At 32.7% G+C, this 72089-nt stretch overlaps 7 protein-coding genes and 1 long non-coding RNA gene across 12 annotated transcripts; 5 read left to right on the top strand and 3 right to left on the bottom strand.

The window, feature by feature from the left end:
• Positions 1–25825: 25825 nt before the first annotated feature.
• LOC131005302 (uncharacterized) lies at positions 25826–31263 on the top strand. Its single transcript, XM_057932201.1, has 6 exons — positions 25826–26434; positions 26810–27015; positions 27636–27915; positions 29725–29832; positions 30452–30699; positions 31016–31263. The coding sequence occupies exons 1-6, from the start codon at positions 26225–26227 to the stop codon at positions 31119–31121; spliced, it is 1158 nt and encodes a 385-aa protein (XP_057788184.1). The 5' UTR covers positions 25826–26224; the 3' UTR covers positions 31122–31263.
• Positions 31264–31493: 230 nt separating this feature from the next.
• Positions 31494–34022, top strand: LOC131005301 (pentatricopeptide repeat-containing protein At3g12770-like). Its single transcript, XM_057932200.1, has one exon. It carries the CDS (start codon positions 31884–31886, stop codon positions 33741–33743), a length of 1860 nt encoding a protein of 619 aa, XP_057788183.1. The 5' UTR covers positions 31494–31883; the 3' UTR covers positions 33744–34022.
• On the top strand, positions 33622–34795 carry LOC131005303 (stamen-specific protein FIL1-like). Its single transcript, XM_057932202.1, has 2 exons — positions 33622–34493; positions 34570–34795. Exons 1-2 carry the CDS (start codon positions 34241–34243, stop codon positions 34575–34577), a joined length of 261 nt encoding a protein of 86 aa, XP_057788185.1. The 5' UTR covers positions 33622–34240; the 3' UTR covers positions 34578–34795.
• Positions 34796–42740: 7945 nt separating this feature from the next.
• On the top strand, positions 42741–44985 carry LOC131005300 (pumilio homolog 12-like). Its single transcript, XM_057932199.1, has 4 exons — positions 42741–43815; positions 43887–44049; positions 44117–44548; positions 44612–44985. The coding sequence occupies exons 1-4, from the start codon at positions 42893–42895 to the stop codon at positions 44726–44728; spliced, it is 1635 nt and encodes a 544-aa protein (XP_057788182.1). The 5' UTR covers positions 42741–42892; the 3' UTR covers positions 44729–44985.
• Positions 44986–46757: 1772 nt separating this feature from the next.
• On the top strand, positions 46758–47367 carry LOC131005299 (uncharacterized). Its single transcript, XR_009095243.1, has 2 exons — positions 46758–46950; positions 47055–47367. It is a non-coding gene; the product is annotated as an uncharacterized LOC131005299 (long non-coding RNA).
• A 554-nt stretch (positions 47368–47921) lies between these two features.
• On the bottom strand, positions 47922–52653 carry LOC131005298 (WD repeat-containing protein 55). Its single transcript, XM_057932198.1, has 16 exons — positions 52620–52653; positions 51745–51860; positions 51636–51668; positions 51487–51551; positions 51311–51398; positions 51128–51200; positions 50437–50543; positions 50029–50071; positions 49854–49910; positions 49357–49433; positions 49161–49209; positions 49022–49068; positions 48867–48940; positions 48681–48736; positions 48404–48524; positions 47922–48089 (listed from the first exon to the last, which is right to left on the bottom strand). The coding sequence occupies exons 2-16, from the start codon at positions 51837–51839 to the stop codon at positions 48019–48021; spliced, it is 1056 nt and encodes a 351-aa protein (XP_057788181.1). The 5' UTR covers positions 51840–51860; positions 52620–52653; the 3' UTR covers positions 47922–48018.
• Positions 52654–59052: 6399 nt separating this feature from the next.
• LOC131005297 (thioredoxin domain-containing protein 9 homolog) lies at positions 59053–61730 on the bottom strand. Its single transcript, XM_057932197.1, has 4 exons — positions 61335–61730; positions 60974–61249; positions 59527–59685; positions 59053–59444 (listed from the first exon to the last, which is right to left on the bottom strand). Exons 1-4 carry the CDS (start codon positions 61356–61358, stop codon positions 59265–59267), a joined length of 639 nt encoding a protein of 212 aa, XP_057788180.1. The 5' UTR covers positions 61359–61730; the 3' UTR covers positions 59053–59264.
• Positions 61731–64077: 2347 nt separating this feature from the next.
• LOC131005296 (protein DWD HYPERSENSITIVE TO UV-B 1) lies at positions 64078–71266 on the bottom strand. Of its 5 annotated transcripts, none has more exons than XM_057932193.1 (10): positions 70948–71266; positions 69868–69934; positions 69263–69516; positions 67962–68544; positions 67143–67799; positions 66224–66664; positions 65658–65852; positions 65058–65114; positions 64469–64531; positions 64078–64357 (listed from the first exon to the last, which is right to left on the bottom strand). In XM_057932193.1, exons 1-10 carry the CDS (start codon positions 70983–70985, stop codon positions 64274–64276), a joined length of 2439 nt encoding a protein of 812 aa, XP_057788176.1. In that variant the 5' UTR covers positions 70986–71266; the 3' UTR covers positions 64078–64273. The 5 variants fall into 5 exon arrangements, with proteins under 5 accessions (XP_057788176.1, XP_057788175.1, XP_057788179.1 ...); XM_057932192.1 differs by having other exon boundaries at positions 67143–67802; positions 70948–71106; XM_057932196.1 differs by lacking the exon at positions 70948–71266 and adding an exon at positions 69672–69702 and having other exon boundaries at positions 67143–67802; positions 67962–68563.
• Between the last annotated feature and the right edge of the window lie 823 nt (positions 71267–72089).

Genomic DNA, 72089 nt, shown 5'->3' with positions numbered 1-72089 from the left:
TTTTTATCTCAATAAAATTTTAATTTTACCGATCAAAAAAAAAAAAAAGTGGGCTGGATTAAAGTTACACGCGCGGGTTTGACTTCGGGTCAGGTTGGACTCGCAGGTTACGATAGTACAAATGGCACTAATAGTGCCAATTGTGCCATTCAGGTGCGGTCACTGACTTTCCCGCGGTCGCTAGCAGTTGGTACAAATGGCACTAATAGTGTCAATTGTGTCATTCAGGCGCAGCCGCTGACTATCCCCCGATCGCTGGCAGTTGGTACAAATGACACTAATAATGCCACTTGTGCCATTCAGGCGCGGCCGCTGGCAAATGGTACTAATAGTGCCAAGTGTACCTAACCCGCTCGTAAATTCGAATTCGGTCCGCCCTAATTAAGAGCAAAACAGTCCTAAAACGTAAAAAATGACCAATCTTTGTGTTTTTCCAATCAGTGGCAAAAATTTGTGTTTTCTTCTTCAAAATGGCAACGCGGATGTGTTGTTTCGTAATTAATTATATTGTGAATGAAAAAAAAATTTAATCATGTAATAGAATAAGTAAATAAATTGACATTTTGAGAGTAATATACTGTGGGAGTAATGCTTATAAATGAAGTTGGACTATTTTTCGTATACATCTCAAAAATAAAAAAAAAAATTGACTGTTTTTTCTAGGACTGAGGAAGTATATATTATCGAATGTGATCGTGTCACATAACTTATATATTGTGCCTCATGCGTCGTGTTTCACTCTTAATTTTATTATTTTATAATTGTTTGTTATTAAAATAAAAAATAATATATATTGCACTATAATTGATATTTATCACTAAAAAATAATTTTTTAAAAATTATATAACTTATGAATTAATTAATCCAAATAATTCATTATAATTTAAGTAAATATAAGAAAAAATATTTATAAATCTTAATTAGAAAGTGAACCCTAGTTAATTATCTTAAAATTATATACTAAATATAATTAATTAAAATTGAAAAAAATAAAATAATTAAAAATTATAACAAATAAAAATGAGACACAATATTACATGGAACAATAAATTATGGGATGGAGGATCCGTCCAAATATATTGGTCGCTTGTTCTACAAATAATCCTTTTTTTTTAAGAAAAAAAATGGAATCATATTATTATATTAAATTTCGATAAATCAAATTCAGAAGCTATCTCGAAAAGTCCAACCTTCAAATAAGTATATTGTCAGTAACATAGCAAAAGACGTTAAAGAATGAGCAATTAAATTTGCTTCTCTATGAACAGGTCGAAAATCAAGAATACAAGTCTCCTCGGCATGAGAAAACTCTGAATGTAGATCATCATACAAAGTCTACAATAATCTTTAATTAGTCCATGCATTATGGGCATATTTTTTATTATTATACTTTTTGTATATGATACAAATTAAGATGGCTAGAATTATTACTCGTATTCAACATATGACCCATATATTTGTATTTCCAACAGCCATCACATTATCATTTACGGATAAAACAAAAAACTATCTATAGATATATGTATGCTTGCGTGGTTTAAATTCTAATTTATTATTGTTTTTTATTTGTTGCAAACGGCTATTAAATTCTATACACATTTTATGGATGAAATGAAAGAAATTTCACGTGGGCTGAGAATTATATATATATGTATATCATCGTTAAAAAATGATATATAGACTTTGTGCATGCCATGCATTCAACATAGCATGTGAAGTTTTCATTTCTATTAAATTGTTGCATTTTGTTTTTTGTTTTGTTTTTTTATCTCATTAAGTCATTAAGCCATGAATCTTCAACAAAACATAATGCCCGAATTAAACCTTCTAGTTTATCTAATTTTTAATTTCTAATGTGTTTTGTGAGTAGTTCATACAATTTCTAATGTTTATCTTGGCCAAAAACATGTACATACTATTATGTGAGTCAAGTATAAGAACTAGTGCACCCACAACATGGGGTGTTGATTAAAATTAACATTAAAATCGACTTGTAACTAATAATTGACTAGCTAGTCTAATATTTCATAGACACGAATTATCTCAGTTCACCTAACTCTATATTTTAGACTTTCACATCTAACTTTATAATTTTATTGAGAGTCATGTTTTGTATTGTCAACTTTCGATGTATTACAAAAAATGTTATGAGCTCTCATTTTTTATTAAAATATTCTCAATTGTTTTCAAAAAAGTGTCATGTTGTATAAAATTCGGCAACAAAATGATGAGTTCTCAAATGTTGTTTCACCTAAGAGAAAATGTTGAAAATTGAGGATATTTTATGAAAAACGTTGAGAGTTTGATAAGTTTTTTTAATAGAAAACAAAAGGTAAAATTTTATTTTACCAGAAACGGTGAAAGTCGGAAGAGATAAAATATGATTAACTATTTTCTCTATCTCGATCGATTTAACTTGATCGATGTTGGACAATCATTAAGTCTATCTAGCTAGCCTAGCTTACTTTTCCACATGTTGATTGTTGAGTTGAGTTCTACCCCGTCGGGCTCATATGTACATTAGTAATCATATTGCAGATTTAAGGATTTATAAATTGACAGTATATTATATTTATTATTGTTTATTTTAATAGTATTAGGTAGGTAAAAGTCTCATAATAAAGCACATAAAAAGATGTAATTCTGCAAAGTTGAGGAGACAAGCCACTTTACCAATGAATTGCAGACAAAGCAAAATAAATTTAAACATCAAGTCAATGGCTGGTGGGTAAAAGTTTAAACTAATGATAGTTAAGATGCATTAGTGGAAACAAATTAATTAATTTATCGATCGGTTTGTAATTTTTTGAGTTTCATTTTGGCCGCTCTCTTGCCGACTTTTGATAAAAGACAAGTTTATTACTAGGATTCCATTTTTCATCTTGTTCAGGATTTGACCTTCACTAATTTCCTCATGAATATTATATAGGAGTATGTTGAAGTATATTATTTTATCTTTATATACAAATCGAAATATATAATTAATGACGCCGTTGTTATCATAATTTAATTAGTTTTTTTTTTTTTTAAGTTTAAATCTCAAGTTGTGTCATTATATTGCGATTCAGATGCCACGCTAGCTTGTAACTCGATATCATATTATACACGTGTTATTAGTTATGTCACTATTTTAATTTGATTGCATTGCATAGTGAAAAATGATGTACCACATACATAAGCAATGTGATAATCCCAAACAGTGCTTCTCTTCCTCTTTACCATTATTTCACGTTGCGTTTTCAATGATGGAAAATTGTTGAAAGTATATATACTTTTGCTATTTCTCAAATATGTTGTATATGGTGAATAATTTTTTTTCAAACAGTATGAAATTTTTTTTGGCAGGTAGCACCGTAGCACATTTTCCCTGCTTTTCACTTCAAAATATGATGGTATTATTTTGGGATGGTTGTGTGATAATATTAAAACATGATCTTGATTTTTAGAAAGCACATGAGATAAAAATAGTGTGATAAAAACTTTCCACTTTTTTTTATGATAAATTTACAATCATATATAATGCACCTTGAACGTAAAAATTATAGAAAGAAAAATAAGAATGAGATTATGTCAGCCAGTTAATACATATATATTGATGATAAATATTTCTAATGCCTTTATTATTAATTTATTATCAATTAAAGTACTCCCTCCGTCCCGCGAAGCGTGATCCACTTTCCTTTTTGGGTTGTCCCACGAAGCATGACCTGTTTCTAAAAATGGCAAAAAATTTATCCTTTATTCACCTTTTCATTTTTTCATCTACCACACTTAACACACAAAATATCAATTTCTTAATTCTCGTGCCGAAAAGAAATGGGTCACGCTTCATGGGACGGGGGAGTATAAGTTTTCAAATGCGTTAGATCTCGACAGGCATAGAGTATTAGAGGTAGCATGTGGCTGCAATTAATATACACATTTTCTGAAAGAACGTTCGTGACTAGGAAAACGAGAAAACATTAAAAACCCTTAATTTCAGTGGAAAAGTCGAGAATAATATTATATTGATCGATGATGAAATCAAGTTTGTTTTCGTCTATGATAACAATGTTTTTTCTCCTTCTAACTTTATGATAACAATATTTTTTGGCATCGCAAGTTTTAGCTAGAAAAATACATTTTTATGATTAACTTGAATTTAATATGAAGAAAATTGAATATCCCTAATATGGAGAAAATTACTTCATCCGTCCCACGAATCTTGACACATTTTCCTGTTTGGATCGTCCCACGAATCTTAACACATTTCCATTTTGGGTAATAAATTATTATCTTCTCTCTCCTACTTTATCACTTTTATGAGTAGTGATTTTCGGACACTGCAGTGTCCGGACACTGTATGAAAAATCGGTTTTTTTAAGGTTTTTTGATTGAGCCGGTTTTTTACTAATTTATGGTTTTACTAAAATATCCTTTCCTTAAATTTCTCAACTACTTTTAATCTTTTCCTAAATATATTTTATTTACATTTTTATTTTCTGTAATTTACGTTTTTTTTTTGCCATTTTTTTTTTGAAAAATATTTTTTATTTTTAAATTGTTTTTTTATTTTTTTATCGTTTTTTTATTTTTCTTTTAAAATATTCTTTCCTTAAATTTCTCAACTACTTTTAATCTTTTCCTAAATATATTTTATTTACATTTTTATTTTACCTAAATTTAGTTTTTTTTTGCCTTTTTTTCAAAAAATATATTTAATTTTTAAATTGTTTTTTTTCTTTTAAAATATTATTTCCTTAAATTTCTCAACTACTTTTAATCTTTTCTTAAATATATTTTATTTACATTTTTATTTTACCTAAATTTTGTTTTTTATGGGGATAATTGTGTGAAAATACACAAACTTTGCCAAAAATTCATATTTGACGATTAGTTAGGATTTTACATTTTAATACATCAACTTTTATTGTTGTCCAAATTTGGCACGACTTAATTCTTAAAAATTCAAAAAACAACTCATTTTTGTAAATAATTATACAAAGACCCACTTATGTTATTATTTGGGACATTTAAACCAAAACAAGATATTTCCTTATGATGTTTTCTTTTAATCTTTGATCCGCGCCTAAAATGGTTTAAAAGAAAACATCATAAGGAAATATCTTGTTTTGGTTTAAATGTCCCAAATTATAACATAAGTGGGTCTTTGTATAATTATTTACAAAAAGGGGTTGTTTTTTGAATTTTTAAGAATTAAGTCGTGTCAAATTTGGACAACAACGAAAGTTGGTGTATTAAAATGTAAAATCCTAACTTCGCGTCAAATATGGATTTTTGGCAAAGTTTGTGTATTTAGGTGCAATTTTCCCTTTTTTATGCCATTTTTTTTTGAAAAATATATTTTACTTTTAAATTGTTTTTTTTTTTTATTTTTTTATCGTTTTATTATTTTTCTTTTAAAATATTATTTCCTTAAATTTCCCAACTACTTTTAATCTTTTCCTAAATATATTTTATTTACATTTTTATTTTACCTAAATTTTGTTTTTTTTTTGCCATTTTTTTTTTTGAAAAATATATTTTATTTTTAAATTGTTTTTTTATTTTTTTTATCGTTTTATTATTTTTCTTTTAAAATATTATTTCCTTAAATTTCTCAACTACTTTTAAAATTTATATTTTTTTCGAAATTAATATTTCAGTTGTTTTAAGAGTAAATTTTTATTTTTTTCCAAAATTATGTTTATTAATTTGTTCCCAGATTATTATTATTATTATTATTATTATTATTATTATTATTATTATTATTATTATTATTATTATTATTATTATTATTATTATTATTATTATTATTTATTTTTCGAAATTAAATATTTTTTTCGAAATTTATTTTTTTGGGAATTTAGTATTTTAGTTGTGGCAGCCGCAATAGGTTGTCGTTGGAAATCAACTTATCTTCTATGGTCGCCATAAATAAATAAATATTAATGTTATATATAGGCTACAAATTAGAATATTAAAACGTAGATTTGAGGCAAAGAAAAAGGAAAAAAATAATATTGATTATGTTTTGTATAAGATTTTAAGTGATTGCACGCCATGTGTTTGTGAAAATGCGTTCGATTTTTTTTAAAGAAAAACTAGCAATTTGTTGCCATAAAAAAAATCGCCCCCTCTAAGGGACAAGGGGGAATCGAACCTCTGACCTTCGTCTAATGTATATGATACTTTGCCACCTTGCCTGGCGGTGGCAGCCGCAATAAGTCATGCTTGGAAATTAACTTACCTTCTAATGTCGTGTACTTATGTTTATTTTAGCTCATTTTAGCTTTTTCATACATTCAATTTAATTCTTATGTTGATTATAAAAATATTAGTTGTTAATATAATTTAACTATATTGTTGATTAGTGTTTTAAGTGTGTAATTAATAAAGTATAAAATTGATAAAATAAGAGAGAATGTAATAAAAGTGATAAAGTAGTAGTAAGAATGTAATAGTTTTTTTTTTTATAAGAAAAAACTGTCATTAGGGCACAAGAGATGCCAAAAGAAGGGTTACAACAGTTTAGAAATTAAACCCGACGAGCACCAATCGTCAAAACTACGAACACTCCCAGCAACCTTAAACTCACTACACCAACTCCAACTACGAGCTTTGAGTTCCGACACAATACAATCAACAGACCGGACCTTACCATCGAAACGACTAAAGTTCCTTTGCTTCCAAAGCAGCCAACACGAACACATCCAAAGAGCTTTGAGAAGATTACGGATCTTCTTCCCATTCCTAAGATGAGAAAAGGAATCAAAGTGTACCGTGATGTCGTTATGCCGCGCCGACTGAAAACCGAGCCAATTCTGGATACTATCCCAAACAGCCCCCGCTTTCGGGCACTGGAGAAGGACGTGATCTTCTGTTTCAATACGGTGGAAACAAGCGTTGCAAGACTTCTCAACTTCTTCCAAAGGCACGTTCTTCTTTATGAGGTTGGCACAAGTTGGAAGCCTCCTCCGAATGGCTCTCCAACAAAACACTTTAGCTTTGAAAGTGGCTGGAGAACTCCAAAGGCTTGCCAACAGATCTTTGTTAGCAATAGTCGGGCAGCCCAAAAAGAAAAACGTGTCAAGATTCGTGAGACAGCCCAAAAAGAAAAACGTGTCAAGATTCGTGGGACGGAGGGAGTATATGTTAAATGGTCTTGCAAGCGAAATCCAATCATATAAATTTTTTTATTTTTTCCAAATTCAATAATTAATTTCAATACATTGCAAAATGCCATCGTATAATGCATTCTTTCTCATCCAAAAATATGCTAAATAGTGTCGCGGCCGAAATCCAATTGTATTTATTTCATTTATTTATATATCATATTCACAAATTTAACTTAAATTAATTAATAACTCATAATTTTATAACAAATAGTTATATCGACTTCGTTAAACTATAGTATAGCAGTTCATTGTCTTATTGGCATATCACGTTTAATTGTTTTCAATAAAGCATTGTATTTCCCTCAAGTATATGTTAAATAGTTTTATATGTTAATTTTATTTCCAAATTCACTAATTAATTTCAAATAATTTATTAACTTTATTTCATTGAACATAATTTTTTCGACTTCACAAAGTATATGGTACATAGTTTTCCAAACAAAATCCATTCGTTTGATTCATTTATTTTAATTTTCTTATTGTCACTCACACAGTAGTAGTTCATTTTCTTATTATTACATCACCTTTAATAAAGTATATGTTATTTATTTTTTCGATATATTTCCCATCATATGATTCATTTTATTTTTAAAAATGTAACTAATTTAGTTTAATCAATTACTTCAACTTTATTTCATTGAGTATAATTATTTCGACATCATTATTTAAACTATAGTAGTTCATTTTCTTATTATCAAATTGACATCAATACTATATTATGATACATTTTCTTCAAGTATATGTTATATAGTTTCCCGAGCGATGTCTCATCGTATGATTCATTTTCTTAAAGTAAGATTTTTAATTACACAACATAATTTCATTGAGTAATATATTCATTCATTTATAATATATTTAATATTATATATGTCTTCATTTAATTGGCCAACATATATATTCTTTCATTTTTAATAAAATTTCCTTCATTACATATATATCTTATACAATTCAATTTATTTCATTTTTTTTTAATTCACTAAATAATTCAACTTTATTTCATTGAATACACTTATTTTGACTTCATTAATCACACAATAGTGATTTATTTAGTTATTGTCATATCTATTACAATACTATATTATAATATAATCAAATAAAGTATATGTTACATACTTTTCCGATCAAAATCCCATCGTATGATTAATTGTTTTATTTTTTATTTTTATCAACTTCACTAATTTATTTGAAGTAATAAATTCAAATTGATGAACGTTGAGTATAATTATTTCTTATAGTTATATCGCGTTTAATACTAAAATATAATACATTGTCTTCATATATATGTCATATAGTTATTCACTTCACTAATTTAATTCAATCAATTAGTTCAACATTATTTCATTTAGTATAATTATTTCGACATCATTATTTACACTATAGTAGTTCATTATCTTATTATCAAATCGACATCAATACTATATTACAATGCATTATCTTCAATGATATGTTATATACTTTTTCGACCAATATCCCAACGTATTCACAATTTCTTTTTTTCAAGTTCATTAATTTATTTCAATTAATTAAGTAAACTTTATTCGTATTATTCCAATTATTATAATATATTTAATCTAAGTATATATTATTTAATTTTTCAATCGATGCCCCATAGTATGATTCATTTTATGTTTATTTCTAACGCATAACTAATGCGTTTGTCACTACCGGACAAGGTGACAAAGTATTACTCACATATTATTGAGGTCTCAGGTTAAAATCCCGCAAACACACATTTTTCTTTTTATTTCGGTTTTTTAAAAAAAAATCTTCTTCCAAATGTTCTTTTTTTATTATATTTCGTTTTTTTAAAAAAATAATCTTCCATATGTTCTTTTTTAAAAAAAATTCGAAAACAATATATAAATGAAAACAAATATAGGATTATTTTGAAGGGAGTCTTTAAAATTAGTAATAATAAAAATAATTAACATAAATTTCGCAACTTTTGCTTTTATTTCGTTTTTTTTAAACTTCTTCCAATTTTATTTTTTGTTATTGTATTTCATTTTTTTAAAAAAAATCATCTTCAATATGTTATTTTTAAAAAAATATTCGAATAAAATATATAAATGAAAACAAATCTAGAATTATTTTGAAAGGAATCTCTAAATTAGTAAAAATAAAAAAATTAACATAACATTCGCAAAATAAATTATATGTGGAAATAAATCTAGGATTATTTTAGGAGAATATCTAAATTACTGGAATCAAATATAGGATTAATCTTTGGAGAATGAAAATCTCTAAATTAGTGGAATCAAATCTAGGATTATTTTAGTATAATCTCTAAATATGTGGAAACAAATTAATAAAACATAATTTTGGAAAAAAAAAACAATTTACTCTTAACACAACTAAAATATTAATTTCAAAAACAAAAAATTCGAAAAAAAATGTAATTTCGAAACATAAATATTAATAATAATAATAATAAAAATAAAAATAAAAGTATCTGGAACAAATCTATGATTATTTTAAGAGAATCCCTAAATATTTGGAAACAAATTAATAAAACGTAATTTTGGAAAAAAAAAATAATTTACTCTTGAAACAACTAAAATATTAATTTCGGATAAAATAAATTTTAAAAAAATAATAATAATAAAAATATCTGGGAAAAAATTAATAAAACATAATTTTGGAAAAAAAAAATTTACTCTTAAAACAACTAAAATATTAATTTCAGAAAAAAATAAATTTCGAAAAAAATATTTAATTTCGAAAAATAAATAATAATAATAATAATAATAATAATAATAATAATAATAATAATAATAATAATAATAATAATAATAAAAATAAAAATCTGGAAACAAATTAATAAAACATAATTTTGGAAAAAAATAAAAATTTACTCTTAAAACAACTAAAATATTAATTTCGACAAAAATATAAATTTTAAAAGTGGTTGAGAAATTTAAGGAAATAATATTTTAAAATAAAAATAATAAAACGATAAAAAAAACAATTTAAAAATAAAATATATTTTTCGAAAAAAAAATGGCAAAAAAAAATGAAATTTAGGTAAAATACAAATGTAAATAAAATATATTTAGGAAAAGATTAAAAGTAGTTGAGAAATTTAAGGAAATAATATTTTAAAAGAAAAATAAAAAAACGGTAAAAAAATAAAAAAAACAATTTAAAAATAAAAAATATTTTTCGAAAAAAAAATGGCAAAAAAAAAACGAAATTTACAGAAAATAAAAATGTAAATAAAATATATTTAGGAAAAGATTAAAAGTAGTTGAGAAATTTAAGGAAAGGATATTTTAGTAAAACCATAAATTAGCAAAAACCGGCTCAATCAAAAAACCTTAAAAAAACCGGTTTTTCATGCAGTGTCCGGACACTGCAGTGTCTGAAAATCTTTATTGCACTTTTATTACTCTCTCTCTCTCCTACTTTATCACTTTTATTATCTTCTCTCTCCTACTTTATCACTTTTATATTTTATTAACTACACACTTAAAACACTAATCTACGATTCCTTAATTCTCGTGCCAAATCCAAACGTGTCAAGATTCGTGGGACGAATGGAGTAATATACTTACGACCATATCAAAGCTGCCCATAGAGACAACCTAAACGGCTAAATTAAACCCAAAGTATGATAATTATGCTCTCTCTCTCTCTCTCTCTCTCTCTCATAACATTCGATTCAATTGTGGCAAAATTCTAATATATATATATATGGGTTAAGTATGAAATCCATCTAGGGATGGCAACGGGCCGGATCTGGACCGGGTCTGGCCAATACCAGATCCAGATCCGTTTTCATATACTAGATCCAGATCCAGATCCAGATCCGTGGATCTGAAAATTTTGGATCCAGATCCAGATCCGTCAGATCCGAGGGTCCACGGGTCCAGATCCATGGATCTACTATTTTTAAATTAAATTAAAAAAAATTCACAAAATCAACAACATCTAATTTCTATTATGAAAAATATAACACAAAATACTTTTATCTAATTACTTTTAGTTTTTATTCTTTTGAATATAATTTATTTATTATTTTTAATTTAGTTAATATTATTAGTAAACTAAATATAAAATATAAAAAATATATATAAAATAAAGCGGATCCACGGGTCGGATCTGGGTCGGATCCGGATCTAAAATTTCAAGATCCAGATCCAGATCCGTTTTCAAAACTGAGATCCAGATCCAGATCCAGATCCGTCGGGTCCAAAAAATTGAGATCCAGATCCGTAAAAACGGATCTGGATCCACGGATCTGGACCGGGTTCAAGATCCACTGCCATCCCTTTATCCATCCCTAGCATAACTTTCCTATTACTTACTATATAGATAACTTTTAGCCTAAAAAGGACTTAGAGGAGTGATGTATGTATGGCTAGAAAATTAATCCCTAAACTCACACAATTCTCGAATTGAATATAAATTGCAGATTTGCAGAATTTGTGGACGAATTGAGGCAAGATGAACAAGGTAAAAGGATATTCAACTAAAAAAAAAACTAGGTAAAAGGAAATATGGAAAGAATAAAAGGAGAGAGATTGATGAATTATTGTGCAAAAATGAAATGTTTAGTTAGAAAGAAAATATGCGTAAATGATGAATTAGAGGTGTCCCCTTCTTTTGGCCGCGAACCGGACATGAAGAAACAAAACTTTAATAATGCCGGCCACCTTTGCTAAATTTCTCCGAACAATTGTTTTGATCATTACCATAAAAAGCATTCAACTCAACGTCTCTTTCTGCTGTCAAGTTTTGTGATGTTTCTCCACTCATTTTCGCTGCCTACGTTCATGAATCCTCAATTATATCATATCATCTCAATTTTCTCACTTTCCTATATACTCCATGTCGTATCCTACTTATGCTTAATTTATTATCACATCGATCAATTAAAAAGTAGTGATTAATTTGCTAAGTAACTAACAGCGCCGCCCACCGTATTAATTACATATACGTTATTAGCTGGGAAACAGAAAACCACTCAAGATGAACTCCACATTTTCTTAGAATCCCATAATTAACAACCTATTTTTAACTATTTGTTTTTTCAATTAAGGTTATTTTGAACTTTTAATTGCATATATATAATTGCTACATCATTCGAATATTGTAGTCTTACTTAGCTAAAACAAAAATTATATATATAAATTATCATTGATCACTAATAAACTTTTTGTCTTTAATATTAAGACGATATGTATAACCAGGGGGCTTAGCCCACTGGCCACCGGGTCCTCACTTAAGTGAAGTGACCCGGGTTCGATCCCTCTTGGGAGCGAATTGGAGATTGGAGATATAAGGTGGATTTTGGTGAATGGAGAGATAAGGTGGTTCTTGGAGTGGATGGGGAACTAACTACTAACATGACTTTGTCCGATCAAAAAAAAAAATTAAGACGATATGTATACACTATACATTTACATTAGGATGCAGTGGAGTGTACCATAATGCGCTGATGTCAAATATATATACATATATATATATATATATAGGGAGAGGTTCTAATAAAAACCTCTATTAAAATAAGAACTAGGAACCTAATCTTTACCTTTAAAATTTTAGATCTAGTGGTTAAGATTAAAGCACTTTAAAAATCATGTCTAATTAGGAGGGACTAATTTGAGTTGCCGTTTTGTTCTCTTTTTAATAATTTAAAGGTTATTTAAGTAATTTTAAAGGTTAGTAGTGGGAGATTTTTAAGGGATCACTTATATCATTTACGGTGTATGATTTTATTTCATTTTTGTTTTAGTTGACGCATACATCTATGGTTTATGTATATATGTTTTATTTGTTTGTAGTGTTTTGGTTATCGTTAGTTTTTTATGTTATGTTCTTACTTTTAAATTTTAACTTTTATGAAGTTAGTTTTAAAAACGCAATTCATTGTATATTATGCAATTAATTTGTTGTGATACAAAATAGATATTTTAACTCTAGGCATAGATATTTGTTGTGCAACTCGAATTTACCCATAATACAAAGTTCAATCTCTCACATATGCAACTAACATATTTCACATAAATATGTTTTACTTAATAACATAATATTTTTATGACAATAAATAATGTTCACAATGTAACTATGCAATTTATTTATAATATTTCATATTTCGAATTTTTAACAATGTAACTATGCAATTTATAGTTGCACAAATGCAACTAAGGCAAAAAGCCACGTGTTTGCTATTATACATATTTCGTGCAACATAATAAACATTTATGTGCAACGACACTATAACGCATTTAGTGTGCAACTACGAATACCATACTATGCAACAATATAAACTATTTTATTAAAAAACACTTGTTATTTGTGCAACTATATATGAATAACTTACAATGCAATAACATACACAATGCTGTGCAATATCACAAACTATTTATGCAACTACATAAAAGTACATAGTTCAACAAATCACACTATACTCTACAATTACGAATATCATATTCAAAAGTAAATTGTGCAACAAAATACACTTTAGTGTGCAAGTATAGTGCCATCAAGCATACACAACATTTAAAAGTAAAAATCATATTTTAACTTTTATATGCAATTCGTATTAACTATCTATGCAATTACAACCTTTTCCAGGCATAGTCAAGAAAAAACCAAAAAGTCTATAATCGAGAAATCAAATGAGTTCTAAAAATGCATCATGTAAAAGGTAATTATGCAACTACCACCTTTCATAGAAAGAATTCCTATAATCGATTCAGATTTATTAACGGATTGGATAATACAACAGATTCAAAACAATAATCCCATCAGTGAATCAAATTTCTACACCCATTCAACAAAACTAAGAAGCCTACAAGCAAAACTAATTAAAAATCAAAGATTTTGGAGCAGATTCGAACGTCAATCTGCTTGGAAACCTCGCTGCAGAAACTCCGTTAATCGCCAAAGATTCAACACATTCTCCTTAGCTTTTCTAGACAACTGTTGCAATAACTTATTTAATCGCCGAAGATCTCTCTGAAATTCGATGTTCATCGCCTATTGAGGTGAAAAAAATGCATGCAATTCACAAGGTTATATATAGTGAGCAAAAGGCTTTTCTCAAAGCCAAAAAAAAAAAAAAAAAAAAATCATTTGTGCAACTGAAAACATCATACAATGCAATTAGCTTCAATCGTACAACAAATAAATAATTCCTATGCAACAACTCAACACACAAACTTTCGTACAAGCAGTAAGCACCAAAAATTCAACAAGAAATTAACTTTCACAAAAACCTCATGTGTGCAACTGATAAACATCAGTAAATGCAATTAACTTTATCTATGCAACAACACAATATTTCTGTGCAAGTTATTATTTTCTATGCACCAACTCACATCTTAAATGCAAGTAGACAAAAAAATAAAGCAAAGCAACGAGATACAATTATCAAGCAATACAAAACTCTCATTTGTGCAACACATTTGTATTGTGTTGCTAAAGAACTTCAATACAAAAAAAAAGCAACACTATTACGAAACTATGCAACTATGCAAATCGATTAAGTTTCATGCTTTAATCCAAATGCAAATGCTCATTTTTATTGTGTTGCTAAACAATTTTAATCCACACAAAAAATAAAAATCGAGCAACACAATTGTCGAACTATATATGCTAAAAATTTGAAACTGTCTATGCAATTGAAACCAACAATGCAACAACGTAAACAAACTAACTGTGCAACATACTTAAGCAAATATGTAATGAAGCAACTATGTAACTATGCAATCCAGCCAACTATGCAATACAATCTAACTTCTATGCAGTTAAAAATTTATTGAAACACCCATCAATATCAAACGACAATTTATGCAATAAATACAAATTCAGGAGCACTATCACAAAATTAATTAACGCATATATATATTTAGAACAATCTGTGCAACACAATAACACAACTGTGCAAGTAAAATTATCTCCATTCCACACAAAATTAAATGAATTGGGAATAACTATACAACAAACTAAAGCAACTATGCAATCACCATTCTATTTTGTAAAAAATTTCAAAAATAACGAATCACACATTATACTCAACACAAAGTGTGCAACAAATTCCAACAATTATGTAATTCACATTTGAAAATGTGAATCAATGTCACAAACTTCATATACCTGGACACAATTGAAGCAATGTCGCAAAAATTCGTCAACTTGCACAGAACGCCATCGACTTGCACATACCGCCAGTCGAAATTCCCGCAACTGCCGGAATGCATAGACAGCCGTCGACTTGTACAAAAGTAGCCCCTTTTACAGATCGGCATATTTTTTCAAGTCAACAGAAACACCGCTGCGTGAATCTCCCGCAATTGCCGTCGTTTGGTTTCAACACCGCCACCCAAAACTTGCTGTCGATTTGCACATATTGCCGGCCAAAATTCCCCCAACCGCTAGAACGCACAGACCGCCGTCGACTTGCTCAGAAGTAAATCGCTCCGCCTCCGCCGCTGCCTTGCACAGACTGGCGCCCAATTCTCCCGCAGCCACCGTAAACGTCTTCGCCTTGTACAGTTCGCCGTTACCTAGCACAAAACGGCGCTGAAAACTCCATCAACCGCCGAAAACTTCGTTGCACAGAATTCACAGCCACCCAATAATCCCGCAACCAAGTCGCCTCCTTTTCTAGATCGAGGGATCGATTCTTGCACGAAAGCTTTTTCACATAAGTCGGCTGCTCCATCCCATTTATTTTCAGATCAGCGGATTTAGGTGCACAGACACCTGCTTTATTTTGAAACCTAGTTAAAAGTTAAAAAGTGAAACTGAATTTGGAAGGGAAGAACGTGAAAATTAATTAATTACTGTATTACATTTCTACCCTTTGAATTTCAATTACATTTAAATTAGTAATTAAATTGTGCATCTGTAGTTTAATCTCAACCCTCTATTTTTTTTAAATCAATGGTTTAGATTAGGTTCCTAGTTTTCATCTTAAGGGGGGTTTTTATATTAACCCCACCATATATATATATATATATATATATATATATATATATATATATATATATATATATATATATATATATATATATATATATATATATATATATGGAGAGGTTCAAGAAAGAACCATAAATAAAAGAAGATCGGAGAACCATTTTCAGCCATTCGATCATCAAAATCTACGGTGGATGCATCATCTTGTTAGATGAATGCAGATCCTGGGTTCGAATCCTGAAGGGAGCATTTTTATAAATTTTTTTAGTGCATTAATTTTAACAGCAAATGCATTAATTTTTACAGTGGATGCATTAGATTTGATGGTTCTCCCGTTCTCACAAATAATGTAGTTCTCTCTAGAACCACACCCTATATATATATATATATATATATATATATATATATATATATATATATATATAGGGTGTGGTTCCAGAGAGAACTACATTATTTGTGAGAACGAGAGAACCATCAAATCTAATGCATTCACTGTAAAAATTAATGCATCCGCTGTTAAAATTAATGCACTCAAAAAAAAAAAAAAAATGCTCCCTTCAGGATTCGAAGCCAGGATCAGCATTCGTCCAACAAGATGATACATCCGCCGTAGATCTTGATGATCGAATGGCTGAAAATGGTTCTCCGTTCTTTTTTTATTTATGGTTCTTTCTTGAACCTCTCCCTTTATATATATATATATATATATATATATATATATATATATATATATATATATATATATATAAAGGGAGAGGTTCAAGAAAGAACCATAAATAAAAAAAGAACGGAGAACCATTTTCAGCCATTCGATAATCAAGATCTACGGCGGATGTATCATCTTGTTGGACGAATGCTGATCCTGGCTTCGAATCCTGAAGGGAGCAATTTTTTTTAATTTTTTTGAGTGCATTAATTTTAACAATGAATGCATTAACTTTTACAGTGAATGCATTAGATTTGATGGTTCTCACGTTCTTACAAATAATGTAGTTCTCTCTAGAACCACACCCTATATATATATATATATATATATATATATATATATATATATATATATATATAGGGTTGGGCTAGGGTGAAAACACTCCCTAGTGTATAAAATAGGAATTGATCCTAACCATAGAATTATATAAATACACGGTCAAGATTAGAATTTAGATTATTTTTTAATTCAAATTCGACTTGCTTATGATTCATGCATTTGTATCGACACATGGGCATATTGGTCCTATAAATTATGACTTTATATGTTAAACTAACACCATCCGATTTTAGTGATGAATTAAATAGGAAATAAATCATGGAATGATTGCAAAGGAGAAAATAAGGCGTGTAAAAAGATTTGGAATTTAAAGCGAATCAACTACCATCAATTAAACATAATAATCCAGATCAAAAGATTTGTATGAACGCAAAGCGGTAAGGTTAAGTTTTTTTTTTCCTGCAATTCTCTCCGTCTTCTTTCATTTCACCGAATTAATTTGTGATTTTCTGAAACTGAGCAATAAATTAATCAGTTTGTACTGTACAAATGTTTGGTTCATTATCTTGTGGCGTGAACTATAAATTTATTATGTATGAATTCAGTGCAAGAATCATATTACTTATTATAAAATTCGTGTTATACTATACGTAAAACCAGTATGAATTACTACTTCATCGTGTATGAATTGTAATCTAATTCATCATGCATGAATTAAACTTCGTACTGAATTGAATGTATGAATTAATAAAGTGAAGGCATGAATCATGTAAATCATTCCTAGAGGAAAACTCAATTCGTACTGAATTATAGGATAATTCATGTACGCTAGTCATAAACGAATACACCAGACTGTATGAATTCGATTTCTGGGTTTTCTGTTCACAGATTTTGGATGCGCAGAAAATTACGAAGAAGCTTTAAAGATATTGCAGGTTTAGGTTATGATTTAATGAGAAGATAGATATGGAAATAATATGGAAATAATATGCTAATAAAAAAAAAACATTGAAACCGTTTTCCTTTCAATATAAAATTACGTGAATGGCCTTTTGTAATTGTAGCGTGTAATTGATGATTAATTTAAGGATGAAATCTGACCGTGAGATCTATTTAAATCAATGGGTGATATGTGTTCCTATTTTATACAAAAAAACTGTTTTTATTTTAGCCCAACTCTATATATATATATATATATAGGGTACCGTTTTAGTGAGAACCACAATTTTCGCGAGAATATGAGAACCATTAAAATTACTGCATCTGCTATACAAATTAATGCATCCGCATTAAATTTATCGCATTCGAATAAATAAATTTTTTGCTCCCTTCAGGATTTGAACCCAGCTTCTGCATTCATCTAACAAGATGATGCATCCACCGTAGATCTTGATAATCGAATGGCTTAAAATGGTTTTTCATTCTTATTTTATTTAGTGGTTCTTATATATATATATATATATATATATATATATATATATATATATATAGGGGCGCGCTCCAGTGAGACCCCCTATTTTTCGTGTAACATGAGTACAATGAATAAGACATATAATACTAATGAATAAAGCGTATATCTAATGAACAAGATGTATATACTGATGAAAAATAAAATTTAAAAAATTTGTGATGAATAAGATATATATACTGATGAACAGGGTCGTATATACTGATGAACAATGCAGTATAAACTGATGAATAACAAAATTTAAAATATTCTGCTCCCTCCAGGATTCGAACCCTGCGAAAAAACATCACCCTCCAGATACAATATCAGCCATAGGATTGATAAAATAAACGCACCAGATCGTGCCCTAGATCTCACTAAAATTAGGGGGTCTCATTGGAGCGCCCCCTATATATATATATATATATATATATATATATATATATATATATATATATATAGGGTGTGGTTCTAGAGATAACTACATTATTTGTGAGAACGGGAGAACCATCAAATCTAATGCATTCACTGTAAAAATTAATGCATTCGCTGTTAAAATTAATACACTAATTTTTTTTTTAAAATGCTCCATTTAGGATTCGAACCCATGTACTATATTCATCCAACAAGATGATGCATCTACCGTAGATCTTGATGATCGAATGGCTGAAAATGGTTCTCTGTTCTTTTTTTATTTATGGTTCTTTCTTGAACCTCTCCCTATATATATATATATATATATATATATATATATATATATATAGGGTTAGGTTCAATGAAAAAGGCCTAAATGTAAGAAAGAAGAGAGAAGTAATCTCATCCGTTGATCTTATCTAATCTAACGGACATGATTTGTTCACGCCATGTTCAACGGATTTTTCGTTGAACATTCGTGAACATATACAATATTTTTGGGGGTTCTGGGTTTCGACCCCCCATATGTTCAACGAAAAAATCCGTTGAACATGGCGTGAACAAATCATGTCCGTTAAATTAGATAAGATCAACGGATGAGATTACTTTTCTCTTCTTTCTTACATTTAGGCCTTCTTCATTGAACCTTGGCCTATATATATATATATATATATATATATAGTCTCGGGTTGAGTTCAACAGAGTTATCTTTTTCGAGAGAACGAACAAATCTATATATTTTACGAACAGATCAACATAAGTAATGAACAGATGTATTTAGTAAAAATATAGAAAAACTCGCCACCAGTAGGATTCGAACCCGGGGCAAATTGTTGTTCATGCGGTACATTGATCTGTTCATTAAAATTATAGATATGTTCGTTTTTATTTTACGAATTCTCTATTCTCCACAATATTTAGCTTCTCTGTTGAACCATTCTCTCTCTCTCTCTCTATATATATATATATATATATATATATATATATATATGAATATACACTTATATATTACTCCCTCCGTCCCGCTTCAAATGGTCCTAAATTTTTCGGCACGAAGATTAAGGAATATGTGATAAAGGTGTAAAGTGGTGGTGGGATCATCCAAAGATAGTGTTAAAAATTTCTATATATGGAATGAGGTCATTTGAAGTGAGACAACCCAAAATAGAAATGAGGTCATTTGAAGCGGAACGGAGGGAATACGTTTTTAGATTTGTGTTAATTGATAGTATATATAATTAAGGTAGTTAATATTTAGGGTTCCGGGTTTAAAGTCAACATGGAGGCTCCCAGTTACGTACGCTATTAACGAATTGAAGTGATTTATGCGACTAATGAAGGTTTCATCTACTAATTTGGTAGATTCGATCAAGTTGTGCGTAGAGAGAATATAAATTGTACTTGCTTATCAGAATTCAAAAAATGATTACCATGATTTTTGGTAGGATATGATGGCCATTATCTTTTATGTCAAATTAAAGCTGTCTACCCCATTCTATGGTACATCAACACTTTTATTTTTCTTTCTTTTCTTGTTTGTTCTGAGATGGATTATGGTTATGGATAAGATTTGCAACTGAGAATTTTATTGGGGGTTACTATATGCTTGTCAAATTATGCCCCACTCATCATTATAATAATTCTGGATAGCATTATTGGTCTTTTCTAGTATGGTTTTGCTTAATTCGTAATCACAATTACTGTCCTTTCCAAATAATGTCAATTTCGAGTTTGTTTAATTAGACTTTAACTTTTTTGTTAATGATTTATTTTGACAACGAAAACGGTCATAATTCATTTCGATAAAAAAGATAAAGAAAGAGATGTGCGCGATTGATAGAATTAATTCGTCATCTTAAAATTAAATATCGTCAACTATTTAACAACGCTTAAATATGGATAATGTATACATCCATTTTTTTCTCTCTCAATACAAAAAATGGATTTATACATTATCCAGATTTAAGGGTACATTAACTTTTACAGGAATTTAGTGGGAATCTCTACTTTATATCTATGATTGAGTAAAGGACTAAAGACTGTACACAAACTTTAGACTGTTTCTAAATTAGGAAATGAATTTTAAAAAATTTCAAAATCGTCATTCATGAATGTTTTGTATTATTTTCAAATTTGATACATGGATAAATTTTCCATTTGGGAGTTTGCCGACATTGAATCGGCGTATGTACACTTTCCATTTTCGCTATTTCATACAAATGTTAAAAATAAAGTTAAAAAATCGTTGAATCAAATCATACAATAATGGAACTTTTATTTATTTATTTATTTTTTAATAACAACACCCAAAGGGGTGAGAGGTTAGGCAGACCCCCAACCTATAGATAAATCATCAACCAGTGTCACATACAAAACGTTGTTCAAGAGTGACCACGCTCAGCGGAAACAATAAGGAGAAACATAAAACAAACCGCACAAAAACATATAGGAGAAACAAGCCAAAGCAAACTAGCTATCAACATGAAAACTGAATATAAAATTAGGATAACCAAGTTGGTCTATCCTAACCAGAGCAAGAAACTATCGAGGAGCAGAAAAGCAGTCAAAAGTAGTCAATATCTAAACCTGATGCCCTCTCCTCGCCATAAAATCAGCAGGTCGGTTTCCCTCGCGGAAGATGTGAGTGAAACAAGCTCGCCGAAGCTGAGTAAGCAGTCAGATCCAAGCAACAGTATGACAAATACTAGCATGATCGTGACGCCCAGCAGACATGAGCAAATATAATAATGGAACTTATAATTGAGATATTTTATTTCACACTTTGGTGTCATATTTGTGTCTCAAAATTAATCTTTTTAGTTTTTTTCTTCAATTTTAATGTCTTGTGCTTTAATTTCTTAGTTAATATTTATATTTAATTTTCTAATATTTTGTAATTTTTAATTAATATATAAAGATTGAATATTCCATAAAATACAGATTCATGCAAGCGAATGTCCGACAACAGAATGTCAAATTGGAGAATACTGCAAGTTTGTGAACATAATTTTAAGAACATTGAAAATTGAATTTCCAAAATCAGACATAAGTTACAGGCCCATAAATGTTTTCCAGTACACTTATTATATTTTATCCCATAAAATAGGGTGAGATTTTTATGTAGCACTTTCTATAAAATAAATAAGTTAAGTATCAAGGCTCATAAAAAAATAAGTTTTGTAGCACATTCTTGTAAATATACAAATATATCCCTAATGGTCCCCACATATATCACTTCTCTCTCTCAATATCTAATAAAAAAAATTTATTAAAAATGTCCACATCCCCGCAAAATCTCGGCCACAGCACTTCAGATGAAAAAGTGGGTCAATTTTCGAATCTTCTATCAAAATCAATTTTGTCCTATATTGTCTTTCTCTCTCTCTTCCTACACGAACCCTAGCCTCCCGTGTATGCACAGAATTTTCACGCCTCTCACTCTTTTGCTCAAGAAAATTTCCAAGTGAAACTACCGTGTGTGCACACCATTTCCATCTCTTGTACAAGCTCAAATTTCACCCAATTTGAGAGCAAAATTTCACCCAATTTCACGCCTCTCACTCTTTTCTACAAACTACATACCGTGTGTGGTTTGAAAATTGAAACCCCAAAGCCGTGTACTCCATAATAGAGCAAAAACGACTTCGTGAATTATTCTTTCTTCTCAATTAACAATGAGTGAAACTGAATCCGACTACTCGAGAGATGAAGAACAGCCTGTAGAACGAGGCCATCGCCCGAGTACATCGACGAGTGAAAAATACCCGATGCCGAATCCGGTAAGTAACCGTGAAATATATTTGTTAAAATTTGAATTTATGTGTTTTGTATTGTTAAATTGTGCACAATAGTTGATTATTAGGTGTTTATGTATGGCATAATGGTGGTAATTTGCGAAATTTTGAATCTGGAAAGTATTTTGAACAACCGTGTACAACCGTGTATGGTTCTTAAGTACACGGTTGTACACGATTAGGTATTTATGTGACACGATTAGTATTAAATGATTTAATATGCCCTAATTATGTATTTTCAACGTATAGATGTATTTTTCGTGCTAGATTTAACCGTGTACAACCGTACACGGTTTGTTCATCCGTACACGGTTGTACACGGTTGGTCTACAACCGTATACGGTTGTACACGGTTGGTTTAGAATCATACACGGTTGATATTTTTTAATACTAATCATCATTTTGAATTAATTTCAGCCTCCGAGGCATGTTTGGTTACGTCCGTACATGCAAGGTTATAACGGACGAATCAATCACTACATCAGGGACAAGACATTGAAGGAAGTGGAGACCTGTTTTATCCATTACCGGTGTTTTGAAGAATTTAAAAGAGGTCCGTTTGGGCATTTATTTAAGTTGAAGAGGCAGGATAGTGCAAATGCCGCACTGCACCATCTTCTTACACGGGAGTTGTATGACCAAGCATTCGGTGCGTGGGAGAAGTGGTTCCACGTTGGTGGACACGACATTCGATTCGGCGCTTTGGAGTATTGTCTGGTGACGGGGTTGTGCTTCGGGCCATCCCCGCAGCGTTTTGATCCTAATGTGGATCACCGTGTTGGGAAGCAGAGTCTATGGCATCGAGTTTTGAAAGGCAAGAAGGTGGAAGTGAAGGATCTGCGCAAGCGGTTCGTTAACCGCAGTATGGGCAATAGTGCCCATGATTATTTGAGGGTGGACAATATTCTCGTGGCGTATGATCTCATCTTCTGTCGGGATTATAAATACGTGCACGATTGGGTGTGGGCACTGGTAGAGGACGATCAGGCATGGATCGACTTCCCGTGGGGCTCTTACTCATTCCAGATTTTGTGCCATGGGATGAGTGTGTTGAAGAAGCATCCCTCGGAGATTACGGGTACTAGGAGGACGTACCACTTCTATAGGCCCATATGGGCATTACAGATTTGGTCGTACGAGGCCATTCCGAGGTTGGGCCGCACGTGTGGGGCTCGTGACACGAGCTTCCAGATGCCACGATTGGTCAACTGGACGACTTGGAAGTCGGCTTCTGACTTCGCCCACTTTTTTGATGCTAATGAGGTAATTATTGTTGTTTTTTTTACAGTTTCAATCCTTTTATTATGTTATGATTAACGAATAATGAAAAATGATCGATTCATCTTTGTGCAGGACGAGTGTCACCGGACACTCGAACCGGTCGAGGAAGAGAATGATTCATGGTATTTGCAGACTCTGAGGCTTCCCGACCCTTTTTCTGTACGATACCATTCTGGAGGTAAATATGCCGGCTTGACAGAGCCACTTGTACCGGAACCGCCTCCTCCTGTTAGGCCTCCTCCTGTGCAGAGGAGTAGCTCACGAGCAGAGCCTGTTCCTGTTAGGCCGCCTCCTGTGCCGAGGAGTAGCTCACGAGCAGAGAAGGCTCGTGGGAAGCAGCCTGTCCGGGCATGTTTTCCAGTACACTTATTATATTTTATTCCATAAAATAAGTGCTAATTTTATTGGGGGGACGAAGTATAACTTTACGATTTATATGGACGAATAAAGTATAATTTTACTAATAATTTTTAATTATGGTCAAACCAAAAAATGACATATCATTGATGTGGCATAATTATATGTACATGATATACAATAGCATTAAACATACGGGCAATCGTATGTAAATATTGAACTTTGACTAAATTATAATTTTACATATCAACTTCAAAATTAACGAAAAAATATAATTGACAATTTCTACTAAACTTTAAATTTAATACTAATTTTACTAACGAGGTCATATTCGAGCCAAATCACATGTCACTAATGCGGCTAATAAAGGTATATATGGGACATAAGTGACATTAAACTTTACTATCGCTGATGGTTTCCATTATTCAATTATCTTTTTCTCCCTCCAATTTAATTGAATTATTCTTTCTCACCTTTGTAATTGAGTATGAGTCAGTGAAGAAAAATTCAAATTATTCAAATTGAGATTTTGGGGTTTTTTGTGAGACTATATCGTTTGGTTGGTGTGAAGTCGAGAATTTAAAATCTGAGAAATTTTTGTATCATCGTCTGAAATTTTACCTTCATTCAATTAGTTATATGTAATTTTACTCGAAAATGACGACATTTTGATAAGTAAAAACCATTTTATTCGTGAACCTACTTTGCCATCTCAGATATTTAAGTGGACATGTCAACATTAAAATGGATATAATTCCAACTAGTTAACAATTTTAGTTGAGAACTATCACATTTTGATAAGTAAACTAATTTCTTCCATATTATTATTGGTATTAGAAAAGTACTAAATAAGGGTATAATAAGAAGAATATAAATAATTTACTTTAAAATTTTTAAACAGATCATTTATTAGGGAACAAGAAAAAAAAGTTTAATAGGACAAAATAAACTGAGGGAGTATTGAATAACTTAGGCTTAATTGCCTATAAATACACAAATTGTATCTAAAATTTGGTTTTTAACCAAACTTATTTTTTTGATCAAGAAATATATAAAACTTTTAGTATTTGTTTGAATTTTACATGAGCTAAAAGTTTGCTAGTTAATACTCCGATGGAATTTTTTGATGTAATTTTTTTAATGATACTTATATTATTGTGTTTTGATCACCGAAAATGGTTGAAAAATGATATGAAAGCTGATGTCATGAAATCTTCCTTTTTATTTTTTTCCGACCACTTCAAGCGACCAAAACCCAACAATTTAAGTATCATTAGAAAAATAATCGTTAAGAACTTTTCGACGATATCTTCAGATTTTATACTCCAAAAAATTATGTATTTTTTAATTAAAAAAATAAATTTAATTAAAAATCAAAATTTGAATATAATTTATATATTTATAGGCAATTAATCATACCTTGAAATTAAAAGGAATAATGTTAGAAGTGTAGGGTCACAAAACTTGAAAATTAATGAAGTTACATGGGGAAAGCAATGGAGAGTTTGACTACGAGTTGTTAGTCGGCCCATTGGGCCCGACAGGAGCAAGACCAGCAAGTAGCGGAGTAGTCCACGTAAGGCCTACACGAGCCCAATTATGGCACATGTGCGGTGCGGCCGACGTGGCTCAACCTCAATCCCGCCGCGGCGGTGGCGCCACCGCACATGCCCTGCCCGCCCGCCACTTTCCTCTCAGCCCCACCACCTGCTCGACGTTTTGACTCTACCACGTTGTTTCGTGCCTTCTGTCGCTGTTTTGTCTCGTCTTTGTCTTCTAGCGGAGATTAATATAAAACTGTGGCTTGCAGCTGAGAGGGCCCATCGGGGTGAGAGAGAAACGTGGTGGTGATTGGTTGTTCATGGCAACCTTAGCCTCCTTTCTCTCCTGTTCTCCTCCCTCCCTTTCCTTGCGCTGCCGTGTTCCGCCGTCTTCCGTGTCTTTTCTAGGTTTTAGCCACGCCACAAAATTTGGCAATCTCCGACGTATAGGAATCCAGGTTTTTGCTTCTTCAGCTTCTTCGTCATCGTCTGATTGGGTATACGCCGGCGACGAAAATTCGGGTTCAAAGGTAACCCCCCAACTCTGAATTGTTACCATAATTTTTGTTGTATCAATACCTTGAATTTACCTCTTCTATGCTTTGTTAATTTGGAAGATCATAGTCGTAATTTTATACCACAACAACTGAGAATTCTTTACTTGCGAAGTTATAAGTTAATCGGGAACATATATGATTGGCAATAGGCTTTCTCGTTGATGAAAGAGCTTGTAATTAGGGTGTAAATTGAAGCTAATTCTAATTTTTGCAAGGAGCAAACTAGGTTATTACATTGATCTTATACACAAATTATTGAGTGTTCAGGATACTATGTAGTAAGCATGTAAAAAATTTCCTTGCAATGGGAAAATTTGAGACCTAATCAAATGATGTTGTACCTTTCAGAAATCAGCCCTTTTTAATTTAATACGAGACATCGAGCCCTTGGATGTGAGCCTTATTCAGAAGGATGTTTCAAATACCACTATAGATGCTATGAAGAGGACGATATCAGGCATGTTGGGTTTACTGCCTTCTGACCAATTTCAAGTGATGATTGATGCTTTGTGGGAATCTCTATCCAAGCTGTTGATATCTTCAATGATGACAGGGTATGCCTACTTTTGTTGATATCATATATATCAGCTTATTATCCACAAAATAGAAAACCTTAAAACATATAGATCACTTTAAAATGCATTATGCATACTTAATATTGATGACACATATTTTTGTGGACTATATGATGTTCTGTATACTGCTCTCAGGCACAATGAGGAAAGATGGACCTAGTATCTTGTTTCTTGATGGTCTCTTGTTAAATATGGTATAACAAATCTGATATAGTGCTTTAGTAATTGTTCTTATATAGTTTCCAAGATTCCAAATTCAAAATCATTCATGTTGAATACATTATTCATGAAACTGCTTATTCCTCAACTCTGTGGCCTACTTTAATAAAAACATGAATTCTCGTGTCAAGTAGCAGGCAAGCTATGTGTTTTGAGTAACTAAACCACTCAGCTTGAATACCTTATGTTTGAAAAACACATTTTTCTTAATAAAAATAATTACATTGCCAAGTAGCTGTAACATTATTTATGGATCAGCTTATGTTTCATTTAAGAGCATGCATGGATTGATTTCTGAAACTTCCCTTGCTAAGGTAGCATTGCGTGTTTAGATAGGTGGTGCATGTGATTTTGGCTTAATTATCTCTTGATTTTTGCAGGTACACTCTGAGAAATGCTGAATATATGCTCAGTCTTGAGAGGAATCTTGAGATATATGAAGGAAATAGCTATAACTTGAAAAATGAAGATTCACAACTTGAAGCTGAGGAGGAGCATCTGAACGAAGAGGGGAAGTATGGAAACTTCACCCAAGAGAGATCATCTTCATCTGATGGGTTTGAAGAGTCAACAGGTAACATACCAGGTTTTGGTGAAATGACTCCTGAAGCTCGAAGATACATTTTAATGTTGCATTCCCATTTGTCTTCAGTAAAAAAGGTATGTTCCTAGAAGTTTGCGATATGTAGTGCATGTTCCCTGATTGACCTACCTTCTAGTCAATACTTGCCATCATCTTGGTAACCTAGAAGTTTTGACAATCAGTCCTTTATAATTAACTGGAGAACATAGTGGAGCCTTTGCACCGGATGTTTTATAAAAGTTAGTATGAATTAACAAAGTATATTTTCCAATTCCCATAAGACGTCTAGTCACTTCACAGCTTGATTGCTCTGGCATTGTTTAAGAATAAGTTTGTATCATGTTTGTGTCATACAATCTCAATTTGGAAACCATGTTGTTTATTTTTCTTGATGCATCAGGGGGAGCATAGTTATTAAAGGTGCAAGGTTCAACGAGGCACAAAGGCTCCTGTAGCCTTAAGCACAAGTTGCTTTTCAAATACAAGTCACAAATATAAGGGGGACATAAACTAAGTAATAGTAATAAAATTTGTGAAGATTAGCAACATTTGATTTAATAATAATAATTATAGTGAAGTCGATAAACAAACTTTTTGGCAGCATTTTGATGTAGATCAAACAAAAAGATGCAGGTAGATTTTAAGTGCTATCACAAAAGTAAATAAAAGAAGATGGCGACTCTTATTTTTAGGATGAGTGATTTGGATTGGTTGAAGATCTGTAAGGGAGATGTTACTTTAGGATGATTGATTTTTGAAGATATGGGGATTTATATTAGTGACATTTACTTCAGGGAAGATCATGGCTGATTTGATAATAACTTGGGATGGTGCAAAAGTCATGTTATGGATGATAATGACTGATTTGACAAATACTATAGTATATAAGCAAATTAGTCATGATTGATAATCCATTTCAGGGATAATCATACTGATTTGATAATTAAGGATATAAGAAAATTAGGCATGCTTTGTGTTGGTTTTATGTTATCCACTCTCTATTGTTTAAATGTAATAATAAAGTTATAATGATGCCCCTTAATTACTCAAAACTTAACAGCTAAAGCCTTTTGGGCTTGTTAACTTGCTTATGGGCTCTTTGCCAAGGTTCGTGAAACTTCCGTAAATTGCCAACTTACAAACAAATATATACATTCATATTGCTGCGAACCTAACAGGAAGTCTGGTTTTTAGTTAAGGCCTTACATTTCCAGGTGTTTTTTTCTTCATTGGAAAATGCATTTGTAAACTCTTAAACTTTCACTAATTTCTTCATTGATCCCTAATTCTTTTTTTTGTTTGTTTTAACTATCCCTTTCACATGTTGAATTCTGTTGGCATGCTATCTGTATGTATGTTGTTTTATTGAGCTCTTGAACCTCTTGTTTTGTTCACATTAAACCTCTTTGAATGTCCACGACAGGAACAACGAATATTTTCAGTTTGTAATAACTATTCATTTTGTCTTCTTTTTTTTCCCTTCTTTGGCAGTGGCAGTGACATGAGTAGGGTACATAAAATAAAGAATAGAGGTAGAATACCTTGCCACACCCAGCCACACATGAATACATTTTGGTATAGGTTCTAATGACTAATATGTACATATCTGCATCTCTGTGCATATGTGGTAACTTGGTAGATGGATAGAATCGTGTCATCCTTGCTTCTGGCATTGGAATGTTATTTCCTACATTATGCATTAAGAGACGATCTTATATGTAGTTGAATTCTTTGTTTTATTATCATTGTTTCCACTGTGGTTTGTGATAAAATTGATGGTTTTGGTTTGTTTTGACAATACGCGTTTTGATGCTTTTTTGTTTATTGAAGATTTTGAGGCCTATCCACAGTTTCTGAAATTTTATTTGATATTTCACCATCCTCAGGAGCTCCATGAAGTTAAGAGGAAAAGTGCAGCTCTTCAGATGCAGCAGTTTGTTGGGGAAGAAAAAAATGATTTGTTAGATTATTTAAGATCATTGCAACCTGAGAAGGTGATGAATGCATATACGAACTAACAACTACTAATCATGAATATAGTGCATGTTTTGCTTTAGTTACTTTCAAAGGATAGTGAACTATTTTTTTTTTTTTTTTGACAAAAGGATAGCGAACTAAATTAGATTTCTATTTAGTTATATAATGCAAATCAGCGGTCTTCATAGTTTCAATTTCTCCAGAATGCAGCTTATTCTTAGCGTACCTGGTCCACTGATCTTCTCTTACCTCATTGAAAGCTTATAGTTTATATCACTCTTTTGGACCTTTATATGCTGGCTAGGAGTACATTTGCATGTATATTGTATGCACCAGCATCGAGTGTATGTTGGTCTCGAGTAAAGTTTTAATGTCTTTATCCCTTTTAACTTGAACATGAAATGATCTTATGGAGAGATAAATAGCTTTTAGAGATCTTCTTCTAATGTGAGCTTCAAAATCTTTTACGTTTGATGATGCACATAACATTGTCAAAAGCTACATTTCCCATATTTTAAAGGGAAGAAGAGCTTCATAGAGTAGGATCGTGATTGTTTCCTTCAAGTCTTTCATCACGCTTTTTCTTTTTCCTTCTTTCTTCCATCTTGCTAATGATTAACCTACTTGTATGAACAGGTAGCAGAGCTATCAGAACCAACATCGCCAGAATTGAAAGATACGATGCATTCAGTAGTACATGGTTTGTTGGCTACACTTTCTCCAAAGATGCACTCAAAAGGCCCTGATCTGGGTAACAACAGCAGTATAGGAACCATAGATAGTGAAATTGAAGGAGATCGCATAGACCTTGTCGAGAACACCTCTCTTCAGTTCCAGCCTCTTATCTCATTACCGCGTGATTACCTAGCTCGTTTATTGTTCTGGTAAGCCCATATTTTCTCCCTGTTTTGACTTCCATGAGAAGACATTAAAATCTAAAGGAGATATATATATTGTATGTAGTTTGTTTTCATTTGTTTGCATGAATGTTTGAAGTAGAAGATTGGGAGAGCTTTTGGACACATAATTTCACTCTCCTATCCATTTCTTAAATCAAAACTCGACACATATACATCTTGGGAATTGGAAATAAATATGATGGTTTTAGGACTTATAAGAATGTGGTTTGTTTCAATACATGAATAAGAGATGGTGTTTTAATTGTGGAAAATAACATTTGGAATGTGATGGTGTATTTAGGTGCATGTTGCTGGGACATTACCTCAGGGGCTTAGAATACCGCCTTCAACTTATGGAGCTCCTTTCATTACCAACTCACACTTCCAGTGCCCAACACTTTGCTTAAAGATATCTTTCACTATTTTCTTCATGTTTCTCTCTACATATCATTTATGCGACTCATCTTCTGTATCTAAACCTTCACTGGATTCAACATCTCAACTCTCAAGCGATGAAACTAATAATAATAATAATAATTTCAAAAGTCATGGTTGGGACTTTGTTTTCTTATACAACTTGAGCTATTTGTAACTTCTAAATACAGAATGTTTAACCCCTTCAATTCGCAAGTGACAATAACCACTCTTGTGCATTCATTCTAACCACTCTTGTGCATGCACGGTAAAAATTGAAATTAAACATATTTAAATAATAAATATGAATAAAAAGTTGTAAATATTAATGAAGAGAGAAAATAAAATATTTTATAATTTATTCGTTTTAAATTTATTTTTTATTATTTTTATACCATTGTAAAAATCTTGTCATGAATTTAAATTTAAGAAACATATTGATTTTTTTTTCATGAATCAAGTTTGATGATATTTAGAGATTTTTTTGTTGAAAAAAAGGAAAGGAAAATAGTGAAAATTTTGGTGGGAGAAGAGAGAGGGAAAATGGAGGGAAAAGCTCCCTTATTATTATTATGTAGATTGGATTCTAATTTGATTAACAAATTTACTTAGAATTAAATAAAATCTCAATTAGGGGTATAATTAAATATCAATTAGAAATTAATAAATTTTAATTGAAGATTACAAATTCCTGATTCATTAATAACTAGCGCGTTAGTTTTTGGAGGTTGGAGAGTGATGCAATTGGGAGACTCATGCTTCGCCTCGCGCATCCTCGACTCAGTTGCGGAGTTCCTCTACAGCTGAGTCACTCAGCCTCTTCAAATCAACCATCTCCATCTTCCACAAGCGACCTCTCCCGCCTGCTGCAGGGCCCCGTCCCCCGCGCCCACCTCCTCCAAATCCACGCCCGCGTCTTCCTCCTCAACGCGCACCAGAACCACCTCATCGCCACTCGTCTCATCGGCCGCTACCCCTCAAATTCAGCGCTTAAAGTCTTCCATCATCTACGGAACCCTAACATTTTCCCCTTCAATGCCATCATCAGAGTGTTAGCTGAGGAGGGCCTTTCCTCGAACGCTTTCCTTATTTATAAACAACTGAAATTCCGCCAAATTTCGCCCAATGATTTGACATTTTCTTTTCTTTTCAAGGCGTGTTCGAGAGGCGGCATCGGTGGGGATTGCGTTAAGCTAGTGCATTCTGATCTCCTCAAATATGGCTTCATCTCTGACCCTTTAGTTTGCAACGGACTGCTGATGGTTTACGCCAAAGCAGTCAAGGATTTAAGCTCTGCTCGCAAAGTGTTCGATAAAATGCCTGATAGGAATTTGGTCTCTTGTTGGACTTCTTTGATTTCTGGGTATGCTAGGATTGGTTTCACTGGTGATGCCTTGGAGCTTTTTGTGATAATGCTGAAGGAGAATTTGTGCCCCGAAAGCGACACTATGGTTAATGTTTTCTCTGCATGTTCGAGCCTAACTGCTCGTGAAGCTGAGGAATGGGTGAATATATTGACACAGTTTGTAAAGAATGCGGCTTGCAATGATTCAGCTTGCGATTATGTGAATACTGTGCTCATTTATTTGTATGGTAAATGTAGGGATGTGGAAAATAGTAGGAAATCATTTGATAAGATATCTGATAATGGGAAAAAGAGTGTTCTTTGCTGGAATTCTATCCTAGGCGCTTATGTTCAAAACGACTGCGCTTTGGAGGCTTTGGACGTTTTCAAATCGATGATGGAGGAGTATAACTGTCGTCCAAACCACGTAACCATGGTTAGTGTGCTCTCTGCTTGTGCTGAGGTTGGGGATTTAGAACTCGGCTCGTGGGTTCACGAATACTTGAGGAGTGGAGGGCAGAAGGGTGTGCTATCATCGAATGTCAATCTTGCCACTGCATTGATTGATATGTATTCAAAATGTGGGGATTTGGATGGGGCGAGGGAGGTTTTTGAGCAGATGAGCAAGAAGGATGTGGTCTCGTTCAACGCCATGATCATAGGCCTCGCTGTCAATGGCAAGGGCGAGGAAGCTCTGACACTTCACTCCAAGATGCAAGAGCTTCATTTGCATCCCGATTCTGGGACTCTACTCGGTGTGTTATGCGCGTGCAGTCACTCTGGTCTGTTGGATGAAGGGCGTGAGATTTTCAAAGGGATGATTAGCCCTAGATTGGAGCACTATGCTTGCTATGTGGATCTCTTGGCTCGGTCTGATTTGATTGATGAGGCGCTTGGTGTGGTCGCCTCTATGCCTTTCGAGCCTAACAACTTTGTGTGGGGTGCTCTGCTTGCTGGCTGTGTGCTCCACAATAGGTTGGAACTGGTTGAGGCTCTCTCCACCAATCTTGTTAAGGTTGATCCCAAGAATTCTGCTGGTTATGTTATGCTTTCGAACTCGTTTGCTGCAGATTCTCAGTGGCGTGATGTGATGAAAATGAGAGGGGTTATGAGGGAGAAGGGGGTTGCCAAGCAACCGGGGTGTAGTTGGATCAAGATTGGTGGTGTTGTGCATGAGTTTGTCGCGGGATCTGCATTGTCTCAGCAGTTTCAAAGTGTTCATCGTGTATTGGAGTCATTGTTGAAAGAAATGCGGCTCTTAGGTTCCTAGTGTTTGGTTTTCCTATTTGGGAAAGCTCGTGGTTGAAAGAAAGGGGAAGTCTTGTGACAGACTGTCTGGGAACTGGCGATGTGAGATAGGCTTCCTAAACTTGAAGCATGCTTTAATATCGATTACTTGGTTGGAGCAGTGAAGCATTCTTGCTGTCTTAGAAATATAAATTCAAAAGTTTGCAGCTCCGTCAATGTACATTCATTGTTGAGCAAGTTTGATTGCTGGATTGTTGGCCCATTCTGAATACTGAATAAGCTCACATATTTTCTTGTGAAATGTTTGGCTAATTCTCACTTCTTTCACACACACGCGCATTCTATTTTCCAATATATTAACCATTTTCTTAAATATATGACATGTGAAGGCACATATAATGTGATGATTAGGTTGGTCATGCAAAGCAAGAGAGGCTAGCTGGCTTGTCTCTCCCTATAAATATAGATGATATTGAAGGTAGAAATAGAAATACAAGTAGATATACAGAATAGGTGGCAATGAAGTGTGCTATTTTGGGTGTGATATTGGTGCTTGCAGTGGTGGGTGGAAGCTGGGCACAAGACACATGCTCTTCTTCTTTGTCAAGCCTGAATGTGTGCACGCCGTTTGTGGTGCCTGGTGCCACTGCGGCCAACCCCAACGCCGACTGCTGTGGGGCCCTTCAGGCCGTCAACCACGACTGCTTGTGCAGCACTCTCCGCATCGCCTCTCGTATCCCTGCGCAGTGCAACCTCCCTCCCCTCTCTTGCCGTATGCGTACTCTTTAATCTTAACATCTCTTCTTTTCTCACTCTCTTTATTAACTCGGATTTTTTTTCTCATGCAGCCAACTGAGCTTGGAATCTCGATCATCGCCAACAATGCAACAAACTTGGGACTCATTTTCCTTTTTTCCTTTTCTCTTTTTAATTATGTGTGTGTGTGAGTGTCTGCTCTGCTGAAGCCTTTGAGCAATTAGCTCAAGAAAGAGCAAACGACTGTCATTAAATAACCAACAAAGATGGTTTCCTTTTGCTAGGAATAAAACTATTTTGACTTCCTCATCTTATCTATTCTACGTGTCTCTTAAATTTCGCCATTTCAAAATTTCTTAATTCTCATTTATTTCAATCAATTAATGAAGACGTTACGAAAGCATAAATCAATTAACTAATTAATATATATACACACATATATATATATATATATATATATTGTTTATAAATATTTACCTATAATTCTAATTGTGAAGTGATGTCAGTTAATAATTTGTCTGTGTTAATTGTAATAGAAATAGTAAATATTAAAATATAGTAAATTCATGAAAGTAAAAATAATAATTATTAATTATATTATATAGGGGTATATATATATATATATAGGCCAAGGTTCAATGAAGAAGGCCTAAATGTAAGAAAGAAGAGAGAAGTAATCTCATCCATTGATCTTATCTAATCTAACGGACATGATTTGTTCATGCCATGTCCGTTAGATTAGATAAGATCAACGGATGAGATTACTTCTCTCTTCTTTCTTACATTTAGGCATTTTTCATTGAACCTAACCCTATATATATATATATATATATATATATATATATATATATATATATATATATATATATGTGTGTGTGTGTGTGTGTGTTTATTGTGGTGCTAATAAACTCATGAGAATCGGAAAAAAAATTATTGGGTTTGTGGAAAGATATGAGTAGTAAAACCACCTTTTGATTGAGTTTGGACATATATGAGTACATAAATTTTTAAAGATATTCAATTATTAATGGACATGCATATGTTGATTTCTTTTTAATATTTTATTATTTGTAGTATCATAAACTTTGTAATGTTTAATTATATTGGGACAAATAATTAATTATATTATATTTATAAATTTTAAATATGTTCGATTATTGAGATTTGGATGGGTACGAGTATACACGTTTTAGATAGGTCTAAACATTTATCGACATGCTTGTATGAAATTTCTCTATTTTTTATATTTTTTGTTATTTAAAATATTTATGTGATGTTCGGATGTATATCGAGACAGATAACCATTATCACAACACTTTATAATGAAAATTTTAATTATAAATTATTATATTAATTCAATTCATAAACTACTAAACTAATTCAACTTATTAATGAAAATTTTAATTATTACTCTCTCCGTCTCATTACTTTTGGGCACGAAGATTGTAAAATGTATAATTAGTAGATAAAAGTGAGTGGATGAAGAGAGAAAAATAAATTGAAATTTGTAAAAGTAGGTATTGAGAGAGAGAGAGAGAGAGAGTAGGTGATGGGTCCATTAGTTAATGAGTTTTTAATTATTTGCCAAAGAAAGAATGAGACATTTGTAATCGGACATCCCATTATGAAAATTAGGACATTTGTAATAGGACGAATGAAGTATTAATTAAGTTGTTACAATTTTGCTAGAGAGCTGACAATTGAAATTATGTTGTAAATATATCTTTACACTTAATGATGTTATCTCAAGCCACCTATGGTCTTTCAATCTCCATATAATTCTTAGAATCGAGTTATGACTTATCAAGCTCCAAATAAGTAATGCTCCTAAGTCAATTACGACCATTCAAGGTCCAGACGATATTAAGCTCGACCCAACTGTCAATTTTAATTTTACTCACTCGAGATAATATGAACAACAAATGTGGCACATTAATCATCCATCATATCTTACGTCAAATTTATATATTTTATTCTTCTTATTTTTCTAACATCTACAATGCCACATTGACTTTGTATAAAACTTTATCAAATGAAAATCGATATAACAAGATATTTTTATATCCCAACTAATATTTAATTAACGAAAGGGATTGAGATTAATATAATTTGAAATGCATCATCAGTTTAATTCGATCGAATTAAATTAATTTAAAAAATAATTTATATAATAACTATTTCATCATAAAAATAATTTAGAACGATTATAAATTATGATGTAAAGTAATAGCCGTCGAATTTTGCGGGTTACACTCTAGTTAACATTAATGGAAATCTTCGATATGTTTCAATAATTGTATCTACTCCTTAAAGATAGATTGTTCGTATCTTGAACATAGAAATTTCTCACAATCTTTATTGATTTACTGCTGAAAGATAGATTGTTTGTTTCTAGAAGCTAAATTTTTTTCACAATCTAAGCCACCGAATTTGACACTACAAGAAAACGCGGCTCAAACGACCGAAAATTCGGTCGTTAAACTCGAAAATTCGATCGTTAAAGGCTTAACGACCGAAAACTGTGGTCGCCATTTTGTTCTTTACATATATTACCTGACATGCTTATATTTTGATTTACATACATATCCAGAAAAATAAGTGTCTCGAATGTCGTAGAGATCATCGACAGCCTTTGACGCCTTCGTAAACAGATTCGGCAACTTCCTTTGCCTCACTGCTCATATTGTTTGTTTTCACCCTTTTGATCGTGTTTGCTTTCCTGTTTCTGTTTTTTTGTTTCCTCCCTTCTGTTGAACTCTTGAGCATTGTTTTATTGAAGTTCTATTTTGCCTCATAAAAATAAAAATTAGTGAAGTCTGTGGTGGTGGTCGGCGGCCGGCGATTCCGCCAGAGAAGAAGAGAGTTAATTGCTCATGAGATAGAGCTAAAATAATTTAAAACTTACACTAAACTCCTTAATCTAATTCTCCTAAATTTTCGTGTCCAAATAAAATGTATCTTCATTATTGGAACGTAGGATGTAATATATATTCAAAACATAAAGTCTTCACGTTTTTAAAACTTATTAACAATTTTTTTTTTACTTTTGGGGGAGGGGGAGGGGAGCGGTGGGGTTTGATCCCCTGGACCTCATTGTTCGTAGACAAGATTAATTGATTAACTTAAATATGAAAATCATTTAAATAAATTATATATATACATATATATACACACACACATAAAGTTATATACATTAATAACGATTAATTTTATCTAAATCAAGTTTTAGGGAGAGTAATTAATTTAGTTTTGTTATAAATATTAGTTTTGCTCCAGTACACTAAACGATAATAGTTATTTAACCAAATTAGTAAATATTATAAGTAATATATTTTTTTTGAATTAAAGTATAAGTAAATTTCTTAAATAAAGATATTTTCATAATTAAAAGATAAAATTCATTAGTTTTTTAACTTAAAAAAGATAGATCCAATATTATAAGGGTGGTTCAAATAAAGATAAGTTTTTATAATTGTATGTGATTAAAATCAATGAGCAATATCTCAACAACATATTTTTATCAACGATCATTATTAGTTAGTTAAAATGTTGATCAAAATATCCATATATTTTTCCTCAAAAAAATTACTATCTTTTATATTTTATTATAAACTATTTATTTCTTAGTATCCGTGCCCAAAACTTACCGCTTATTGAATTGAGACGGAGAAAGTATTAGATATTCATATTAAGTTAATGAACATTCATCAACTATAATATTTTATTTATTATATATTAAAATCAATAAATATGTATATATACTTATTGTATCGAATATATCATTTATATAACCTTTTTTTTAGGCAATAACATAATTTATTACTCCCTCCGTCCCAAAGGAAATGTCCTCCTTCTTTTGGGCACGGTTATTAAGGATGCATAATCTGCCTAATCTAGTAGAAACTGAAATGATGCATAATCTGTCATTGAATCTTATATGCTGCCTAATCTAGTAGAAACTGAAATTTCCTTAATATTCTACTAGATTAGGCAGATTATGCATCCTTAATAACCGTGCCCAAAAGAAGGAGGACATTTCCTTTGGGACGGAGGGAGTATTAATTTTACATAAGTAAATCTTCTTAAGTTTATTACATGTCATTGTAGAAGTTATAACATTCAATTAAACTATTAAAATTAATTTGTTATCATGAGTTAAGTCATTGTAACATTTATTATTAATTGTTGATTCAAAATTACCAGTATATAAGTATGATATGTCATTTATATATATATATATTTATATATATATATATATATCATTTTTAGAACTATATATGAAAATAATTGAAAATAAAAGTTACTAATTACGGCAATATGTAATCGTTATTATATATTATATAGATATAGATATATATTACTCCCTTCGTCCCGCGAATCTTGAGTCAATTCTTTTTGGCACGGAAATTAAGAAAATGGTATTTAGTGTGTTAAGTGTAGTAGGTGAAAAAGTGAAAGGTGAATAAAGGATAATTTTTTTGCCGCACAAGAAAATGACTCAAGATTCGTGGGACGGCCGAAAAAGAAAAGTGACTCAAGATTTGTGGGACGGAGGGAGTATATTGGATTGATTAATCTTAAATATTCAAAATTTATTTTATACTTGTTGACTAAATAAATAAATATGTTAAAAGTTCACAATTGATCATGAATTTTATCTAGATTAATATTCTGATATTTTATTTATATGTTTATTAAATAATTTTATACATTTATTGACCATTTTACGATCATTTAGGATAAAGATATGTTATTACATACTTCATCCGTCCCATTGATCTTGTTTTGTTTCTATATTTGGTAATGATTTTATGCTACAAACAATATGGTCTCACACATTTACACACTTTTACTATACTAATTATACTCTCCTTAATAATCTTGCCCAAAAAAATGGGGCAAGTCTAATGAGACGGATGAAGTATTAAATTAAAAAAAAAGTTATCGCAAAAATACACCAACATTGGACATATTCTGATTTTTTACACGAACTTTAAAAAGTGTGAAAAAGGGTTATTGATCGTACATTTTATCACTTCTTAAAATTAGTGTTAAAACTAAAATTGGTCCAAAATCGGTAAGGGTGAGCAAAGTATTCGAAATCCGAATATTTGATTCAAACCAAACTTTGGTTAGGATTTTTCAGATTTTCGGATTGCATCAGATTGACACTTATAATATCTGAAAGAGTCTGAAATCCAGATTTTATTTTTAATATAAATAATATTATAATATTATACATAAATATATATAGTCATTAGCTTTTAAATAGTTAATAGGAGTATTACTAAATTCTAACCATATACTCTCATCTTAGTTGATTATAATTAATGGCTTGTTAATTAGGATCTTAATTTGATTGTAATTATTAAAATGATTAGGTTGATAACTATTTTGAATTTTTTTGATTTTTTTTATTTTTGGATTTCAGTCTTTTTTTCACATTTCAAAATTTTCGGATCGGATTTTATTCGAAATTTTTTGAATTATCATATTCGGATTTTCGAATAATATGGTTAGGATCGGATTGAATTTCAGGGGAAAAAAATTCACATTTCAAAAAATTTGATCCCAAATTCGAATGTTCACCCCTAAAAATTGGTGTATTTATGCACCAATAACCCATTATATAATGTGGTTAATTGCCCATAAAATACTGAACTTTTGTCCAATTCTGATTTTGCACAAAAACTTTGAACTGTAGCGTGAAAATTACTAAACTTTAGATTTTATCTGTTTTTGCTACTAATCCAAATTCCGGTCAAATATCAAGCTAATATGATGTGCCAATATTTGACGTGACGTATTTATTGTTAATTTTTTATTAATAAAAAAAGAACACAAAGCAAATAACCAAAATTGTCAATTATCAAATCAAATAATACTTCCTCCGTTCCGTCCCGCTATTCAAGTCCCATTTCTTTTCGGCACGGAGATTAAGGAGAAGCAAATTAGATGATTTAAGAGTGTGGTCAACATGATTTAGTTTGTGTTTAAGGAATAACTAATTATTTCTAATTTATCATTATTAAAAGACTTAATTTTTTAAATTTATTTTTGTATAATGTGTAATTTTATTTATATTAATATAATGTGTGAGTGAAATTTTTACCTACCTAAATTCGAAATTAATGGGCATAAGTTGACAAATTGAAACCAAAGGCGACGAAATAGAAAGCGAGAGAGAGAGAGAGCTTCGGATTTTGACGGAGTTAAATCACAGGGATTCAGATGGGTGAGCAATTGAAGGTGAGAGACGAATGCAGAGGAGCGGCGACTGAAACCCAAGAAAGTCGACGGCGGAGCGTCGGAGAATCGGAGAGGCAGAGCGCCGATCGCGATTCGAGAGAGAGAGAGTAGTTTTAGGGTTTCTATATGCGACGGACTCAAATGGAGAGAAAATAGGAGAAAATTAAATGGGGGGTTGAAGTCCGGTAGGTGAGAGTTTAATTAATGTTAAGCATCCCCTTATTATTTCCTTTTTAGGAAACGAACATTATCGGTGGGACAATCCAAAAAGAAAAACATGACTTGAATAGCGGGACGGAGGAAGTACTCCCTCCGTCCCCAAAATAAGTTCCTCTTTGGGGACGGCACGGGTTTTAAGGAAAATGGTAAAGTGTATTGATAGTGGAGAAAAATATGTTATAATTAGTATTGAGAGTGGTGAAAAAGTGGTATAATTAGTATTGGGAGTGGTGAAAAGTGAAAAGTAAGAATAAATAAAGTATTATTAGTGGTGGGGTAGTTGTCCAAAAATAGAAAGAAAGAAAGAGGAACTTATTTGGGGGACGTCCCAAAATGGAAAAAGAGGAACTTATTTCAGGGACGGAGGGAGTAGTATTTTTTTAATTCTCAAGTTTAAATCATTTTTTTTCTAATTCACTATTACACAACTGATTACTCCAATATATAAAATAGAAGTCATTCAAATAGTATAAATATATATAGTTTATAAAAAAAATTAATTTTTAGATAATGAAAATTAATAAACGTTACTTCCTCCGTCCACAAAAGAACTTTCTATCTTTCCTTTTTGGGACGTCCACAAAAGAACTTCCTAGGACTATACTCCACCACTTATAATCCTCTTACTTTTCACTTTTCACAACTCTCAATATTAATTATAACAACTTTTCACCACTCCCAATACACTCAACTACCTTTTATCCACTCTCAATACACTCAACAATATTTTTTCTTAAAATCCGTGCCACTCCCTCCTAGGAAGTTCTTTCATGGACGGAGGGAGTATTATTTAGCTAAATAATTTTTTTTATATATTAAGTTATTGATAATTAAAATATTTTTTGGCTGACACACCTAAATTCGAAGAATCCCCTTACTATTATTGAATTTATTCAATTAATTAATTCAACTAAAAAATACTATTATTTGATTTGATATATTAGATTATTGACAATTTGAGTTATTTACTTTGTGTTTTTTTTATTGTTATGAAATTAAATAAAAAAAATATTATTTTGCCAACCAATTGTCACGCAAGAATAAATACGCCACGTCAAAATTGGCACACCATATTATATATTTTAGCTTGGTATTTGGCTGGAATTTGGATTAGTAGCAAAATCAAATAAAATCAAAAGTTTAGTAATTATCATGGTACAATTCAAAGTTTATGTGCAAAATCAGAATTGGATTAAAGTTCAGTATTTTATGGGCAATCATCCCTATATAATGTGATTTGTCCACATCAATATTTCAGCATGTCAAATTAGCTTTATTTGTTCGGAAATAGAGTTCGTGTTAAAATTACTACAATTAATAAATTGATGTATTTTTTAACACATTTTTTAAGATTCGTGTTAAAAATCAAAATTGATCCAAAGTTTGTGTTATGCGCCAATAATCCTTAAAAAAACCGTGAAAATGTGATAAATTCTATGAATAAAAAGTTATAACATAAAGATATTTATATGATTTAGAGTAGACCAAATGAACAAATAAATAAAATTAAAAAAAATATTTTCAATAATAGTATGGTGGTTTTGGCGAGAAAATATAACTTAGTATTATTTGTGGGAGTGGTTCTCCGTATAGATATAATAAAGATATACAATGTGATTCGTTTTAAATTAAGATGAGATATTATGAAGGCTCCAAAGATATAGGAATAACCGAATAAATCAAATCAATAGGGGATATGCATGGGATCGGATGGCACAGACGATTACAGCCTCGGCAACTAAAAGAAATAAAACCCTAATGATCGTTGCTAATTTGCTGCAAACATATCGGGGGTTTTTATCTCTCTCTTTAGAATCAATCTCTTGAGAAGCATACAGCCGCCATCATGATATAATCTACCCTTCAAATTCCTTTTCGCTAAAAAACCCTCTGCACACTTAAATTAAAACCAAGAATTTCCTCTCTAGGTTCATCGGTTACAATACCATGGATCGCCGTGACGGTGTTGAGTTGTTCAGAAATTTCGCAGCTTTTCAAGAATTCTCTATGACTGGAAACCACCACCACCCCGATGCCACCGGAAACCACCACCACGCAGCGTTTTTCGCTGCCGCCGCCGCCAACCACTATCTCCAATCCGACCAGCCCAATTCCAATTCCCAATTCTGGGCCGCCGGAAACCAGCTACCCGCCGCCGCCGCCGGTTTCGTCAATCACCAGCAGCACAACAACGATTTTCTTACCGCCGGCAACCATCTGAACATGAACGGCACGGGCGTCCACATCAGCCCTCGCTACGCCGACGACCAAGCGCTGCTGGAATCCGAATTTGCGAGGCTCAGCGTCATGCCGACCGTCCGGCCTTCGGCATTAATTACGGCACCGCAGCCTAATTACAACGGCGGCCGGAACTACTCGATGTTGAACGACAACAACAACGGGAGAAACATTATTGACATGCGGCAGATGAGGATCCAATCGGCGGCGAGAGGATTGTACATGAATTCCGATTTCGACGACAATCTGTACAATTCTTGGAGGGATAATACGAATTTGAACGGGTATAATCATAATAATAGTCAATTCCGAAATTCATATGAATTGGGGATGGGCCGAGGTCGAAGCTTGACGTCGTTGAAGGATTTGAGGGGGAAGATCTTCTCAGTGGCGACGGATCAGAACGGATGCAGATTCCTGCAGAGTAAGTTCGAGGAGGGGAAGCCGGAGGAGATTCAGATGATATTTATGGAGGTGAAGGATCATATATGCGAATTGATGGTGGATCAATTTGGGAATTATCTGGTGCAGAAATTCCTGGCCGCCTGCAATCAAGAGCAGATGACACACTTGCTCATGGCGGTCATCAATGACGAGCACAGATTCATGGATATCTGCGTTGATACGCACGGGTATGTATGTATGTATATATATGATGATGATCAACATTTTGAATTTTAAAATTAATGTTGTATATATGCAGAAGTAGATCTGTGCAGAGATTGCTTGAGTTTCTGACGACGGCGGAGCAAAGGTCTCGTCTGATATCAGTTCTGAGGCGTATAACTCTTCCACTCACCAAGAGCATGAACGGCCATCATGTCATTCAGTATTTCTTGAAATTCTATTCTGTTGAAGATAAAAAGGTAACCCTAAACCTAATGAGTGGACTGTGTTTTCACTTATACTTGCTAATTAGGGTTTGTTTATCAGCATATACTGAACGTGGTAGCGGATCACTGCATGGAGATTGCGACGGACAAAAGCGGATGCTGCGTTCTCCAACAATGCGTGGAGCACGCGGTGGGGGAGCCGCGCGACCGCCTGATATCTGAGATCACCTCCAACGCCCTCATGCTGTCGGAGCATCCGTACGGCAACTACGTGGTTCAGTACATTCTGGGACTGAGAATGGCGCACGCCACAGGCAACATCATCGCCCAGCTATCTGGCAACATCGTGTCCTTGTCCATGAGCAAATACGGATCCAATGTGGTGGAGAAATTCCTCAAGGATCCTGACATCACTCAAGATACCCAAATCATCCCCATCATTGAGGAACTCATCTACAGCCCGCATTTCTTGAGGGTTCTTCAAGATCCCTTCGGCAACTACGTTGCTCAATCTGCCTTTGCAGCCTCTAAGGTAACATATATTTTCTTCAATTCTTTTCTACTCTTACTTAATTATATGAGTTTGAATTTGCAGGGAGGTCTGCGCAGCGCCATGATCAGTCTGATTCAGGCCAATAATCCCAACCTGCATAGCCACCCACATGGAAAGCGTGTGCTTCAGTGTATCAAAGGAAACAAGATTCGTGTATGACAACGTTGTTCTCGTCTCCTCTTTGCTTTCGTGTTGGTGTTGTTGGATACTCTCTCGTCTCCTCTTTGTTTTCGTGTTCGTGTTGTTTGATTAGGCGTTTGTTGTGGTACTTTTGTGGTTGGATTTTGTTGTTGCATTAGTCTTTTGTTGTGGTTTGTGGTTTTTTAGAATAATGCTTTGTTCTTGAGGGGGAGGATGCACGTCTTTGTTATTCACTATGTTTGACTCAATCGACAATTAGTTTTGTTGTGTCATCATTTCTTTTGTTTTATTTGTTTATTTATTATTAGTTAATTAATTATTTAGTCGCTGGGTATATTAATATTTGCTGGTTGCATGAGTCAATCAATATGCATCGCGACAAATGTTTAATATTCTATACAAAGTGTTGTTGATTAGGGTTGGTTATTGAGAAAATCACATCTTATTATAAGAACTTTAAACATAACATTGACATGTATTTTTTTTTTTAAATATGGACCGGTTAAAAGATTTTGTGCAAGAATAATAAAAAATAAGAGACATAGAAATATTTGAATAAATAAACATATAAAAATATATGATACATAACAACAATATTGAAATCTTTTGATAAAACAATATTGATGAATTGTATAATTTCAATTCATGTCAACTTAACCATTTGACCAAACTATTCACTGAATGAGATTCAGTACCACACTTTATGTCTAACTATTCACTGAATGAGATTCAGTACCACACTTTATGTCCCACTTTGTGTCCCACTTTCAATTTTGTTTAATTTCTTATGTATATTTTCTTCAATTTCAATTTTATATGCTTTAGTTTAATTTTGTGATTATAAACTAGGTTTTATTCCATCAATTTAGGGTATATAATTATTTTTTATCATTTAATTTCAGTTTTATTAGCAAATAATAGGTTGATAAATTCAAAGTCATGGTATATTTTTTATAAAAAAATTTAATTTTTTGAAATAAAATTCCAATATAATTCATAGTATTATAATAAATTTTATTTTTATAAAAATATTTTTTAAAATAATAGATATAAGCATGGGACACAGTGACACACATAAAATTGTGGGACACTGGATCTCACCTCACTATTCACAACCTTTTGACAAATGAAATTAATTGTTGGACCTTAACTAGACTATAACATATTGTACTCAATATATATATATATATATATATATATATATATATATATAGGGAGGGGTTCAAATAAGAACCACTAAATAAAATTAGAACGGAGAACCATTTTAAGCCATTCGATCATCAAGATCTACGGTGGATGCATCATCTTGGTGGATGAATGCAGATCCTGGGTTCGAATCCTGAAGGGAGCAAAATTTTTATTATTTTCGGATGCATTAAATTTAATAGCGAATGCATTAATTTATATAGTAGATGCATTGATTTTAATGGTTCTTATGTTCTCACGATAAGTGTGGTTCTCATTATAACCACACCCTATATATATATATATATATATAGTATCTAAGCAATAATCACAATCTAACCTTGAAACATAACTTCTCATTTGAACCTCACTTTATATAGATAAAATGGCTATATAATGATTAATGAGTACACTATTCAAATGTATATATTTCAACTTTCAACCAATATCCATTCAGAAACAACTTTTAATTAACAGAGTATTAGTCTATTACTACATGTTATACTCATTTTCATATCACAATTTAAACTTGTAATGTTCGTATTGACGAGTATAATTTTCGATTGCAAATAATTCAAAGAATGAAGAAAGAGAAGATTATTGGACATGGAGTAAATTGCAAAAGAAATGAGGAGCATTCGATCCACATTAAAGAAATATTTATTTGTTGATCATTAAGTATTAGCGCCACGCTTTGCACAGTGGACATTTCCGTTGAATAGTGATTTTAGTTGGAAAATTCAATGTACGTAGGTGAGGCAATACAAATTTTACTGAAAAGTAAATTTGATTTGAGTTGGGAATAATGAATTTCTAATAAGATGAAGAAAATATGAAACTATATATTTTCAAGAAATGTTGATTTAGGCCGTGTTTGATAGGGTAGTTTAGGCCAGATTACTTATTAGGTAATATGGGTTAATTTGCTGTTTGATAGCTTAGAAAAATAAACTTTGAGGCCCGAAAAAAGGGCAAGGCCCGCTGATAATTCACTGTTCAACCTCGTTTGTATATCCTCCACCGAGGGCCAGTCACAGTTTCTTGAATGCTACAGTGTAATGGATTAATTTTTCACATTACAAATTTACCCTTTAAAAATTCAAAAATCATACGTTGCTAACTTGCTATTCTATTGTAACGATGGGTATTCTCGTCGCAGCTATGGGGCATAGCGATTGGAGTATGGCTGGGCCGGCATGACTATGGCGGTGACGGTGCAATTGGCGGCGCGATTACCAAGTATTGGTGGTTGGTGCAATTGGGTGAGATAAAGTAGCTAAATTCGGGAATTATTTCTGCAATTTTTCTATGCAATTGGGGCATGAAGGTCATGGGTTTTTAGGTGTGATGTTATGGTTTTTTGTTCTGGGATCAAAAAATAAGAAAATATAGTGTTATGTTATGATTTTCTTGATTTTTTTGGTGAATGACAAGTGGTTTTCTAGAAAATTAGAGACGATGATTTTGCCTTTTTTTTCTTCTTCTTTAATGTTGGGGCAATGGAGGGATAACTCTTCAGCCAAGGAAGAAATGGTTGGGGAAGGGGGGAAAGGGACCATTTTTGTATGAGTTAGGAGGGGGGGCCTGCAACAAAAAAGGGTTAATGGGAGACGTGGTCTGCCAACAAAGAGATTAACTTTTTTTTTTTTGAATTTGTTAATTTAATCTATCAAACACGATAAAGAATAATAATCTTACTTAATCCATATAATTTTATCTAGATTTTATCTCAAGTAAGATATCAAACAGGTACTTAAGATTTAAAATAAACTAATAAATTGGAATAACGTATAGCAACAAACATTAAGCTTTTTCTTGTCTCTGGTAATTTGAATTGATTAAATACACAAGTTTTTTGGCCGAAATATGGGTCCCTAGAATATGGTATATAAGATGTTTTTTTCTAAACAATATGGTAAATAAGAATCATAAGCTAGTTTTTCTACAAAACTTAAAATCATCCACGCGAGCTATTTTAATAGCTCAACAAACAAATTTCTAGCTAGATTGGATCCATACAAGAAAATGAAACCAAAATTAAGAAACATATAAATCTGCAAAAATAGATTGTCAGCACAACACTCTGACTTCGATTTTCTATATTCAACCACAATTCAGCAATTCTACATTTCTGCGAAGAAATTACTTGAATTGTTAAGATTGCTTCCCTTACTTACATTTTTTCTCTTGGTCCCTGCAAACATTGCCAAAAGCACACGTGTTAATAAGATATTTGTATCAATTATTTTATACAAGATTTACATCGAATGATTCGTCGAACACAGTAAATTTCAATCTAAACAAAGACAAACCATATCAAACCTCACAAGAGAACTCAAACATAAGTAAACTGATGCAGTTAATTATACATATGCAGCAACAAACACACAAGTGCACTGCTACCACCTAAGATGATAAGATGAATTCTACAAGAGAAAAATTCAAGAACTTGCTACCTTCCACTCTATAAAGTGAAAAACTGGATGTGCCTAAAAGATATTGGTATACCTTTAGAAGGTTTTGGGATACTAGCATCGACATCCATCCCATCGCTATCACTATCTGATGCAGCAGAACGATTTGGCAAAGTATTTTCAGATCCTTGCAGCAATTCATCCAGATCCCATAGCTATATTTATTCACAGAGGGGGTCAATAGGTTGAGAACATACATCATGTATACCAACTTTCAAAACAAGATATACACAGATAAAAATAAATAGATAAATCAAACATAAATTCTGCATACATGAATCAAACAGTGTACAATAAAGAGATGCCCTGACCTTTAGTGTTTGATCATGTGATATGCTTCCAAGGAACTTTTTATCATGAGAAAAAGCTGCAATGCAAAATAAGTAATGACAGTGAGAGATTACAGCAAAATGCGAAAGGTTATCAAATTGCTTGGCTTCTGACCAAAAGAAGTAAAAACTTAAAATTATCTGTTTGCAAAAAAGAATAAGTCATACCAAGACGTTCCACAGGGTATTCGGAATGCTCAGCAATTGGCTGAATTATTCTATTGGGCAGTATACCTACCAGGCTAGAAAGAGAAAAAGGGAAATATAAGTTAACCTAAAATCTGAAGTGAAAAAATGTGAGTAGTTTAACACAAAATCCTCACCTGATTATACCATTCTCGGAACCAGTTATTAATCTTTCTTCGTCAAGCTTAAGAAATTAGAATAATCTCATTACACAAACAACTCTAGAAGCAGAAGAAATATTGCAAATAGGAAAAAGATCATCATGAAAGTACTGACCTTTAGCATGGCATCGACAGAGTTGGGAGAGAGATCAACAAAACGATCACTAATCATTAAAAGGCTACTATCAATATCAACCTATAATAATTAATGCAAACCAAAGTAGAAAAAGATTGTGCAGGGTCCTCTATTCCACCCCAATATTTAAAGATGTAAACAGCAAAAATAGACATCCAGGAAAATCATATAGTACCTGCAATCCTTGAAAAATCCCCACGAGTACAACAATAGAGTTCCACTTTGTGTTCCACATATAACCTTCCTACCATTCTTCCAAAAGGAAAACAAGCAAAAAAAAAAAAGTCAGGCATATCAAAAAATACTAGGTGACCTGGAAAGATATAACATGCTGCATACAACTATTGTTGCAACGAAGATGGCATTTCTCATCTCCAGATGAAGCAAAACCATAAAGAGGAAAACAAAAGGTCAGCCAACATAAAAGACAAATTACATGGAGGACAAATTCTCCAGGCAACTTTTTATCACTTTGTTCTTCATTAGAGTAGACAGGTCAAGCACCAATGGCGATAGAAACTAAACTTGATATTGTCAAATGTCACACAACAAAATAGAAATAAAAAGGTTTCATCACTCGCTAAAGCTAATGGATAATAATTAAAGCAAACTCAGCAGGTCTCTTCTACGCTAGAAACAACTTTCCCTTTTTTAGAGCAAATTTAGACTAACCTTCATAATCACAACAGAAAGCAGCTCGTCCTCAGAGAACTCTGATCGAGTTTGAACCTGATGTACATTAATAGCACATATCATTCATTGACTAAGGGTAGTTGATAAAGGGCACTGACGTCTGACGCAGTGCAATCAGAATGACCAAATGCTAAAAGAAAGCAAAAGAACATACCTTGTTGCTTCTTAAATTGCAAACTGATAAAGTGCCATCCCCACTGTATTCAGAGATTTAATAATAGTTAAAGGATATATAAGAGAAGTGGAAACGTCAGGTAAATGAAAGTGTAATCATGCAGTCGGAAAAATATCATCACATGGCTATTACCACGTTCTCATTTAACAGGAAAATATGGCTGTCTACACCCAAGATAGGAAATTTGAGTTTTAGAGCTGAACATTGAAATATAAAAAATGACATGGTAACAAAATTCAGAAAGTTATATTTATACATTCTACTTCCCTGCCCCCCTTAACAGGCTTTAAAAATAAACATTTTGCTAAACTTGAGAGCCTATATCTTAAAACAAACATTTTGCAGGATTTCACCAGACACATGCACACATACAGAGGACAATACTACCTTGTCCCAATCAATTTCATGGAGTCTGATGCAAATGTCATATCTGAAATATATTCTTCATGAACATTTAAAGTATTGCAGCAAGTACGTTGCCTGGTATCCCATACCTGTGATAGCAGTAAGGAAAATTAAAATATCTTGATTAGACAGTTAAAAGAGAATGGCTCAGCAATTAGCTGCTTGGCAAAAAATGACACTCTCCCTACCAAACAATAGAGTCAGAAGGAGAATCTAACAAAAAACAACAATGGCTTATCTCTCTTAACTCAACTAAAAAAGAATTAGGAGCAGAGCACTTTAGGTAACAATGCACAGATCAACAGATTATTCCACATAGAAGGTGAACTCACACTAATAAAAGATGTGATTTTACTAGCAATAAGATAGGGTGTAAAATTCAGTGGATGCAGATTGGACAATCAATTTAAATGCATTAAGTACGCCCACTCTGAGGGAGCTACCCAGTAGCATTCATGTTTGAATTGATCAACAACAAGAGTATTTCTCTGAAAATTGACCGCCAAAATTCAAACCCAAATTGCTGCTCTTAAGAGTTTCACGGAGTTTACACAAATCACGACAAGCACAATTGATTCATTTAGCAGAGCACAACACCCTCCAAAATAGCGCACAGCTACAGTACACACTTTGGGTCATGAGGTTGACTTTTCACTCATGATGCGAACTTCACCTTAATACAACCTTCATCATCACCGGAAGCAATAGTAGATTCTGTCAAGTTAACTATTCGATTTACAGCAGCCCTACACATTTGGCAAGTAACCCTTTTAATTTCAGAAAAAGTGATACTACATCTATGATAGATGTAAAATAGTCTCATAACTGGAACACAAATATTTTTTGCAAAACCCACCCATGAGAGTTATCAAGGCGTGCAATTGCCGCACCAGTTTCGACATCTGTCGCAAGAATGGAAAAATCTGGAGACCCGGTGACTATAGCTGAGCACAAAATTCAATTTCAGTTGAGGAAACTAAATAAAAACAGAGGCACAACAATAATCAGTATTAGAGAAAGCACACAAATTACCACGTCCTTCGTTGACGAAACGGAGAGCCCTACATGATTCGGTATGAGCATTCACTTCCAGCAACCTGATAATCAACATAACCAAAAAAAGTTTAACTAAATCAACACGTGAAATTGAGACTTTTGTATTGCCCACTAGAGAATTGTACCTTTGAGGCGTAGCTTCAGCATCATAACGGTACCTAATGCAAATGGAACAAGAATTCATCACCGACATAATTCATATGATGGAGAGCTGGGAGGTGAAACTGAACTCACAGTAGGAGATGGCCGGTAATGAGACCGGCGGCGACGAGATTAGTTGATGGATGGAAGTCGAGATCAAACGGAAGCTTTTCCAAATCAATCTCCATTTTCCAATAAAAAAGTATGATCTATATATTATATGAAAGAGCAGTTCTAACGTTAAAATTTTCCCGGCAAAATTTAAACTGTTTTTCTCCAAATTTTTAGATACATTTAAAAGAACGTGAATTTCAAGTTTTTCTCCATAAATAGGGGTGGTAATCTGTCCGGTTTGGTTATAACTGAACTGGTTTTCCGGTTAACCAGAACCGATTAACCATGAAACTGCTCACCGGAAACCGAACCGATTTTCGGTCCGGTTAACCGGCTAATCGGTTAACTGAATTAACCGGTTTAAATTTTCAATTTTGAATTTAATGCTAAAAAATACAATTCAAATGTTAGAAGTATGATTCGAACCCTTACAGAGAAAAAACTGAATTAAGAAAATATAGTTTATGAGTACTATCTACAAGACTACAACAGTACAATCTACACACACCTTGCAGAGAAAAACTGAATTAAAATTGGGAGTCGAGATATAAATCCCTCAGCACGGTTATTGACATATTATATATATGAAATACGAGAGAGAAGATAATTGTTTTGGATTTCCGTTTCAAAAAAAAAATGCAAGCATTTGGACTCTCATCGTTGAACATTTGAGGGGTATAAGCATGCTCCAAATAGTACTTGTTTCACATATACGCTAATATGCAGTTCGAACAGAGTCACAAACAATGAAGCAAAGAATAGATTACTCATTTCTTCAACAAATTACTGATTTCCTATAAAAGATTACAGATTCCCCACCCAACTCCATAATCAAGCATATAAGCAAAACCAACCTTTCAAAGGCCAAAGGGACTGCCGCCGCCGGAGCTCGGAGTCGGAGGCGAGCAAAGGCCGGGACTGCTCGCAACTGGGCGTCTCGCGTCTGCGTCTGGCGTGGCGGCTCTCCAATGGGAAGAGGCGCGGTGGCCCGGTGGGAGTGGGAGGGAGGCGCGGCTGTCGTGCGGTGCTCAAAAATGGAGGTGATGAGTTGAGAAGAAGAAGAAGAGCGGCGCTCTGTTTAGATTGGGGATTCTCTCTTTTTCTTTGACTCGAGGGATTCTTTCCTTTATTCTTGTATTTTACAATTTTCGCTCAACTTAAGTATAATTGTTGAGCTTATCATTGTATTCTTCTTTTTTGGGTTAAATTAATTCTTTAACTGAATTTAAATTTATGTGCTTCGTTCATATATTTGATGTATTTTATTTTTTAAGTAGTGCGTTTTTTTTACTTAATTAATACATAATAAATTCAAGGGATATTTGCCGTAAAATACACGAATTTTCAGTAAATTCTTATTTTCCCATAATTTTTAAAATTTGGAAAAAAAATATACCACCTTTCCATTTTTTCTGATTTTTCCCACGGGTATAAAATACCCCCAAATAAAAGTTGATTTTAGGACTTTTGACTTAGATTTTTTGATACCTAAGCATAACGGATAATAAATGTGGCATAATAAAAGTCGATGCATCGGCTTAGAATCAACAAATCTAAGCCAAAAGTTCTAAAATCAACTTCTATTTGGAGTTATTTCATACTAATGGGGAAAATCAGAAAAAATCGAAAGGTGGTGTATTTTTTTTCAAATTTTAAAGGTTATGCGAAAAACCAGAATTTGCTGAAAGTTCATGTATTTTACGGCAAATATCCCTAAATTCAATATCTTTTGAGTTATTAATAGTTAATTTTGGTATAATATGTATTTTTATATAAAATTAATACTCCATCCGTCTCGGCTTTTGGTATCCAGTTGAGAACGGCACGAGTTTTAATAAAGTGATTGATGCGTTGTGATGGAACAAGGGTCCCACATTTTATGTGAGAGTTAAAATAATTAAAGTGGAGTAAGGGCCCCACTTACTTTTACCAAAAATAGAAATGGATACTAAAATGTGGGACGGCCAAAAAAGGAAAGTTGGATACTAAAAGTTGGGACGGAGGGAGTAATTGAAATATTTCTTGAGGATGAATGAATAATTTAAAATAAATATATATGATTGAAGAAGTATAAAAAGTAAGAGAAAAAAATATTATCCATTTAGTTGATCTATGATCTCCATATTATCACCTTTAAGGCTTTAACATATTATAGTCGATTTATCCATGTTATCTCCTTTACTAGCTTCTTACCCGTCGAAATTCGACGAAAATTATTTTATGTCATCATTTATAATTATTTTAGAAACAATAGGGCCGAATGGCCCTATTCAACATACAACATCAAATTTTGTCCACCATTTGAAAAAACATAAATTTTAGCCATTTTTTGTATGTCATGACTATTCTACCCTTCTCTCTCTTTCTCATCTCCCTCTCTCTCTCTCCAGCGGCTGCGCTATCTCCTCTCTCCTTCTCATATCCCTCTCTCTTTCTCCAGCGGCTACGCGGCAGCGGCGCCGAGCAGAAGTCACCGGAGCAGATCTGATCGCAGCGGCGGAGCTGATCTGATCGCAGCGGCGCCGAGCATAAGTCAGCGGCAAAATTCGTCGGAGTAAAGGATGAAGCGACGGCGGTGGAGGAGATACGATCATCTGAAACGCGTGGAGAAGGGATTGGTCAGGTGGCAGATGATGAGGCGGCGGCGGCGGCAGATCTGATCTAATGAGGCGGCAGCGGTGGATCTGATCTGATCGTTGCGCCGCCTCCTCCATCGGCAGATCTGATCTCCGCCTCCTTCGATTTCAGCCATCGACAGATCTGATCTGATCTGATCTGTGCTGATCTGATCTGTGCTGCACGTATGGCACTTATGGCACTATTAGTGCCATAAGTGCACACTTCCCCCTAGGGTTTAGATGTTCTATTTAGGGTTTAGATGTTTCATTTAGGGTTTAAATGATGTTGTTGTTTCTGTATTTGTACTGCACGTATGGCACTTATGGCACTATTAGTGCCATAAGTGCCCAAATGACCATTTTACTTAGTTTTATTTTGAATTTTCGTTGGCACTTATGGCACTAATAGTGCCATAAGTGCCAAAATGACTATTTTACTTGGTTTTATTTTGGATTTCCGATGGCACTTATGGCACTATTAGTGCCATAAGTGCCTAACCCGACCCGGCACGCGACCCGCGTGCCTGATCCTACCCAGTCCGCCTCATTAAGGGCAAAAACGTCCAAATCAATAAAAATGGCCAAAATTTGTGTTTTTTCAATGTGTGGTCATAAATTGTGTTTTATGCTTCATTTTGGCTACTTCAAAATTTTACTCATTATTTTATGTTATTTTTATTATTATAGCATATGAAATAATTTATATATAAACTATTTCTTTAATTAATTTGATATAATCAAATTAAATTAGTAATACAATATTTGAAATAATATTAATCTTAATCACTTTCGCCAATTAAATATAGGTTGTGATAATAGAAATACATTTTTATATAAATATTCATTTGATGAAGTTTATAAAAAGTTGATGTGGGATTTAAGATTTTAAAAGAAAAAAATATGTAAATTTAAAGTATGATATGATGTACGATTGATGTGTTGCATCTGCTGTTAATCGTATATCGATAATATTTACTCTCTCCATTCCTCAAACATTTTCCTTTTTTTTTTTTTTCTATTTTGGTTCGTCCCCAAAACATCTTTCTACTCTATTTTTGGAAATAATTTCACTAATTATTATTCTTATAATTTCACTTTTTGTGGGACTCGTTCTCCACTTTCACTAACTATCACTCTTATAATTTCACTTTTTGTGGGACACATTCTCCACTTATCAAATAAATAACTAACTTTTATTAAAACTCGTGTCATCTTCTCTTAGGAAGTGTTTGGGGGACGGAGGGAGTATTAAGTTTATTCAAATTCTTTAAATTTGACGGATAAGAAATAATTTAACTAAACATATGTTTGGGCATAGGAATGTATTTTATTTATTTATAACATTTAGTTGAAGAATATCTTTTCTAAAAAATGAATTGACATTTGAATTGATTGTTTTTCGTGGATTAATTTATTGGTATACTTTATTTAAGTTTTAGTCACACTTGGAACAATCTCAATTAAGTGGGTATAAGGATTCCTATTCTGGATGTCATCATTTTATTAAGTTCAAATTTTCAAGTGAAAAAAAAGGTGGATTATGAGGCATGATGAGTTCTTGTTGGTCATTGAGTTTATATATATAAGAAAAGTTGGTATGAGGTTGGAAGGGATTTCAAGTGTTTGAAAATAGACGAATGGACTCTCGAAGTGCTAATGTGTTTTAATTTGGCTGGGTTCCGATAATCAAATGGATATTTAGGATTTATAATTAAATGGATATGTTGGATTTATCTAATAGTTTTATACAATTATTTAATAGTACATACTTTATCTAATAGTTTTATACGATTATTTAATAGTTTTTAAATGTAAAAATTAATTAGAAATGTATAAATAAATAAGAATGAATGAGAATTGAGGAAAATTAGAATGAAGTGATTATACGACGCCACGTAAGATAGAATTTATTTTGCTATAATGTAAAAATTGATTAGAAATATATAAATAAATGAGAATTGAGGAAAATTAAAATGGAGTGATTATACGATGCCACGTAGGATAAGATTTATTTTGCTATAATGTAAAAAATTGATTAGAAATATATAAATAAATAAGAATGAATGAGAATTGAGAAAAATTAAAATGGAGTGATTATACGACGCAGGATAAGATTTATTTTGCTATAATATAGGTAGCATTTGAGGTGTGTATTAAATAAAATTTTTCACATACAATATTATTTTTGTTTCATTAAAGTTTTTTAATATTTTACAATAAATATTAAAATATAATTTATACATATTTTTTCTATTTTGTCCTTAGTATTGCTTCATATATTATCTTTAGAAATATTAAGTTTTAGGAATAGAAATTTAAGATATTTTAAATTAGAAAAGCAACTATATTTTAAAACATTTAAAAGACTAATTTCACATATTATAGTTTAAAACAATTTTTTGATAAAGATTTTAATAGGTCCCCCCCCCAAAAAATAAAAAATTATAGGCTTGTTCAAATAAATGTGGAGTTCAAACATCTATATCATTATCAACAAACTTCATTTTTTTAATCTTCAAATCGATGATTTTGTTCACATCCAATTTTTTTTCAATCAAAAGATGCTTAATCTCCACAATATTTTCATGCACAATATCTGAACATGCATGTATATAAAAATAGAGATTAACATCAACAATCATTAACACATAACATTGAAATTAGTACAATATTAAATAAAATTATATATTATAAAATTTAACAAATGCATGATTAGAACAATTCTATGACAATTCCTCAAAAATTAGCTCAATAAAGCATTACACTTTAGTTGGGCACATGTTTCTATAAAATTGTTGGTGAATATTACTCCCTTCGTCCACAAAAAATATGTCACAATTTCCTTTTTCGTCCGTCAACAAAAAATATGCCACATCCATTTTTAGTAGTAGGGTCCACACCATTCCACTCACATTTAAAGTGGGACCCTTACTCCACTATCAACTTCACTCACATTTTATTAAAACCCGTGCCAAAAGTAAAGTGACATATTTTTGATGGACGGAGGGAGTATTTTAATAGATAAAGGGTATGTATTGGTTGAGGTTGAATTAAGTGTGGCGTGTATATATATATATATATTGTAAGATTAAAGTATAAAGATAGATGGTGGAAATTATGACAATTTGATTTGGTAAAAATTTTAAAGCAAAATTTGGTGCATTCTATACAGTAGAGAAAGAGTCCCACCACATATGAAAAAGGTAGCTGAAGTTGAATTAAGTGAGTTACATGTAATTTTTTTTTTCTAAATAAGGAGTATTTGTAAGGATAAAAAAAAAAAGATAAATAATGGGTCATGTTCTAAAAAGAATAATGCTAAAGTTTTGGTGAACGCTAAAAATGACAAAAATACCATAACTTTGGTGGATGGATAAAGTAAAAAATTAATCATATGAAATTAACAATTGAAAAGTTTTGTGACTGAATGTATAATTTAGAAAAATATATCAATATGAATGAAAAATGAAAAAGGTAATGGAGAGAAAATATATAAAGAGTACTTTCTTTTATTTGTAGTTCATATTTTCCGTATAGCTATGGGATTTGAAGTTACATACAAAAATATGGATCACATAAATAAAATACCTAAATATTTTTTTTTCAATTAAATATACAATTCTTATCTGTATTATCTTAATACTATATATTAAACGTTAAATTATTGAAGAACTATAATTATCATTACAATTTATATTAAGTTGAAAACTTATATATGTTTTCATATTCAGGTTCTTTATTAAGCGATTGATATATAGATTATTTTATGTTAAAAAATTATATTTATTTATATTGTGATTAATTATATTTATTTTTTATAACATACTATTATTCAAATTTGATGTTTTCTGTGTATCACCCGAACGGACGTACAAGTACAAAAACTACGCTACAGTTGAAAATTGTGATTTATGGGAAAAGTAGTTCAAGACATAAACCCTAAACCCCTAAAATGCTACTCCATCTTTGACTCTGATTCTAAAACCCTAACAACGAGGGATGGGATCCTCTACTGTGCGAGTAAAACACAGCAACGGCTGCTGTGCCAAAACGGCACCGTTTTGTTTGAAAAAAACCATACCTATTTTAATTATTTAATTTAATAGCAGTGCATTGCTTTGCATTTACACGGCACCGTTTAGATAAAACAAAACGCTCGATTCCCTTTAATATTTCTTTTCCTTAAAAAAAGTAAAATAAAATAAGCGTTGCATTTTTATTTTTATTTTGGAAGAGGAACGTTGCGTTCCTCTCACCTCCTTTATATTACAAGAAGATACATAGACAAATTTACAACCAAATTAAAGGGTCACAGATTGCAAGAAAATGTCCTCACTTTAATTTTTTCTATTAAATAAATTAATGTTTTTCGATTATATATATATATATATATATATATATATATATATATATATATATATATGCATTACTTGCTATTGCATTACTGATAAAATCCTTCCATGGCTAAAGCAATCCTTGCTCATCAACCTTCATAAATGATTATGATCTATTGGTTGAAGGAGAAACGTCTTATCATCCCTTCATAAATTATTATAACTTATTGATTAAAAGAGAAGTGTCTTATCACCTAAGCTGTGCTCCGTTGTCATCCTGCGAGAAGGTGTTTACTGAGTAATATTTTAGATAAATTTTTTAACTGAGCCATAACTTAGTAGAAATAGTATAAGCTACTCAACCATCCATTTAAACGTATTGGACAACTTTTAAAATTGTTTGATCATCTAAGCTCAATATAGGTCCACACATATATAGACACAAACAAGGGAATTTTCCAAACAAATTGACCGTGCTACAACAAACTGCCATCCATGAGATGACAAAGAAGCATATAGTGATGCAGATGCAGGTTTTCCACTTCAACTATTCGGAATCCGATGAGTATGAACTGGAGCCGTGGCGGACATTTCTGGTTGGAGCTTTGGATTTGGATAGCTTCCCGGATGATTCACCCTCGAAATTAATAACCTCTGCTTTTGCTATTCTCTCTTCTAGTTCCTCTGTGCTGAAGTCATCCCTTCCACCGAGCTCATCAAAACCCACCTATTCCCATTTCAGGATAATCACGATGTCAAGAAAGGTAACCTTACATAATCTTCCACTTTAGCATTTGAAGATAACTTACCACATAATCTTCCACTTTAGCATTCTTAACAAGAGCAAGGGTTGGAAGAACAACAATCCGGAGCTTCTCACTCAGGAACGGACTTTTCTCAGCATTGAGTTTCACAAAACGTGTTTCAATATGTTGCTTTGCCAGTATAGCCAAATGCTTGTCCACAACCTGAAACAAAGCTACAATCAATTACATCCATGAAATGACTCTTCAAACCCATAGGCATGGCCGCATGAGGCATGAACCGCCTTTGTTTTGGTGCAACATTGTCGAATGAGATTCATACTTAAAACCATGAATCTCTTGCAGTTTTATGTATAAATTGAATTGGATGGAACAAAAAAAAAAGGAATTGTATAAATTGTCAAACATTGATCAGAATCTCTGAAATTAGTGATAATAAGTACATTTAGGTGCTGTCTTTCTCATCTCAAATAACTGCCATCACATATGACAGACATGGAAACAAACAACTAGAAGCATATACACTATAAATAGCTCATGAGAACTTTAGGAACAAGCAGAAAGAAAGTTGGGAAGGCTGTAAATTCTATCGTGTACGCTGCACCTCATTCGAGTCAGGAAGGAGGAGGTTTACACATGAAGTTGGAACACTTAACCACCTAATACGATTTCCTGGGGATTAAGTCATGGAGAGAAAAAAGTGTATTTCACAGATAATGGAATCATCTTACTATAAAACCGAAAAAATATATGCTTGGTTGAACATATATGTCCTCAAGATAGATTTTAGGAGATGTGCAAGCAAATAAGTCACTCTCAAAAGTCAAAACTCTTATAACACTCTTCACTAAAAAGAACTGGAATTTCAGCATTGTAATCCAAAATAATCCATGAGTGAGAAGGTCCCCACTCCACAATCTCGAAGACAACCAAAGACAAAGAAGCACAGTTCTTAGTTTCTTACACCAAATGAAATGAACAAATATAGAAAGTATAAGAGAGACTCTATTTAAGATCCTCAAGAAGCTTTATTGCTCTATTAGAATTGAAGTAAATATATAAAATAATAGAACATTGACTGGCAGTGTACGGGCTAGAGCGTTATACTCCTTTAAGCATTAAGCATAAACTTCAAGAAGATACAATCCATGCAGATGCTAGAACAAGCCAATTCATTTGCTAATAGTATGCCGCAGTTTCTTCATATTCTCCCCGATGCAACTCCACAAAAATCGAAAGCCCCAAAATTTCAACATTTTAAAACACGAAGTTTTCTAAAATTCAATGAGCCACAGATAGCATACCTTTACTCACCACCTCACGAACAAAAGAAAACACCCTACCACACTACTCCGACCAGTCAAAAACAAAAGTCATAAACTTTCATAATTTGCTCACCAGTGAATGTCTACTACACTGAAGCATATAGTACCAAACATTTTCCCGCAAAAAGAAAAAGGGCAGAAACATAATTTGTGTAGTGTAAATATACCTTGCAAGGCCAATTTTCGCGGTAAAAGTGACAGACGACGCGTTCACTAGCTTTGACAATAGAGAAAAACTCCTTCTCGTTGTGGATCTCAGAGTACTCGCCATGGCCGAGGCTGATCCAACGGCTCCTCTTCTCCGCCATTTTCTTCATCTGCTGCAGCCTCCGCTCCCTCAACGCCTCGATATCGTCAGGATCCATCCGATCCAATGCCGAGATCTGGTCATCTATCTTTTCCTCCACCGCTTTCGCCACCGACAGGACTTGCTGCTCCAATATCTGCCGAATAAGTTATACAACAGAAACCGATTCAGACAATTTGGTTACATAAAAACATAGCATTCAACATTTGATTCGTGCATACCTCTCGAACTACTGAGTTATCCATGGTTGAAATGCTTGAATCGATCTGCGATATGAAGAATTGATCTTTTAGGGGAAATAAAATTTAAAATTTGATGAATTTGTGTTTCAGCTTGTCTGATAGCTTTGATTTCAATTTTCAAATGCAGAAATTGGGCAGATTTTATTGATAATGTTAGGAATGGTTTTAGCCCGGTACGACTTCCTGGGCTTAAAAACGATTACCTATTCAATAATAGCCCACAGTCCACCTATATTTGGAGCACATTTTTTTGCTTTAAGCATAAAAAAAACAAAGAAATCACGATTGAAAGATAAAATTATTTAGGCAGCGGGGGAAAACACCACCTAATTGTTTAGAGAAATTCAAATGAAACTTATCAACAACTTGATTTAAGGCTGCGTATTTGTCAAAAAAGAAGAACAATAATGGGATGGCTACTGTTGTTCTAATCTGAAAAATCCAAGAGCATATGTTACTAGATTTTAAAAACTCACCTTTCTTGAGTGAAGGCTGATGTAGAGCAGTAGAATGGAGACACTGCCGATTTGAATTCAGAGGAAAGGAAGAATCGTTGCCCTTGCTTGCATTACTATAAGATACTACATAAACAAAATTTCAAACCAAATTAAAGTTTCATATTACAATAATAACGCCCTCACTTTTATTTTATACTATTAAATGAATTAATGTATTTCGATATATTAAATAACGCCATTACTTGCAATTGCATTACTGATCTTCCATTGTCGAAACCATCCTTGCTCGTCAAAAATATAGATGATTATTGGTAATAAATAAATAATTAACAACCTCATAAACTTAAAAGTGCAAAAAGAAAAAAAAAATTGAGAATATATTTTGATAAATAAAATGGCAAACTTAGACAAAAAGTTTGATTGAAGTCCAACGTGATCTATACTATTAAAAATTAAAAATCAAGATTTAAATTTGAAATCAATTTCAAATTGATTTCAAAATTAAGTGCCAATTTTATAATTGTAATAAAATTAGAGGTTTATTTGTAAATTATATTTTTTTGGCTTTATCTTTTTTATTTTTTTTGTTTAATTTCTTTCTAAAATTGTGTAATCCGACTAATTATAAAATATGTAATATGCATATTAAACTGAAGATCACAATAAGAGCTTTAATTTGATATATTTTATGTAAATATTTGATTTAAAATGTACACGTTATATTTATTTAAAAATTATCTCTCATCTCTTATCTTTTTTGAATAAATCTATTCTCAATTCTTTTTATTTTTTGACTTTTTTTTTCTTTTCATAATATCAATTTTTATTATTGTGAATCTTCTTTATTTTTAATTTTTTCAATATTCAGTTAATATGGATTCAATTAAAATTTATTTTTATTATATTTATAAATATGATAATTGAGTTGATATAAAATTTATATAAATATAAATATTTTATCATTTCCCGTACATTGCACGAGATACAAATGCTAGTTCAATTTATGTGAAAGTTTAATGAAAGTATAATTTGTTTTTTCAATTGAAATGGTGCCGTTCAAGGCACGACAACCGCTCATATGTTTTACTCCTTGCATCTACAAAATACTCTTTTTAATCTATTTTTGAAAATAATTTCACTAACTATCACTATTATATTTTTTTTTTGTGTATATTTACACAACATTGTCACTAATTAACCAACCACTTTTGAGAATAACTCTATTATCATCATTTTTTTTTTTTAATTTATGGAACTCTTTCTCCACTTACCAAATACACAACTAACTGTCCTAAAAACTCATATACACTCCTTTAGGAATTGAAAAATTGTATCATAGACGGAGGGAATAATAGACACTAGAGGATCCAATCCCTAACAACTGGTTCTATTTTGTCGGTACATCTTTAGGTTAAGTATCCCACTAAAGCCTCCATAGGTCAGAATCTGATTTACGCGTCCCGTGTGGTTTGCATGAAGGTTGCAATAAACTCGAAAATATATATAGGAGTGAAAATTTAAAATGCCCATTCTCTTATGAATAATTTGAAAAATGCCCTCTCTTATCATACAAAGCATTTCATGCCCTATTCTTTAAGTACCCCTTGATTTGATGTGTTTGCTTGGTTTTCTGTGAAAGTCTTACACATTTGACCGATTTGACAGCCATCGGTCATAAAAGTCAACGATTTGACAGCTATCGGTCAAGAGTATATGTGTCCGGCCGGCGGCTAGATCATGTGTCCGGCCGGGCGGACACATGTTTTCACCGGCCGGACACTTGATTTTATCGGTCGGACACATGTCTAACCGATAAAATCATGTGTCCGACCGGCTAGATCATGTGTCCGGCCGGTGAAAACATGTGTCCGGCCGGGCGGACACATGATCTAGCCGGTCGGACACATGATTTTATCGGTCAGACATGTGTCCGACCGATAAAATCAAGTGTCCGGCCGGTGAAAACATGTGTCCGCCCGGCCGGACACATGATCTAGCCGCCGGCCGGACACATATACTCTTGACCGATAGCTGTCAAATCGTTGACTTTTATGACCGATGGCTGTCAAATCGGTCAAATGTGTAAGACTTTCACAAAAAACCAAGCAAATCAATCAAACATCAAAGGGTAAATTAGGCACTTCACATATTTAGGGCATAGAATGCTTTCTATGATAAGAGAGGGCACTTTTCAAAAACACACATAAGGGATAGGGCATTTTTGCCCATTAACACATATATATATATATATATATATATATATATATATATATATTCATATAATTTACCAATATAATCGTATAAAGATTTTAGTGCTCCAATTTATGAGAATTGAGAAACAATATTTTGGCATACATATTTACAGCATAGTCTCCTATGCAGAGTATGAAGTATGAGCCCTCAACATGAATCGAGGCGATACAGATCAAAGATCAAAACTAGGACTAAACGTACAACAGATCAACCTCCCATACCAGTAACTGAGTGAGATTGTTGCTTGTAAGAATTCGATTTGTCGTTGTCACCTGATGCAAGAAGATTAACCTACAAGTACGCTAACAAAAGTCAGATATTCCAGACTACACGTTGGAGCAATTCTAGGTTTCCAGGTATGGGAAAAGATGAAAGAGCAAGCAGGAATGATGCAGACAATACCTTCACAATTTCTGAATTTGAGCTTGGTCGTATATAAGCAGCCAAAACACTCATGTTAAAATCCTGTACTCAAGAAAATAAATGATCAGTGGGGATAGGACTTATCAGCCATATTACCACTATTTATGCCGGTGCCACCAGATCATGCAGACTACTCGCAGTCACACCAGAAAGCATTCTATTGCAAAAAGAGAAATATATAATAACATCCTATGTGTAACAAGCGGATTACTCATGCATAATCTCCCCTTTCAGCCATTCCCTTTTTTGTCCAAAAATACCAAAAAAAAAAAAAAAAACACTTGCTACTAGAAACAACTTGCAACAGTTTATCATAAAGGTGGTGAAGCGACGCTTCTAAATATTTATCTTAAACAAGTCAAAATGATGAAGGATGAACAATACTAGTATTAGTGTAATTATTTCTACTCTAAAAATCACAAAGTCAGAACAATCCAAAAGAGTTAACTTGATATTGAACTACAGACTGAGAATATAGGGTGCCTCCATTTTAGTTAGCAAGTGATATAGCACAAAGCAAATAGGAAAGTTTGTCATTTTTTGAGCAAAGAGCAAATAGGAAAATTACCCTGAAAGGATCACCCCTCAAAGATTGGACAAACATTGATGAGCCTGCCCCTTTACCCTGAAAAATAAAATGAAATAATTTCTATAAGAACATAGATTATATGTTCTCAGTTATAATTGTAATGATGAGAAAAGTAATGATAATCAAGAAGTGATGGCATATTAAATGCATCTAACATAAATCATATTTAGGACCAGACATGCATTTAGTGTCTAACGAGACTTCCATAATTATTTAAACCTTCCATTGATACTGATTTAAAGGAAATGCTTACTCTATTTGAGTAGAAAATAATGAAACAAGAAAAGTTATACAACATGAAAACGCCAAGAATTTATTTATTTATTCCTTCCACCTCCTCATAGTAAGGACACACAAATTGCTTGCATTCACATAAGGGGAAAATGAAAATAAAAATCAATTAGCAAGCCTCCAGAACAGAGTGTTGTAAGATGAAAAACCTTTTTTCGTTAAAATCTCAGTTTAAGTATCCTCAGTTTCATGTAAAATTTCCGTGTCATTGAACCCTTAAACGCCAATAACATAAATGAGCATGCTCATCGAAATAACATGCGAAAATAGGGAAACAATGCATCAAACCTCCAATGATACGTCCCTGAGTCGCCTCCCTGTATTAGCACAACAAACACGGACCACATGTTCATCACAACTTCCACTTATTACGTAATCTCTTCCATTCATGTAGTATGACCGAGTATAATTCTGAGAGCTTCCAGTAGAAGCAATACCAAAATTCAGATGAAGCCTTCCATCAACAGCCAGTAGTTGTCTCACCTGGTAAACAAGTATCCGACCTTTTATTAATTAGGAAAAAAAGTTGCATTCTGTTTTAGAATGTGCTTTAGTACTTCTGGGAAGCATGGGACAGCGGACAAGATTAGCTTTCCACTTTAAAAGTAGCAGTGTTTTCAATAAGCATCACTTCCACTATAAAATACTAGTATTTGCATTTTGCTTATATTTAGATCCTGAACTCACTCCAGGTCATTTTACATTAAAACAAAAAATTCCTGAATGATCTCAGCTGCATAAACTATATGATCAGTAACTGTGAGTCCATTATCACAAAATCCAGTAGCAATCAAGAAGGATTGAGTACATATTTGTCTCTGTAATATATGTTAATCCAAATACTAAAAAGTTACCTCATTGTCAACAGCTGAAACGAGAAGATAATGATCATCAGGGGAAAAGCAGACCATCACATTTCCACGGGAGCTTGAAGCCGTATAACAAGGCAGATTTGGCTTTTGTCTTATATCCCACATCTTAACATTCTGATCGAAAGATGAAGTGGCAAAAAGAGATGGAGAATGGTTCGAGAACTTGACTACATTAATATGCTCTCGATGCATATCAGCAAAATCTTGCAAACGTTTTCCACTACTAATATCATATAAAGCAACATTTTTAGAGTATCCACTTGCAAGAAATAGTTCATCTGTTGAGTTGACATGAACAGATGTCAATTGGTCAAACTCATCAAAGATGACATTACCACGACTCTGATGCATTCCTCTACTCGTGGCTGGCATATGTTGTATGTCATATAATCTAAGTGAACCATTGTCAGAACCGGCAATGAGCTGAGATGAAACAATTCACTAGGGTGAACAAAATGAAAAAATGATATACATAATATGGTTGGCGCCAAAGTGAAAATTTCATCTCAATGATATTAGCAGAAAAGAAACCTAAATGAAGACTTCTAATAACAGTATAACACAACATGATTCGGAGATGACAAAATAAAGAAACATCTAAATCATCAAAATGTTTTATCAGCAACAGTGTTCGACATTTATGTGGTCTATGATTGGCTGAAAGATCACTTTTGTATGGTTTGTGCTTAAACAAATAGAAGTTCAGAACAAGGATTGCAATTTGCACCAAATTAGAAGCTCTGCTGGCAAACAATTTACTGATTATAGGCACAAGCTCATGAGGTTACACTCACTGCCTGCCTCAAAACCTTTCCAAAATTCAAATCCTATAGAATATATTTTAAGCTTCCAGCATGTCCATCACTAATAAAATGCCAAAAAGTGGAACAATATCATATACCTTAGATGGATACTTCTTGAGCCAGCATAATCCCAGGACACTATTCATAGCTCCAAGTGATGGAATGTAGCTAACTATCTTCTCGCTCTCATGGTTTATTACAACAACTTCACCATCCAACGTTCCAAAAACCATAAGGCTTGAGTCAGTTGGATGATACTCGAACTGTCTTGGTCGAAAGCTTCGTTTTTCATCTCTTGATAACCCACCCATAATAGAAAGAGGATGTAAGGTAGGCCATGCTCCCATTTTGGCAGCAGATAGCGATCTAGAATAGAAATATTGAGATTTCCTTGATGATGAAGAGCACTTTTTCCTCGAGGCAGGAGTAGAAGAAATATTTGCTCTGATCTCACGTTTCTGCAACATGCTAACCACACTGTCTTTACTACGTCTGTTGTATGGAAGGTATTCAAAATGGCGTGTGAAGATGTCATTGGCTCTTTCCCTTTCATCCTTCCCAATTGGCAAATTATCAAGAACTTTAAGTTTCGGTAATGAAGCTGTCATGTATTCTCTGTAATGTTTCTCATAGCATATTGGAGATGGATTACGAGAAATGTACTTTTTTGTAGCAACAGAAGTCTTGGTACTCGAGTTGAATGATCTGCCTGAGAATGAGTCTTCCTCATGCGTGTCCAATGAGCCAAAAGACATCTGCTACAACATATGAGGACTTATGAAAAAATTTAAGATAGTAATACGATACAGACAAAATAGGCATGTAGGATATGTTGCCCCCTTCCTCCCCAGAAAACTGATAAAGAACAAAAAACCTATTCTTCATATTGGTTATGCAAAACATGAAACCTTCAATACCTCATTCTCCAAATCAGCAAGCTCACTCCAAGAAAGAGGAATGTCAGGATAGACTTCTGTTGAAACAAAGTTTCTATGGTGACCTAAAAAATCCACTTCACTGTCATCTGAAGATTCATCATTTGTGCTTCTGGTATCCGGATCCATGTCATAGTCATCCAAATCTTCATCATTAATATTTATCTGTAAATTAGGAAGAACTTCATCACTCGAAGAAGGTAGTTCTATGTAAATACCAAGGTCTGTATGACCTGAATTGATGCCTTCATTCACAGATGATGCAGAAGGACACCCTGTATCACTACTATATGAACAATTTTGAAACCGGAGTTCATCCAAAGAGGGGAGCTTGGCTAAAGCTGCACTAGTTGTCCACAGGTTTGTGATTCTTGTTTCACACAATGAAAGTAATCTTAAGTTCGGCATGCAGGAAAAACAGTCCTCCCGAAAACCAGAAAGTGAAGTACTGAAATCGAGGTTTAGTGTATGCATGTGCACAAATTTCCCAACCATACTGAGCTTCCGGAAATGAGAGGACTTCAGATTCAAGACCTGGCATGCTAAGCCCCGTTGAGAAAGATCTCTGCACAATACATCTCATCCTGAGTTCAACAATCGAGCAATAAAAATATGTTGTATGTCAGAAAGGACAGAGCATCTCTAAACAGATTCCACTGATTTATCTATTTATAATACAATGATGTCACAGTATAATGAAGCTGTGGGAGCATAGACTCTTCAGTTATAAATAGTTGCACACTCTATTACATTGCACACATGGCTTACTCTTGAGAATTTTTATCTGTAAAGTGAATGCATGGCACTTAGATTTGCATTCAATATAATGGATGAGAATCTGCTAAAATATATATATAATGGATGAGAAAATAGGATTCACAACAGTACTCATGGCAGTTAGTTAGCAGAATAGAAGATCCTCAGTCAGAAGATATAAATAAGTGAAGACATTCAGCGAGTGTTAAAAATCCTGAGAAGCTGATGGAAACTACAGCCAGTGGAAAATCCTAGTTTTTGGGAAGACTCGTTAACAGATAGCATAAGAGGGCAAGTCATATAACTGGCTCACGAGCATAACACTCACAAAAAGGAAAATCAACTAATATGAGGTTGGCCACTCTAAACAGTGTCCTCTTAGGCAAAGCTGATATCTCCAGAAAGAAAGGCATCTTCTCATGTAAAGACTACAAAAGGACAACTGCAGCAGTTGAATGACGCTCCATAACCAAAGTGAATTGAAGCACTGGATAAACTGATAAGAAATGAAAAGTTAAACTACTTACAGCAAAAAATCCCTCCCAAATGAGATGTCACGGATATCAACCACTCGAAGTTTTTCGTTGACAGCATGCAGCAATGGTGAGACATATTCCACACTCAATCCACATGAAGATCTGTTTACCATGTCAACTGCATCAATCTCGGAAACATCAATTTCCTTTAACATATTATGAAGTGGGTGAAAATCAACATCCTTCAAGTCATCCATTAGAACCATAAATGTGGATAACTCATGGCGAGCCTTCTTGATTTTAGCCTGTATCAGAGAAATACGATGACCGTCAATTTTTTATGGAAACCATGGGAGATATAGATAGCCAGAGTGCAGCACAGAAAAGATCACTACGGACTTAATTTACCAGCAACAATGTTAAATATGGAAAGCTAACAAGTAAACCAAACAAAACTTACTTCCCAATCTAGAGTTCCAATTTACTGTTCCCTGCATCCATTCTGAAGCAGTAAAAACTCAAATACAGTAACAACATATACATTTTATACATCGTTTTACTTAAAAATGTGGATCGAAGTTATATCCAATTTGCAGGCAACACATTTGACAAAAACATGATATGCAAAGGAAAAGATTGCCACAATCATGCAAAACCTTGAATAAAGCTGCCACAATCGCCTTATTTGGAGGAATGCCTTGCTTATTACAAGCTTCAAAGTACCTGAAATTGGTGCCAAAAGATAACAAATATAACTAAAAGAAAAGATAAACCATGCTTTTCATAAATACAAATATAAAGCATACAAGTAAATGTAGAATTCTAGATAGTTTTCCATCCAACAGCAGATACAAACTGCCCAAGTTACACTAGCTTGCAGAATTAGCTGATGTACATGAAACTCTAGAATTTGTTATCTCGGTTTAGCATACAGATTTCTGGAGTTTGGTGTCATCACACTTCTTTGGACTCATTGCAGCCCCAACATTGTCGACATAATTGAAGCAGATAGAGGACAACTAAGACAACTTAGTTCTCTTTATTCTGTATATCATTCGAGTAGCCAAACAAAAGCAACCACATTTATCAAGTATTAGCTTTATTTGTCCATGTAATACAAAGTTGACAATGCATTCCAATACCAAGTGGCAAAGTATCTACTAATTAAAAGAATGGACTCATTGAATGGAGAAACTACCTATTCAAGAACTACAAATGAAGATTGAAGACTACTTTGTTAATCAGTGGTTGCCCAACTATACAAGCCAATTTCTTTAAGAATTTAAGAAAAGTAGTACTGCTTCTTGCTAACATTTTAAGCACGTATTAATCATAGCTAACAATAATTTAGTGAACACAGAATCTTACATCAAATTCTCTATATATTAAATTTATAACTTAGACTATTTACAATTAAAACATTCCCGAATTATAAGAACTAATTAAATTCAGACTGCCTTTGGTTTTTTTACCTAATTGACTACCAAAAACAAGATGAAATTTCAGGTTGAAGAGTTACCAGCAGTTACAGAGACCATAAACATCAAATGAAGGAAAACGAATAATAAAAAATAAGATGACAAAACAGTTTCGTTGACCTTAGTGTAAATTTGCACAATAAAAAGAATTCGTGGCTAGTCAATTTCACTACAGCATCGTAGGATTAAGTCGATAGATTAAAAATGCAACAAAGATATCAAGTGAAATTCAACGTAAATTCTGGGCTGGAAACTTACCCTTTCTCCAAGGTGCTGATGTCGGTAGGCATGGCCATGCTCTCAGAATTCTTCCAGATGCCCCAACGTCAATCCCGATGCGCTTCTTCTTTTTGCAGATTGTTACACAGCAATAAAGTAAATTGTGCTGTTCAACATAATTTCCGATTGATTTTCTTTTCTTTTTCTTTTTCTTTTTCTTTTCCTCTCGTGTGTTTTTAATAATTTAGAGGGCCCTTTTCGCGCTTTTGGGCCTTGGCCCACACACCAGTGATGAAGTCGAGTGTACTGTGTGTGTGTGACTGTACCAAGCCATACATAATACTCCATTTATTTGCAAATATATATTTAACGAACGTAAAAAATATAGTATAATTCTTATGTCGAAACCTCGAAATACTAGAAAGCATATCCATCTAAATAAATGGTATATATAAATATAATTCGTGCAAAATTAGGTGACGGTGAGCGTCTAAAATTTAAATGAATAAGTTAAGCCTGAACTCATGATCACTTCTTTAGTTTGTCCATACCTAAAGAATCAAAAGAGAGAGTGATTGCAATTGCAATACATGAGGTAAGAGCATATTATACATGAAAATAATACTAATATAAATCATCATGATCTTCATTTCTGATATATTTTTATAATATTTGTGTCGAAAAAAGAAAAAATATATGTGAAACTTTTTGCTGTTTTTTGAGATTTTTTTTTTGTTGTTGAAATTTTGTAATTGAAACGTTCTCGTCTCTTATAGCATAAGGTCTCCAAGCCATATCAAAAACAATGTGTTGGGCTTTTGTTGGGCCTGTTATCTAGTAAAGCCCAACAAGTTGATACTTGCAAATGACTGTAATCTATTCATTGTGCTGCATTAAATTACGCCCTTTGACATATGGTATACAAACTTGCTGATTGATATGGACCGTTTAAATTTTTTACCAATGATTAGATAATATATAAAATCCATTTTACCTATGGCCCCAATTTTAAAAAATAACACAAAAAAAATTATATTATATAATCTATATTTATATAAAAGAGCAGTTCAACGACTACTTTTGCGCGCCACTAACTGCCGCCAATTTTAAAATCATGATTAACCGAATTTTTAAAATAACTGAAAACAACTTTAGTTGACCAATTTTGGTGGGGTTTGAAT

The sequence above is a fragment of the Salvia miltiorrhiza genome, chromosome 1, assembly GCF_028751815.1.
Source record: "Salvia miltiorrhiza cultivar Shanhuang (shh) chromosome 1, IMPLAD_Smil_shh, whole genome shotgun sequence".
NCBI classification, from domain to species: domain Eukaryota; kingdom Viridiplantae; phylum Streptophyta; class Magnoliopsida; order Lamiales; family Lamiaceae; genus Salvia; species Salvia miltiorrhiza.
The sequence above is the reverse complement of the archived record's forward strand: the minus strand, read 5'-3'. Positions and strand labels throughout refer to the sequence as shown.

Coding starts and splice junctions, on each gene's coding strand:
- LOC131005298 (XM_057932198.1), bottom strand. CDS start 51,839: ATGGAGATTGATTTGGAAAAGCTTCCGTTTGATCTCGACTTCCATCCA. Junction 50,544..51,127: donor ATGATGAAGGTTGTATTAAG/GTGAAGTTCGCA, acceptor CTGCTATCACAG/GTATGGGATACCAGGCAACG. Junction 49,210..49,356: donor GGATTTTTCAAGGATTGCAG/GTACTATATGAT, acceptor TTTAATGATTAG/TGATCGTTTTGTTGATCTCT.
- LOC131005303 (XM_057932202.1), top strand. CDS start 34,241: ATGAAGTGTGCTATTTTGGGTGTGATATTGGTGCTTGCAGTGGTGGGT.
- LOC131005301 (XM_057932200.1), top strand. CDS start 31,884: ATGCTTCGCCTCGCGCATCCTCGACTCAGTTGCGGAGTTCCTCTACAG.
- LOC131005300 (XM_057932199.1), top strand. CDS start 42,893: ATGGATCGCCGTGACGGTGTTGAGTTGTTCAGAAATTTCGCAGCTTTT. Junction 43,816..43,886: donor ATCTGCGTTGATACGCACGG/GTATGTATGTAT, acceptor GTATATATGCAG/AAGTAGATCTGTGCAGAGAT. Junction 44,549..44,611: donor CTGCCTTTGCAGCCTCTAAG/GTAACATATATT, acceptor TTGAATTTGCAG/GGAGGTCTGCGCAGCGCCAT.
- LOC131005302 (XM_057932201.1), top strand. CDS start 26,225: ATGGCAACCTTAGCCTCCTTTCTCTCCTGTTCTCCTCCCTCCCTTTCC. Junction 27,916..29,724: donor ATTTGTCTTCAGTAAAAAAG/GTATGTTCCTAG, acceptor CACCATCCTCAG/GAGCTCCATGAAGTTAAGAG. Junction 30,700..31,015: donor CTAGCTCGTTTATTGTTCTG/GTAAGCCCATAT, acceptor TGGTGTATTTAG/GTGCATGTTGCTGGGACATT.
- LOC131005296 (XM_057932192.1), bottom strand. CDS start 70,985: ATGGCCATGCCTACCGACATCAGCACCTTGGAGAAAGG. Junction 69,517..69,867: donor TTGTGGCAGCTTTATTCAAG/GTTTTGCATGAT, acceptor TCTCTGATACAG/GCTAAAATCAAGAAGGCTCG. Junction 68,545..69,262: donor TTTGGGAGGGATTTTTTGCT/GTAAGTAGTTTA, acceptor TGTATTGTGCAG/AGATCTTTCTCAACGGGGCT.
- LOC131005297 (XM_057932197.1), bottom strand. CDS start 61,358: ATGGATAACTCAGTAGTTCGAGAG. Junction 61,250..61,334: donor ATAACTCAGTAGTTCGAGAG/GTATGCACGAAT, acceptor CTTATTCGGCAG/ATATTGGAGCAGCAAGTCCT. Junction 59,445..59,526: donor CTAAAGTGGAAGATTATGTG/GTAAGTTATCTT, acceptor AAATGGGAATAG/GTGGGTTTTGATGAGCTCGG.